Genomic DNA, 72,089 nt, shown 5'->3' on the forward strand with positions numbered 1-72,089 from the left:
CAACCTTTAGTTTGGAATATTCAAACATTAGTTATATGTTAAAACAAATATATCATATCTGCGCAATTACTTGAATTACCCCTAGATAGAACCTAATCCAATATTATTAAATGCTAAATTTCAAGCAGACACTATCATAAACATACACAAACATGTATAAGCCGTCCTTACCGAGCTGGTGGTGTTGCATCGTGAGCGTGGCGTCACTTCCCTTTCCCACAATGGTCGCCACGGTGATCTTCCTCATTGCGAGGTCACAGGGTTGCTTCTCGCTGTCTTCTTTCTGCTGCATGTACAGTGTTGCATCTCGGCTGGGTGTTGAGATCAACTAGCACCAGCGTAACACACAAACAGACACATCACTCCAAATGGATCATATACGGTCCTGACGAGGTGCAGATATGTCTGAAGAAGTCAAATGTTTCGCATGCATTTTTAATGTGGATGTATCTCGGGGTTAGAGATAAAAGACTGAGACAAAGGAAAAGACCAGAATTCAAAAAGAGACAGTTCTCACCATTAACCTTCTTGTCCCCTTTAAATTGTTCAAAAACTCCTTCAGGGCTGATTTATCCTTCTCACTGACCTCTCTGTTGGACTTTTTCCCTCTTGCTTTCCCTTTCTTCCCTTTTTTCCCTTTACCCTTTTTCTTAGATCTCTGTGTTTCCTCTGTGTCCTCCTTTGCATTCTGCTCTTTGTTATCTTCACTGTTTTCTTCTAAATTTCTTCTCTTCCCTTCTTCCACAGCGGAGTCAGGCCTGCAGTAGAAAAGGAAAAACAAGGACTTTGATCTTAATCCAGCACTAAAAAAGCACTTCTGTCTGGTATTCAGGGATGAGGAGGCAGATGGGAAAACAACATCTCTGCAGGACTTTAACATCCACACTCTTTTGTCTCCTGCAGTATGTTTGAAAAATGGATACAAAGTGTAAACATCATACCTGTCTTTCTTCACTTTATCATTACTGATTGACACAGAGAGAGGGTTTTGCACTCTTTGCTGTCCGTTAGAAAATGTCCGACCCCCACTGCTCGAGACCTTTCCCCTCCTGGATCCCGCGGCAGACACCTTACGGATAACAAACCTGGACCGTCCATTCAGTATATCCTGGATTTTACTCTTCAGAGCAGCTTTTTTTTCCGGGGAAGGTTTTCTTTGTGTTGTCAACAGAGAAGTCACATTACCTCGCCTCTGAGGGCTCAGTATCATCTTCTTCTTCACCTTCCTTTTGATTACAACCTTCTTTTTTGTGGTTTTACACCTAAATCAAGTGTTAAAAAAAATGTGTTTGAGAGGATTTGTGTAGACTTATTTTTCATAATCAATCAAAATGAGATAACAATCAAAACCAAACACTCCGATTGCACTGCACAGTCAATAGGATAATCTACATTCACATCGTATGCATCAACAACTCCTACAAACTGAAGATGCATCTTTAGATTGGGAAATGTTGGTCATTTTCTCTATACCAGCATTAATTCAATGGAGCGTGCACTGACTGAACTTGTTATATCTTTCATCCATTCTCTGTCAGTACAGTGTATGACACAGTGGTATAATGGCACCTCAAGTTGGATCCTTTTCTGGTCATCTTCTCCAGCTTCCTCACGGGGAACTGATCAATAAGCTCCAAAACCGCTTCAACACGGACCGCATAAGGGAAGCGCTCACTGACCCGAAGGTTCTTCTTCAGAACCAGCATGGTGAACCCTTGCTCCTGAATCAATTGTTGCAGTATAAAAACTCAAGCTCAGGTATCCACGAAGTAAGAATAGACAATTCCAGTAATATATTATATAAATGAATTATTCAATTCGGCTGTAACTTGTTTATGTCTTGTTGGAAGACAAACTGCTTACCTGGTTGGTAAGCTCCAGGTAGTGCAGCAGTTTGCTGACGGTGTCAGGGTCCAGGCTCTCCACTGTGGCTTCTCCTTGGAAAGTAGTTTTCTGGATTCGACCTTCCATCATGGCATTCTGGATGATGGTGATGATGAATGTGTCTCTTTCTGCTAGACGGCAGTTCAGCCCTTTCTGAAAGAGACGGGGAGAGACAAAAGAGCGACAGAAGAGATAGAAAGGATGCTGTTTTTAGTAAAATTACTTTGGAATATTTCCCCAAATTAATTAAAACAAAGAAACAAATATCCAAAAAGTATAAGTCAGTACAATACCTGCTCCATATCTTCCAGCTGTTTCTCCATCATAAGAAGGTAGTGGTCATTGTGTGATGGGGCTGTAATCACCCACAGTCGTTTTTTACCTGGAGGAAACAAGGGGTACTTTAAGTACCGGACTGTAAGAAGGTAAACAGACAAGTAGACCAATCAGCTGATCAGTTCACGTGTCTTGCCTGCAAAGTCCGCCAGGAAATCCAGCTCCGGAGCCAGGCTCGATGAGGATTCCTTCGCCCCTCGGTTGTCTGCATGATCTTCATCCAACCCCAGCCCCTGCTCCATGCCCACAGGGAGGTCCGAATAGTCTCCCCACTCCTTCACATTAGGGTCCAGATGATCCTTGGACTTGCCCGGCCAGGCGGTGAGCAAACCCGGGTAGCTCCAGAGGACAGCAAACAACAGCAGAGGCCAGTGTGACTTGTATAAATTAAACATCCTCGCTGACACGGTTGAGTGGCTGGTTTGTTGATCAGCTGGAAGTGGTTAGCAGCTCACAAATCCTCCTCTGATTATAAAATGCATTCGTGCTGAATCGTAGTCACCACTGTTGCATCTGAAACAGAATAGATGGATTAGTCAGCTGGATGGATTTAAGAGTTTAAAAGCAACACAACATCAATCACAAATCTGAGAAATCCCCAAATTCAAAATCACAAAAGCTGAAGGAGTCTAAATAAAAAAGTTGGACCCAATCTGACATGAATCCTAAAGGTAAAAGAACAGCAAAAACTGCAGAGATGTTAGCGTCTCTCACCAGCAGAGAGGAACTGACTGGGGAGACTTCACTCTCCTTGCACAAATGCGCTCCTGGTTCACATTACACCCCGGGATCGTGAACAGGAAACTCATGGAATTTTCTGGGACTTCAAAGCATTTTCTTTCTCTCTCTCTCTCTCTCTCTCTCTAAACATTCTCTGTGTGTACGTATAAGGTGCTGCTTTGTCCCACAGCTGCCTGATGTCGGTTTTTAATAGAAAAACCATCAGTCGCATGCAAGACAGACATATTTCATGTTTCATAATATTATTCAGAATGAGGGCGACTGCCCTCCTGTTCCCGCCAAGCTCGACACCAAGCTCAGAGGTCTAGGCCTGCACTCTACCATGTGCAGCTGGATACTGGACTTCCTGTCGGGCCGCCGCCAGGTGGTGAGGATGGGCGGTACCACCTCAGAGCCGCTGACCCTCAACACGGGAGCCCCTCAGGGATGCGTGTTGAGCCCTCTCCTCTACTCCCTGTACACCCACGACTGCACGGCCATGCACAGCTCCAACGTCATCATCAAGTTTGCTGACGACACAACAGTGTTGGGGCTGATTACCGACGACGAGACAGCCTATAGGGAGGAGGTTGGATCACTGGTACAGTGGTGCCAGGAGAACAGCCTCGTCCTCAACGTCAAGAAGACCAAGGAGCTGATCGTGGACTACAGGAAGCGGAGAGGAGAGCACACCCACATCTCCATAGACGGAGTTGCAGTAGAGAGGGTCAGCAGCTTCAAGTTCCTCGGCGTGCACATCTCCGAGGACCTCACATGGACCACGCACACCACTCACGTGGTGAAAAGGGCCCAACAACGCCTGTATTTCCTTAGGCGACTGAGGAAATTCAACATGGCCCCGCATCCTCAGAACATTCTACACCAGTACCATCGAGTGTTCTGACAGGTTGCATCACCGTCTGGTACGGGAACTGCACCGCCCTGGAGCGTAGGGCACTACAGAGGGTGGTGCGGTCGGCACAGTACATCGTTGGAGGTGAGCTTCCTCCATCCTGGACATATACACCAAGCGGTGCGTGGCCAGGGCCAAGCGGATGATGAAAGACAGTAACCACACCGGCCACAAACTGTTCACCCTTCTACCGTCAGGCAGGCGATACCGCGGTACCAAGTGCCGCACAAACAGACTGAGGGACAGCTTCTTCAGTCAGGCCATCAGGCTGCTGAACAAGGACTGAGACCCTCATTAACACTACACACCAGAACATATTCTGTGAATATCTATGGCCATGGTGTATATTTTATTACATTGTTTATATATATATATATTGTATATATATATTGTATGTATATACATATATATATATATAGTCTCAAAAAAAGTGTATATTTTATTACATTGTTTTATATATATATATTGCCATGATGTATATTCTATTACATTGTTTTATATATATATTGTTAATACTGCAAGACAGACATATTTCATGTTTCATAATATTATTCAGAATGAGGGCGACTGCCCTCCTGTTCCCGCCAAGCTCGACACCAAGCTCAGAGGTCTAGGCCTGCACTCTACCATGTGCAGCTGGATACTGGACTTCCTGTCGGGCCGCCGCCAGATGGTGAGGATGGGCGGTACCACCTCAGAGCCGCTGACCCTCAACACGGGAGCCCCTCAGGGATGCGTGTTGAGCCCTCTCCTCTACTCCCTGTACACCCACGACTGCGGCCATGCACAGCTCAACGTCATCATCAAGTTTGCTGACGACACAACAGTGTTGGGGCTGATTACCGACAACTTACGAGACAGCCTATAGGGAGGAGGTTGGATCACTGGTACAGTGGTGCCAGGAGAACAGCCTCGTCCTCAACGTCCAAGAAGACCAAGGAGCTGATCGTGGACTACAGGAAGCGGAGAGGAGAGCACCCCATCTCCATAGACGGAGTTGCAGAGAGGGTCAGCAGCTTCAAGTTCCTCGGCGCACATCTCCGAGGACCTCACATGGACCACGCACACCACTCACGGTGAAAGGGCCCAACAACGCCTGTATTTCCTTAGGCGACTGAGGAAATTCAACATAGCCCCGCATCCTCAGAACATTCTACACCAGTACCATCGAGAGTGTTCTGACAGGTTGCATCACCGTCTGGTACGGGAACTGCACCGCCCTGGGCGTAGGGCACTACAGAGGTGGTGCGGTCGGCACAGTACATCGTTGGAGGTGAGCTTCCTCCATCCTGGACATATACCAAGCGGTGCGGCCAGGGCCAACGGATGATGAAAGACAACCACCCGGCCACAAACTGTTCACCCTTCTACCGTCAGGCAGGCGATACCGCAGTATCAAGTGCCGCACAAACAGACTGAGGACAGCTTCTTCAGTCAGGCCATCAGGCTGCTGAACAGGACTGAGACCTCATTAACACTACACACTACACACCAGAACATATTCTGTGAATATCTATGGCCATGGTGTATATTTTATTACATTGTTTATATATATATATTGTATATATATATTGTATGTATATACATATATATATATATATAGTCTCAAAAAAGTGTATATTTTATTACATTGTTTTATATATATATATTGCCATGATGTATATTCTATTACATTGTTTTTATATATATATTGTTAATACTTCTTCTTCTTTTTTGTGTGGATATTGTATAGTTTATTCTCATTCTTATTCTCTTAGTTTAGTGCTGCACAAGCTGCTCGGCTTTAGATGGACTTTGTTGCTGTGAACAGCAAATAATAACAGAACACCATCTTTTAATTAAAAGAAGAAGTATTCTGAATATTGACTTTGTAAAAGCAAATATACTCTACAAATAATGATTGATACATGCATCAAATTAAGAAACTAAATCTGTTGTCAAGTAGCATAATACAGTATACCGGTAGTTCTGTATAAATAAGAACATACTATCAAATAAAAATGATGCCATAAACTTTAATCACGTGTATGACCAGTGTGTATAGATAAGGCAAACAAAGTATTTGTTTAAAGGTTAGAGGTGAAACCGACATCAATGACACAGCTGGATTATAAAGTGGCTATTTTGAAACTTGTACTAAATGATGCTGGAAAAGGACTTTATTCCACAAGTTTGAAGGAATTGACTCTTTTGTTCTTTCTTCCTCAAAAGATCATATAACAGTGTACAGAGGAGACTTTCCTCAACAGAGAGATCAGGCCTGAAAACACAAACAATGTATGAATGAATGAAGTAATGGATATCTTAAGTTGTTGCATAATGCAACCACAACAACACTAATGACTCAAAAGTATCATAAAGATGAATCACCACATCGGGACAATGTCTGAAACATCTAACATTCAAGGACAGAATAGTTGTAAGCCTGTTAACACACTTAACTCCTAAACATGTGTTATCAGTGAGCTTTTGTTTTCAATTCAAAAAGCTGCTGTTCAGCTGTTGAAAGTCAGAAATACCCACAGCATTTAAACACATCACACTATTAACAATTAACATATTGTCTCTTTGATCACAACCTTTAGTTTGGAATATTCAAACATGAGTTATATGTTAAAACAAATATATCATATCTGATAGAACCTAATCAATATTATTAAATGCTAAATTTCAAGCAGACACTATCATAAACATACACAAACATGCGAGCTGGTGGTGTTGCACACAATGGTGTGATCTTCCTCATTGCGAGGTCACACTTCTTTCTGCTGCATGTACAGTGTTGCATCTCGGCTGGGTGTTGAGATCCACAAACAGACACATCACTCCAAATGGATCATATACGGTCCTGACGAGGTGCAGATATGTCTGAAGAAGTCAAATGTTTCGCATGCATTTTTAATGTGGATGTATCTCGGGGTTAGAGATAAAAGACTGAGACAAAGGAAAAGACCAGAATTCAAAAAGAGACAGTTCTCACCATTAACCTTCTTGTCCCCTTTAAATTGTTCAAAAACTCCTTCAGGGCTGATTTATCCTTCTCACTGACCTCTCTGTTGGACTTTTTCCCTCTTGCTTTCCCTTTCTTCCCTTTTTTCCCTTTACCCTTTTTCTTAGATCTCTGTGTTTCCTCTGTGTCCTCCTTTGCATTCTGCTCTTTGTTATCTTCACTGTTTTCTTCTAAATTTCTTCTCTTCCCTTCTTCCACAGCGGAGTCAGGCCTGCAGTAGAAAAGGAAAAACAAGGACTTTGATCTTAATAAAAGCACTTATGTCTGGTATTCAGGGATGAGGAGGCAGATGGGAAAACAACATCTCTGCAGGACTTTAACATCCACACTCTTTTGTCTCCTGCAGTATGTTTGAAAAATGGATACAAAGTGTAAACATCATACCTGTCTTTCTTCACTTTATCATTACTGATTGACCTTTGCTGTCCGTTAGAAAATGTCCGACCCCACTGCTCGAGACCTTTCCCTCCTGGATGGATAACAAACCTGGACCGTCCATTCAGTATATCCTGGATTTTACTCTTCAGAGCAGCGAAGGTTTTCTTTGTGTTGTCAACAGAGAAGTCACATTACCTCGCCTCTGAGGGCTCAGTATCATCTTCTTCTTCACCTTCCTTTTCATTACAACCTTCTTTTTTGTGGTTTTACACCTAAATCAAGTGTAAAAAAAAATGTGTTTGAGAGGATTTGTGTAGACTTATTTTTCATAATCAATCAAAATGAGATAACAATCTCAATAGGATAATCTACATTCACATCGTATGCATCAACAACTCCTACAAACTGAAGATGCATCTTTAGATTGGGAAATGTTGGTCATTTTCTCTATACCAGCATTAATTCAATGGAGCGTGCACTGACTGAACTTGTTATATCTTTCATCCATTCTCTGTCAGTACAGTGTATGACACAGTGGTATAATGGCACCTCAAGTTGGATCCTTTTCTGGTCATCTTCTCCAGCTTCCTCACAAACCGCTTCAACACGGACCGCATAGGTTCTTCTTCAGAACCAGCATGGTGAACCCTTGCTCCTGAATCAATTGTTGCAGTATAAAAACTCAAGCTCAGGTATCCACGAAGTAAGAATAGACAATTCCAGTAATATATTATATAAATGAATTATTCAAAACTTGTTTATGTCTTGTTGGAAGACAAACTGCTTACCTGGTTGGTAAGCTCCAGGTAGTACCTTCCATCATGGCATTCTGGATGATGGTGATGATGAAGGCAGTTCAGCCCTTTCTGAAAGAGAAGAGATAGAAAGGATGGAATATTTCCAAATTAATTAAAACAAAGAAACAAATATCCAAAAAGTATAAGTCAGTACAATACCTGCTCCATATCTTCCAGCTGTTTCTCCATCATAAGAAGGTAGTGGTCATTGTGTGATGGGGCTGTAATCACCCACAGTCGTTTTACCTGACCAATCAGCTGATCAGTTCACGTGTCTTGCCTGCAAAGTCCACCATCGGTTGTCTGCATGATCTTCATCCAACACTCCTTCACATTAGGGTCCAGATGATCCTTGGACTTGCCCGGCCAGGCGGTGAAACAACAGCAGAGGCCAGTGTGACTTGTATAAATTAAACATCCTCGCTGACACGGTTGAGTGGCTGGTTTGTTGATCAGCTGGAAGTGGTTAGCAGCTCACAAATCCTCCTCTGATTATAAAATGCATATCGTAGTCACCACTGTTGCATCTGAAACAGAATAGATGGATTAGTCAGCTGGATGGATTTAAGAGTTTAAAAGCAACACAACATCAATCACAAATCTGAGAAATCCCCAAATTCAAAATCACAAAAGCTGAAGGAGTCTAAATAAAAAAGTTGGACCCAATCTGACATGAATCCTAAAGGTAAAAGAACAGCAAAAACTGCAGAGATGTCTCACCAGCAGAGAGGAACTGACTGGGAGACTTCTGGTTCACATTACACCCCGGGATCGTGAACAGGAAACTCATGGAATTTTCTGGGACTTCAAAGCATTTTCTTTCTCTCTCTCTAAACATTCTCTGTGTTTGTCCCACAGCTGCCTGATGTCGGTTTTTAATAGAAAAACCATCAGTCGCATGCAAGACAGACATATTTCATGTTTCATAATATTATTCAGAATGAGGGCGACTGCCCTCCTGTGTTTTTGATCAAGAGAGTAAATGCCGAACTGCTCCGGTGCTGCTGCGAGCCAGACCCTGACCTCTGACCTCCGAGCCTCCTCTAGAGGCAAGGGAAGAGACATAACCCTGCAATGATCAAATTACTTATATTATTTCAGCTGATGACAATTGTATTTTACACTTTTTCTATTTAAATGTCTGTCATATCCGTCAGAGTCCTGCACTCACTATTGCAGGCTGCTTTACACATGCCTTAAACAGCTGATATTAGCAGCTGGCCATACTGTCAGAACTGTCCTCAAAATATGAGGAGTTTGGTGTCTTGCACCTAACAATGTTTCGCCCTGACAGTCCCGGTCAGCAGGGTAAACTGTGAGAGGGACTTCTCCATGAACATACTTTTCACAATGAGATTTGCTGCTTTAAGCTATCACTAGTTGAAGCTACTTACTTTTAAGGCCTAAACGTTGATGTATTTGCAGGTGAAGACAAACATCCGCAAAAAACTGCAAGGATCTCCATAAATGGGCCAGACGTTTCTGACTTTGCATATCGAGAGGCTGTGGAAATATTCTTTTAAGGATTTAGATGGTCTTCAAAATAAAAAGACCATTCAGTTTATTTACACCAAAAATAATGACTGAATCAAATGAAATCCTAATTTCTGTACTTTGCTTCGTGAAAATATCAATTCCAGTTTAAGATGAGACGTGATGTGTAATGATCACACATGTATACATTCTGCATTTGATGAAAACACACACAAATATCTGCAACTCAGACGGATTGTCTCTGAAGGGATTTCTTAACTCCACCCGCCTGTGAATTAAAGTTGCATTTAAGTCCCACTGAGGTCAAACTTTGAGGGAATTCCAAATCTTTTTGAGGTTGATTTTTTAGTTTGATCAGGAGAGACTTGTTTAGAATTGAACAATAATTTATTATATATGCATACTATTTAAATAGTCCAAAGTCTTTGGTGATTGGACTCCATCCTCAAATAGGATAATCAAGTGATGTTGAGGTCTGGTATAAGGCAGAGTGCCCCAAAAGAGATTATTTTATATGAATAGAAATATATTAAAACCTACAGATTTTGTAAGCAAAATATAAATTGAGTCATGAGAGAAAATGTAAAGGTTAGAACCTGTTAGGATGAGCTTGTATGATTTAATGTTAACCCAGAGTTAAGAGAGTCAAGTGGAAAGGCATGAGTCTTGCGCCACATGTTTGAACAAGTCTGCCATAGTGTGAGTGGAACTGATTAGTCCAAGTGGGTTGGAGGGGCCCACCGATGTCAAACTATGAGGTTGAAATCCTGGACTATAGACAGAAGGTTGTTTTGTATGGATAACTTGATACAGAATATATTGTCCACTTCAAAAACACATGTGAAACATATGTGAACGTATCAGTTCCTATTAGTCCACATGTGTGTATCATGACGTGATGCTTGAGGTTACATTGTACAACATTTATTGATTCAAAGCCACCTTTCCAGTGACCACACACCACCATCCAAATGAATAAATACCTGAACACACTGTACAGCGGTGTGTGATTATCTGCAACAACCAAAGTCTCAAAATGAGGGCCATGTGTTCAAAAGTGGAATCAGGGAGAGGATGCTGCAAAGTAAAGATATATACATTGTTTAATATAGTCCATTTTACAAAAAAGACAAGAATCACATCATGACACATTTGTATCCTGCCTCTCTCCCAGTGTGAACTGGGAGGACAATATGTTATAGATCAGTGGTTCTCACATGGGGATATACGTGTACCATGGGGGTACGTGATATTTAAAAATATAAATATATATTTAAAATGAGCATCCATTAAAACATCCTAAAAGCGTGAAAGTTCAGAACCTGAATTGTATATATTGTATATTAAATCAAACACTGATGGCACAGTGCTTTGAATTGCATTTTTTCCCAACCAAAAATGGTTTTAACTGGTCAGGTGGTAGGCCTACTTGGCGGCAAAAAATATTTCACAGGGGGAACTTCACTGTAAAATGGTTGAGAACCACAGGTATAGATGATGATGTTTCATCGGCCCCCTTAACAGGATTATTCAGCCATGTATGACTTTTTTTTCTTCCGATTTATATCCATGTCCGTGCAGCAGTCCATTTGATTACTGTTAAAACAAAGATTTTTAAAAAGACAATCCCCACAGTGCGATAGTGCATCTATAAAAGGGTAAAAGAGCGCCACATAGTGGAAGTATACAGAGTTGCACCTTCAGTGTCGCCGTGGTTTTGGGACGCCATTTCTGATAAAGAAAAATACACCTATATTACATTACATGTAATTTAGCAGACGCTTTTATCCAAAGTGACTTACAATAAGTGCATTCAACTATGAGTACAAACTCAGAACAACAAGAAACAAGAAAGTAACATTTCTTCAAGAAAACCAACAAAAATACCATAAGTAATACCATAAGTAAATACCATTCAAGTGCCACTGAAAGGCTAATCTGCTGCTCATTAATACATTTCTTTATCATTGCACATGCATTTGCATTGGTTTTGCATTTAGAATAAATGGACCTGCAAAGGGGTTTAAACAACATCTCTACATAAATTAACATGGCACTGATAATGTAATAATAATATAATAAAATAGGAACCGTAACGTTACTCTCAATTGATAACATATTGGATTACACGTCGGTAAAACAGCATTTAAACTACATTAGGTCAATGAATGACTTTTGCCTCGTCAGGGAAAGCCATCAAAAGTCCTCGCGTAACCTCTGCGGCATCATCTCTCATCATCCAATAAAAGACGTCGGCCGGCAGACATCTTCCGGTTCAAAAGAAGAGTTCCCCTCTGTTGCACAGAGCCAGGACGATTGGCAAAGGTCAGTCGAGTTGTCTGCCGCTAAACTTTCCCTGTGCGTCTGTTTCGTTGTGCATTTTTGTGCGCGTGTCGGTGGTGTTTTGAGTCACAGGTTGCCTTCATTTGACGAGACATGTGTTTTAACAGCTGGCGGCTAGAGCGCGAGCTAGCCGACGTTAGCTCTCAGCCTCAGCGACATGTCGCAGACAAAAGGGGAACAGAGGCAGGAATAATACTCATGTTTATCTGAGATTCAGTCAATCTGCAATGAGCACCACAACGACTTGTAATCCCCCCAGTGTTACGCGTCGGGATTTGTGAACTGCACGCAGTTGTGAGGCGGTGCCAGATGAAGCCGTTGGTGCATGGGTCATTCATTGGGTCATCAACGTTAAAGAAGCACGAGAGACGTTCAGGGCTCAGGTTTCCGGACAAAGCACAAGACATTTGCAGTGTGTGTCCGTGTTCCTACTTTTTTATGAGCTAACCGTATCTACATTAATTAACTATCTGTGCGACTCGTTTAAAAAAAGAAGATCGTAATACTTTTTGATGACGTGGTAGCTTTAGTTTATTCTGGCATGATTTAAGAGTCCTGAACGCAACACAACCATGCTGCAGCTGCACTGAGAGAAATCAATAATAGAGTTAAATACGTTTGTTGATCTTTTAGTCATGCTCTACCAACGGATCCTTTTTCTTCATCTTCCTGTTTCGAATTTTTTCTTTCTTGATAGATTTAATATATTTTGATTGTTGGTTGGACAAACAAATTAATTTGAATCAGGCCTGGACTATAGAACTCTTTCTGTAAAACTAAATGACTAAAAATACTTTGCATGACATGATTTACAACCTATATATAAAGGAGATGAGACCTACTTTGTGCTTTGCCTTTTTTGATTCTTTTACATTGAGTGGAAGCAATAATAAATGACCTAAGCAATAATTGATTATTATGACGCTACTTTGATTTATTGTGTCACAATTTCCTCAATTGTTTTTAGCACTAATGAGTTGTGGTCTTTATTCTTTTCACGTTTAAGCTTCCCCCTGAAAAGGTTGTGTTTTTTAGCTTTTTAACTAAAACAGCCTCTTTACATTTTATCCAGCCAGTCTATCCTTGTTTAACTCTACCATATCAGCTACTCTATCCCAGTTCTATTATCTCCTTTTTAAAGTAAACATGCTGTATCTCACATGATGTGTCCCTCATGCTGTCTACTGCCTTATAGTCATTCTGTAGGCTCTGATTAAAAAAAGTGGTGGAAGTTGCACTTTATTTTGTTAATTTACAGATGTGTCACTTTTTATTTTATCCTTGGAAATGTGAGAAACATGTACATATGCCTGTGTCCAGAATGGTGTTAAATTTAGGTGCAAGCCCATGTAGGAAAGTGTGTCTGACCTATTGCATAAACATAGGTCATAAGCGTATGTTTGATCTACAAGGGGACCGGGTAGGACATATTTCTGTGACGCGTGTGCACAACTTAAAGTCCTACTTTTTTCAAATGGGAGAGTATTTGCAATTTAATTGCAATCTTATTATGATGGACAGAGATATTGACACGCATATATATGTCCCCTCTGGCTTTCACAGACTTCAATCCTCTTCTTATTTACCCATAACCCCCCCCCCCCTCTGTCTGCCGGTGCCCTTATCTTTCACCTTTCTCTTCCTCAGGAGGGGTGTTCGCTGTCCTGTTGAGCTCCTCCTAGTGTGTGCACCATGGCGAGCCTCCTACGCGCTGTGGCGACCAGCTGCTCGACCCCTGTGTTCAGCGGAGTTTCCCATGTAAAGCTGCAGAGCGGCGGTGCTATCAAAGCGTCATGCCTCCGCTTTTTTAAGACCTATCAAGCTCTCGGACGATGTGCCAGTAGTCCAGGTGAGACACTATACACATATGGCACTTTACACACAACTGAAATTTTAGTTGTAATGAAGGATATCCACACAAACTACTACTGTAAACTACATTGTGACAAAAGGTCAATTACAGCATGAAGCTTATATGTACAACATGCATAGAAAGCACAGAGGCTGTGATGGCAACACACTGTCCCAGTGTGAACGCGACATTAACATCTTTTCCAGCCGTCCTTGAGCAAATAAAACTTCCAAACGTAAATATTTTTATATTTAGCCAGTTCGTGGACATTTAATTTATTTACTGCATGCCTGCTTTGCTTGGCAAGCTATAAACTAATGAGATTAGCATCAGCTACTTGTGTGGACAGCTACCATGTATGAATCCAATTTTACACATTTGATGTTTCGCTCATTGAGAGCTGCAGAGGGACCTAAAAATGAAAGGTTTTCTCTAAACCTGAAATAATGTGTTAATTAATTCACTGGTCGAATAACAGAAAGTTTATTGGCAACTCATTTTGAAAATATATTAATTGATATTTTTCTATAAAAAATGCCAAACATTTTCTGGTTCTCTTAATTCTGAGGATTTGGTGCTTTTGTCCTTTCTTCGTCAGCTGTTGAGGTTTATAGACGCATGTGTTACTACTGATAGCAACACCACCTGTACCCTTTGTGTGCTTTCTCATGTACCTTTTGTAGAAGGTGGAAATGTACTCATTCACTCATTCATGGTACTATTCAGCATTAGAAGTATGCTTAAGTCACCGGTGGCCTTGGCAACTGGTGAAACACATCTGTAATTGTGATATAAATATGCTGTAAAGTAGGGCCCTACCCATTCATTCATTTATTATTATCATTGCATGCATATTCTTTTTTTTTTTTATTCTTTCTTCGTTCTAATTATTATGAAGAAGGTAATCCCTTGTTTATTGTAAAGGTAAATGTTGCTACCTGCATTTGCTTTGAATCTCAAGGTCACTTTGAGCAATATTCTCCATGTTCCATGCCCTCATTTTGTACCCAGTGACCCTGCAGAAGGTGAAAGCCAGTCCCAGCTGGTTGCAGGTGCCTCGTGTGTGTGTGTGTGTGCTGAGGTCATAATTGTGTGGATGCTCTCTGTATGTGCAGGTGGGTGTTGAGGGGTGCTGGTGACCTGGTTCATGCTGCCATTTCTGCAGTTCAGCCAGTAACAGCTGGCAGCGTCTATTCTGGACACATATCAGTTTCCAGGCTCGTGTGGAGGGCACCACAAACACTGCATATAGTTTTGCTATGCTCTGACCTCTAGGGAGCCAATAGACGTACAGTATAGACCGACACGGTGCGTGGGTGTGAACTATGTCATGGGGCACACGATGCATTCAGTGGCATGTGGTCACTCTTGGTTTATAGAAGTGTTATAAAGCAATAGCTGCCAATTTTTTTTAATTTTTTTATTATCGTGTTTAACTTTTTCATACAACAAAGTTGTTAGAGGACGCAGGTGAGAGATTCGTGTGTTTATTTATAGGCGAGGAGACGAAGGGAATGTGCTGCAGTGGAATTTTCCATAGACGCCGAGACAACATGTGACCTGACTGTTGCTTGGGCACTAGATCTGAATACAAGTACTAAAAAAGACAAGACAAAATATTAATAGTTCAGCGTCATTGGCATACTCATTCTATCCCCATTTGACTCCATTTCTATCTTGTGTATTTTCCCATAAAAATCATGTACATGTTGAATCCGATTTCAATGTCAGTTGTTCAGTGAAACTATTTGATCACTGTAATATCTTGATTGACCAATAGGGTGGTTTGCCATTACATTTTGCACAGACCTTCCTCAAATCCCTAATGGCTTTGGTCCCACTGACTTTTCCTCTTGTGCCAACAGCAGTTCAAAGTTATCCAGTGATAAATATTCATCTACCTAATTAATTGGTACATCTGGTAGAGACATCTATGATTTTGAGTGAAATTTCACATTGATTTATAACCAAATACCTGCCAAACTAACGACATTCCCATAAGTCTCAGTTGTACTTTTTCTTCAGTGCCTTCAATGCCAGAATATCTGTATTCTAACATACTAAATACAATCTTCAAAGAGCCACTAAGATCATTGCTGTAGACTCTTACGGTTGCTGGACAAGACCGTGCCCGTCTGCCTTCAAAGGCCAAAACACATCCAGTAGAGTATTCATGATAAACACAGTTTAGTGCTTATGGCCGTTTCCTGAGGAAATTCTCCTTGAAACTTCCACCTGAACGAGTATTCTCCTCTGTGCTGTTGTGATGTTTATATAATGAAACGCACACAATATTCTCCTGTTTTTTAATGTTTTAAATAAATGTATTTAATATAAACCACTTTCACTCATGTCACATGCCGTGTTGCTTCTCGTTGCCTCTGCAGGTATTGCATACAAACAGCTCACAGTTGGCATCCCCAAAGAAATCTTCCAGAATGAACGTCGTGTGGCGATTTCTCCCACTGGCGTCCAGGCGCTCATCAAACAGGGCTTCAATGTCGTCGTGGAGACCGGCGCCGGAGAGCCTTCAAAGTTCCATGATGAACAGTACACCCAGGCTGGAGCAACAATTAAAGACACTAAAGATGTTTTGGCATCTGATGTGCTGGTTAAGGTAGGATTTAAGTTGGAGGTGGAGGGGGAATGATTGGTCAGAGAGGGATGAGGAGGTAAATACGTTTTGGGTTATTCAATGGCTCTATTGCATATGGAGTCATGCACTATCAGCATTTTCTGTTCTTTTTTTATGAAAAAATACTAAATAAATGATCCTTTCCCACCCTCTGCTTCTCAAACTTCCTCCCGAGGTTGAAGAGTTAGAAAAACATTCTACCGTTTACTTGTACAGATCTTGTCTAGTTTAATCAATCTCTCTGCTTCCAGGTTCGTGCGCCCATTTTCAACCCTGAATTGGGTGTCCATGAGGTGGAGATGATGAAGGATGCGGCCACTTTAATCAGCTTCATCTACCCAGCTCAGAATCCTGAGCTATTGGACATGCTGTCCCAGAAGAAGGCCACAGTCGTGGCTATGGACCAGGTGCCCCGAGTCACCATCGCCCAGGGTTACGATGCACTGAGCTCCATGGCAAACATCGCAGGGTATGTACATGATGCCTTCAAGGACGGGCACTGCGACTCACTGATGGGATTTACCGTCAATCTAAGAGAGATACTGAACTTCCATGCGTGTTCAAATGTTAACAAATTGTTATGATATTTTAAATGTAGTTTTGATTGAATATGTTAAATGCTTACAGGTCTTACTTTTATATCCATATTGCTTATGCTTCATTTTATAATTGACTTTTTTATTTTGCTTTGTCATTTCAGGTATAAGGCAGTTGTGTTGGCAGCTAATAACTTTGGTCGCTTTTTCACTGGACAAATCACAGCAGCTGGGAAAGTGCCACCTGCAAAGGTGTGTAGTATGAGTGTTTCTGCATTTAAAGTTTCTTTTATCCTCAAAGAATATATGAATCGTCATAAGTGTGCATGCGCCCATGCCATTTGTAACAAGCTAGATAACTGAACTGGCCAACCCAAACTATGTTGTGTATGTGACTAGGTTCTGATCATTGGAGGGGGCGTGGCTGGATTAGCTTCCGCTGGTTCTGCCAGATCCATGGGAGCCATTGTCAGAGGATTTGATACCAGGTTTGTTTTGATATTACTGTTTTGATGGTACTAAAATCGTAAGAGTTACAAACACGCCTTGAATGCCAAACACACTTTTGTGGTTTTAACAAAGACATCTGTGAATTTCACTCCAGGTCTGTGCACCTTTTAAAGACAAACGATGTATCTTTTGCCTTACCCGCCAAGCAGAGATATTCTCTTTCTACCTGACGGAGAAATCCCCTCTCCTTCCCTCTCTTAGAGCTGCAGCTTTGGAGCAGTTTAAATCTCTGGGCGCAGAGCCGCTGGAGGTGAACATTAAGGAGTCAGGAGATGGCCAGGGAGGCTATGCCAAGGAAATGTCAAAGGAGTTCATCGAGGCAGAGATGAAGCTATTTGCCAAGCAGTGTCTGGAGGTGGACATCATCATCACCACTGCTCTGATCCCTGGTATGGACAAAAGCACGGACTCGTTTACAGCATGCACACCAACTGTAAATGTAAAAAAAATGACATATTGGCTGCAAACAAATGAAGTGGGCAGTCAGAGAATTACACATTTGTTCCATGAATTTGGTTGGTTTCAATAGTTTTTGTGCATTGCATTGGCCATGCGTCCACAGTCGCTGGGGTGATTTATTATTTCACTTCCTGGGCCAGTGTCTAATGCCTGTCTGTGTTTCCATTGTCACATTGTAGGAATGCGTGCACCCATCCTGATCACCAAACAAATGATCGAGAGCATGAAAGATGGGTCCGTGGTGGTGGACTTGGCTGCTGAGGCCGGTGGAAACATTGAGACCACAGTACCTGGAGAGCTGACCGTACACAAGGTCAGCTCACATCCGCTCTCAAATGGAAGGGTTTTTGTTGATTTGTCTTGTTATTTATTTATTTGTGTATTTGTTTTATTTAGGGTGTGACCCACATCGGCTACACAGACCTGCCCAGCCGTTTGCCGACACAGTCCAGCACCCTGTACTCCAACAACATCACTAAGTTGATGCGGGCCATCAGCCCCAGCAAGGAGAACTTTTTCCTTGATGTCAAGGAGGTGTTTGACTACGGGACCATGGCTCATGTCATCAGGGGATCCGTTGTCATGCAGGTATGACGTGTCACAGAAGAAAAACTGAGGATACGTGCAGTCGTTTATAAAATCATTCAAAATGTCCTGCAGGTTCTTTTCAGTCACTAGATGTCACTGTAAGATAAAAGAATATTTTCTTCTCTCCCTTTGTTTCCAACAAAGTATCTAAACAAGAGTTTGTTAGTTCATTAGAATTAAAAAGTTTGAGTTTATCTGTGACCAAATTCATCATCTCAAGTGTTTATTTGTAATGTACAACTCTACTGTATATAAAGGTGTACTCATGCTACTCTAAATCAATTTAATTGTTCGTTGGTGCCGGGAAAAATAATGGCCCGCCAATGTTATTGGCCTCTATTTAGCTTGTCATAACTATCCTATAATCTGTTTATGTATCAACCGATAATAAGAGAGCATATGATGTTGCCTGAGGGAGAACCACAAGCTTAAAATGCATTGCAATCCAGAGCAGCTAGTCTATTCCCTTTCTGTTATTTGTGCATTTTAGTACCCATATTTGATATCTTGAGCACATTTAATTTCCTCACTTTTCTCCATTGAAAGGCTCCCACTTTTTATTGTTTGGTAATTAAGAAACATCATTTTTTTTCCACCCTAAAATGTACAGATCTGCAGTTTTAAGGTATCTTTTCAAAATGTTTGTTTTTAAGTTATGTGAAGGAAAGAAGAGATTTTTATTTCCCGAATCTTGGTATCAGTACTCGTCAAACCAACATCCATGTTTTTCAGTTTGGTGGACGCATATTATTTACGTTTCTTAAATCCTAGCTCATTGTTACATTGTGGGAGAATGTATTTGCTGTTATCAATCGAAGCGATGTTCTTTTTTTTGTTGGAGTAAACTAATGGATTCTGATGGTAATTTGACCCATATCTGACAAAATGTGAACCCAAATGAGGCTGAAATGCAGATATTACTTACTGGTCATTAGTTTTCTTACTTTGATCTTGACAGTGTGGTCTAATGTTTCAGAGATTTATGAATGCAACCGAGGACATTGTACACCATCAGGTGATGAGATCAGGGAATAAAGTGTAGATGACTACAAGCCAAGCCATTAATCTGGTGGATAGGAAAGATTGATTGAACACTGTTTGTTTGTTCTTCCCCCCCCATCTTTCTCCCGTCCACCTCATACCTTTCTCGGTCTAAATTGTTGTCGCCTCCAGGATGGAAAGAACCTGTTCCCGGCTCCCCGGCCGAACAATGTGCCCGTTGCAGCTCCTCCTAAACTCAAATCCATCCAGGAGCAGCAGAAGGAGAAGGCTGCCCAAATCACCCCCTTCAAGGCTACACTCACTACTGCTGGCGTGTACACTGGAGGTTGGTTGAATGTGCCATCAAATATAGATTTTCTGGTTGGGGAAAATGCGATATCTGAGAACCTTGCTCATCATGCACATTTACAAGGCTTGTTCTTGTTAATTGTCCACATTGGGTCTTGAGGGAGGTCGAGGTCCACCAGAAGGTGAAGCATAGGTTAATAATCAGCTTATTAGGTCACTGCGGGAATGTGCACAGGAGGCCAGAAGCCCCACACACACACACACACACACACCCTGTTAGTGTCAGGAAGTGTGCATTATAAAAAATAGTGTCACGCTGTGTGTGTGTTTGTTTGAAGTAGTGTCCTTGTGAGTGGTTCCCATGGTGCCACAAGGCGCCACAAGGCGCTCTGTGTTAAGTGTGCCACATGCAGTTAATGCGGTTCACACATTGTTTAGGTGCTCTCGTAGTTTCCTATATAATACCAACACACAGCTGCTGGTTTTAAAAGCTCTTTTTATTTTTTTAAGTGAACTTGCTTCATGCTGGTTCTATTCTTGTTAGTGTCGCATGTATCGTGTCTTTTTAATATTTTTAGATTGACTGCCATGGACACGGATAGCTTCTTTTGCTTCACCAGACAGTTTGTTTCATGCCACCAGACAATTTGCGAAGTAATTAATTATACTTGTCTGTGGAAGTAATAAGACATAAAGACCTTATGGGTGGTCAAATGCCTCCCACATCTTGCAGTCAAAGAAAATGTGCTAATAGTTGTGGAAATACACTTTATCCAATGCTCAAAGATGATAACAAGATGGGAAAGAATAGTTTTTTGTTGTTGTCTTTTGGCCTCAATTTGGGCTCACAGTGCATGCATATTCAACCTGGGACAAAGGGTTGCAAGTTAAGATTATCTTGTGTTATGGAGTCATAAGGTTGGGGACCAATGATGGGTTTTCTTGTTCTAAATATAATCTTCACTACATGTTTATTATCAATTACATTATTTTCACAGAATCTTCCCCCAGATATGCTGTTCAGAAAATCTCTATTTAAAAAAAACAAACATTTCTTTAACCAGGTGCTGCCACCCTACTGGGTCTGGGTCTGGCAGCTCCCAACGCCGCCTTCACTCAGATCGTCACCACCTTCGGCCTGGCCGGCATTGTGGGATACCACACGGTGTGGGGAGTCAGACCTGCTCTGCACTCTCCACTCATGTCCGTCACCAACGCCATCTCAGGTTGGTTGCGATAGGATCTTTTACAAACACCTTTCAGCATAATGCGATCCAGTACTACACCACTGTCGGGCACAAGGTAGGGCTGAACAATAGGAAATCTATAGCCAGATTAATTGTGACACTAATCTTAATCAGTAAATAGCCCAACAATACGTCATTGAATTTTAACGCATTGTGCAAAAAAAGCAGGGAAATCAAACGCGACACCTTTCAGTCCAGCAGGTTTCTCAGCAGCCATGCGGTTGCTTTTCAGAGTCCAAATACAAACTTAAAAGATTGTTTCCTGATTGGCGGCTGCAATTTAACACAGAGGGGTGAAGAGGTTAGAGAGGTAAGTGCATGTGTGTGTTCGTGTGTCTTTGATCACACTTCAAACCCACACTGGGGTAGGAAGTGACACACCGTCGGTGATCTTTGAGGGTCAGTGAAGTCATTCCTCGTTTAGTTGTGCACACAGCTGGACATCAGAACTCCGTTGTGGAGCAAGGGTGCAACAACTAAGAGACCTTTTTTTAAATCTTAATTTTTGTACTTATAATCTATTTCCACACCATCACACTTGTTCTTCTGAGTCTTTTGTGCTTTTATACACCACGTTTTGTCTTCCTGAAGTTTTCCATTTAATTTGTCAAATGTCATCAATAAATCAACACTGAACGTCATTTGGTTATGAGACAGCGAATTAGAAAAGTTATTACACAGAGTAGACGGAACACCTTCAAATGAACTCTGCTGGCCCTCCATCTGTCCTTTTTTATTCCTGTTGATATTTTCCATTCATATTTGGCTGTCCATTATTATTTTACAATTCAGTTTCTTTTCGTCAGTGACCTGACTGGCTATGGAAACAGTGAGACCAACATTGCTCTGTTGTTGTTGTGCCAGCCATCGTAAAGTCTCACACACACACAATCACTCAGACATTAGGGAATCGTATTGGAATTTAGGATTTGAGGAAGGGACAGTTATATTCTTCATCTGGAGATCATAGTGTTACAACCAGTAGTGACGGAGTGGTGGGTCCTCTTGAATTCTTCACTGGCCTCGTATCCAGTGGCTCATCGAGGCACATCTTCATATCTGGTGTCTGATAGAAATGCTTTAATCTACTTGAGAGCACTGATTCACTGTCCCACTGCCTGTAGCTGACGTTTGTCACAGCAACGTTGGCCCGCCAGTATGCGGTGTGTGCACTGATGCCTATTGGCTTTCTTTCTGGCTAATTTATTAGTTTTGGTGGCCAGACTTACCTTTTGATCTGTCTATTACTTGGGGTTAGGGTTAATCCTAACCCTTAAATAGTGTGCTAAATCTAGAATGGTATAGCTTACTTTTTGATTTGTCAAATGCATATTTAATCATTTAAAATAGAATTAATATATTAATGAATATACTAACAATTTGATTGCGACAACCCTCGTAATTTATTTCTACAGTCAGATCAAATTTCTCATCGGAGCATTTTCCGTAAATGTAAACCACATATTTAGTGTTAAGAAATAATTATTTTGCAACATACACTCAAATGTCCTCTAATAGGATGAAGTGACCACCATATTCAGTGCTCATATATGGATTGACTAAGACAGAGGCCAAAGAGATAAAGAACATAAAAATCATAATGCACAAGCCACAAATACTGTATTTTATGAGGCCATTTACCAGTCTGAACAATGTTACTAAATCGGTTGAGATGTATTGACGTATCCAACCGAGCAAAGTTCTTAATTTAATACTCCGAGGCTACATCATCGGCATGGGGACTGGCTTACAGACGGTTTTTTTATTTAAAAAAGAAACAAGCTTAAGAATAATGCAACTGATCCAACAACTTTGGTTTGGGTCCGACTGAGATAATAATAAAGGCTTAAAGATGTGTTGAATTGTATGCATTTATTTATCTTAACAAAATCCTGCTACAAGAGTTTGATTTAAAAGAAATAGGAAGTGCAAGGTAATTACAGTTCAAGCCTATATCTGATAGAACACAATATATATTTCAAAATGTTTTAAATGCATTTACAAAACATGTCTTGGATTAAAATGAGAGGTGGAACATTGCAAAGTATACAGAACAAGATTACAGATCAGATGTATTGGGTAGTGTTGCATATATGAGTTGACCTTACTGTCAGGAGCATCTGTGCTAAATATGGTCATCAGTGGCATCCTGACTTACTTTCAGGTGTTATTGTGCTAGAAACCATACTGACATTTTTGGAAAGTTTCCTTGAAGGTTGTTCAATGATGTTTGGCAGCATTTTAAAACAAGGTGACGAGGGAGAGGGGGTCGAACTTCAGTTGCCTCATTTTAAAACTCTCCCGAACACTATTGATTTCATGCATGCATACACACATTACCTGCCAGTCAACATGAATTGCACTCAAACACAATTCCGTGTGAATGCAGGCCCTTGGTGCATCCTACTGCCTGTAAGTCATTACAGGACTGATTTTATCACTGTTTCCTGAGCCTCTTTTTTTGGTGAACACGCACACACCCTCTCTTTAAAAAAAAACAACAATCTTGTTGTGAGAAGCAAAGTATTCTGAGCATAAGAAACAACTGTAACATTCCTATAGTTGTAACGTCTTCACCAAAGGTTTCACGGTCTTGTATAATGAACTTTGAAAGTGGAGGACCGTGACCGCTACACTGTCCTTGCTCTGCAGGTCTGACGGCTGTGGGTGGTCTGTCCCTGATGGGAGGCGGCTACACCCCAACATCTACTGCTGGGACACTGGCTGTGCTGGCGGCCTTCATCTCCTCGGTCAACATTGTTGGTGAGTCATCCGCACATAGACACCTGTCCGTGATGACTGCCAGTTCCAGCAACCTTTAGCCAATAAAATATCAGGTCAGGCTGAAGATTGCATTTTTTTCTATTGATTGTACAATAACATGCTTTTGAACCAAGTTTTGCAGCTACCCTCTACCCACCTGCTCAGACCAGAATCAGCGGCTCTGCCCTGGACCACACACATGCATCCCTGCTAGTTTCCTTTTGAAAAATGTCCATTGCAATGATAAAATGTTCCTGGAGTCATTATCGTACTCATTACTCTTTAATAATCTTAGGAAAAGGCATGTTCCTCCAGGGCTGAGCCATGCATGTATTTAAATTTTATCGGTTAGACCAGTGGTTCTCAACCTTTTTTCAGTGATGTACCCTCTGTGAAATACTTTTTTCAGCCAAGTACCCCCTAACCAGCGCAAATAATCTTTGGTAAAAAAAAAGTAGTAATACACAGCACTGTGCCATCAGTGTCGGATTTATTAAACTGTCAACAATGAACATTGCATTAAACTGGGGGGGGGGGGTGCTAGTTACTTTTTCTTTGCTCCATCCCGATGCGCGCAGACCGGCGTCGGAGCTCTGCGGCGGGCAGAGGACTGTTAACGCGACACGTTAACACAGAAATGACATGCTTCTGCTGTAATGTAGCGCTATAGAGAAAGTGACACGGGGGCGGGCCAATTTTTTTTTTTATGTCATGGGATCTACCATACTACGCCGCGATCGACTGGCAGGTCGCCGCGATCGACGTATTGAGCACCCCTGTATGGTTTCTTGGCTTTAGCTATGAGCAAAGACACCGCATAAGATGCCTCCAGGGCTTTGGCTGATGTCGTGGAGGATTTACGCATCGTTTCTTGAGATGACCGGAATTCAGAGAGTTTCCTCTTGAAAAACTCAGGCGGCGTACCAGCGTAATTTGCATGTTTTGTCTTGAGATGGCGCTCAAGATGGGCTGGCTTCATGCTACTGTTGGCTAACCTCTCCCCACAGAAGAAACACAAAGGCTTGGGTGGGTTGCAACTCGTGGACGTAAATCCCATTAAAACATAGTCGTCTGAAAACTGACGGGATTTTGCCGGCTCTGGTTTTGCCTTCTTTGGCACTTATCCCTCCGTGTTTTCAGCAGCATTGCTGCTCCGCTTCAACCACGACTTCATTATTTGAGTTTAAAAGCCGGCAGTGATAGACGGGTCTGGACCGTTAGCGTGTGCCACGTTGGGTCAAACCATCCTGATATGGGGGAGACTGGGTTTTTAGGATAATTAAATTAAATTGCCTACTTAATATACAATTCAGTTTATGAACTTACACTTGTGTTTTATTGAATATTTATTAAATAACTATTTTTAAAGGATTTTTGAATGGATGCTAATTTTAAATAGATTTTTAAAAAATCTCACGTACCCCCTGGAGTGCCTTCACGTACCCCCAGGGGTACGCGGACCCCCATTTGAGAACCACTGGGTTCGACAACAAGCTAGAGTTAACTTGCGTAATCGATCAGTTTAAATTCACCTAAGCTTCTTTGAGTGTTTGTGTATGAGATGCTGGCCACCACAACATTTTCCCTACTTCAATGCAAGGCTGTGAATCCTGCCACAGTGCTCGGGCTTTCTAGGTTCTCCTGGCAGTACTGTTCAAACCACGTATTAGTCTTTTAGATTTCCCTCAACTAAAGCATGCTGAAATACCGCAGCCTTTATAGACATACCTAATTTAATTTTTTATCTTCTACATGGGTTTCTTTCCACATGCACATTTCTAAGTGGTTTACCGCATTACCCATAAACCCCCAGGAACAGGAGAAAAAAAAACATTCCATGGAATGAGACGAAACACAATAGTGAAATTTAGCTCCAATAAAACAGACCTCTGATTTGAGGAATAAGGTCCCTTGGCCGTAGCTTCTTGTTCCCTTTTGTGTGTCCGCAGCTAAAAGATGTGGGAATGCATGGAAAACATCCCAAGTCTGTTGAATATCTTGAGCTAAATATGTTCAGTTTCTCCCAATGTGCAATATTAGATTCCATATTTTCCTGGTCATGCACCAGGCTGATAAAGAGTGCCAATCTGAGACCAGTGTCTAGTTAACAAGCTGTACACCTGGCTGTGTGGAAGTCAGAGATGCAAGCCTGTCTGTAGACTGAGGCCTCACGTTGGCCAGTGTTGCTGATTTGCGTCTATTCTTGGACGCTTTCTAAATCTAGTGTTGGCAGCCCTCTTCTGGGTTTGACAAACTAAATAACCAAAAGAAATGAGTAGTTTCTGGCTTTGCGTTGTTCAAATAGATGAACATTCCTCCATGTTAATATATTGACACAGATTGTTCAGCAATATTATTAGTCAGATTTTTTTTTAACACTTTTTAACCAGGACAGTCTACGACTAAATTGACATGAACTGGTGAGAAACGATGCTAGCCTCGGATTCACCGTGTGTGCGTGCGTGCGCGCGTGCGTGCGTGCGTGCGCGTGCGTGTGCGTGTGTGTGTGTGTGTGTGTGTGTACACACACACAAAAATGCCAGGAGGGAAAAGAGAGACATACACACGGAAATGTGATCTCTTGTAAAGCAGTGAGACAGCGTCTGGTCCCGGTTTGACGCTTTTGAGGTTTTGTACTTGAAATATTTACACTGGCATAAAGTAGACTCATTAAATTCCGAACGTTGGTTATTGGGCTTGGCAACAATTTTTTGCTGGTGACTAAAACACCTGTTGTCTAAAAATAGATGTTCTTCATGTGCTCCAGGTGCCTTTTACTCCTTACCTTTCCATCCTGCTTCAACACCTCAGTGTTGTCACATTACAGCTCATTTCTCTTGCGTAAAGCAGATTAAACCCATTTTATTGCCACTGTAAGTGGAGATGTACTTATTTTCTCTGTCTCTTCGCCCAGGTGGTTTCCTGGTGACGAAGAAGATGTTGGACATGTTCAAGCGTCCCACTGATCCTCCAGAGCATAACTACCTCTATCTGCTTCCTGGCGGTGTCTTTATCGGTGGCTACGCTGCGGCTCTGCACTCTGGATACAACATTGAACAGGTGCGAGAGGATGTTTGAAATGTTTCCTCACATGTAGTACAGCCCCTTCCAACAACATCATTTGGTCTACTTGCTCATCATGTGGTCCCTCAATTGTCTATAATACCCTTTTTTTTTTTTTTTTTTCCTTTCTTGAACCAGATGATGTACCTGGGATCGGGTCTGTGCTGCGTCGGCGCCCTGGCTGGCCTTTCCAACCAACGCACAGCCCGTCTGGGTAACGCGTTGGGTATGATGGGAGTCGCGGGAGGGATCATCGCCACTCTGGGTGCCCTAAAACCAAGTCCGGAGCTCCTGGCACAGATGAGTGCAGCCATGGCTGTAGGTGGTACTACCGGTGAGTCAGTATGTATCCATGTCAAAAGAAGGAGATGGCAGACTTACAGATGCTCGATTATTATACTTGCAGAATGGTGTTTGTGTGTGTAATGCAAGCCTGGTCGGATTAAGCTAACTCTTCAGCGCAGACGCATCCCTGTGATGTTTACATCAAACGCAACATGACTAGCTCCCTGCCAGCCTCAGGGGGGTCTGTCTGTGAGCAGCATGAATTACTCATCCAGGACAGTTGTATCAATTGAATGCTAATTGTTCCAGTAATGAAGCGGAAACCTACACTACACTATCCACACAGACTGTGTACGCACACACAAAGTGTAGACTCGCTCACCAACATGGAATTTCCCCGAACAGGCCTCAACGCCTGGTTCCTCAGATGGACCCACTTCCCAGCAGTCTTGAGTTTGTGTGCACGTGCTTGTGATTTGCATGTTATTAGTGTTTGGGTCTTTCAGGGCCACTGCACTTTAATAATGTGTTATCTCTCTTCTCTCTCTCTCTTTCTCCCCCTCTCCCTCTAGGCTTGGTCATTGCTAAGAAGATCCAGATCACTGAACTGCCCCAGCTGGTGGCGGCCTTCCACAGCTTGGTGGGGATGGCTGCCGTGCTCACCTGTGTGGCGGAATACATGATCGAGTACCCCAACTTTGCCACTGACCCTGCAGCCAACCTCACCAAGGTAGTCGCATACCTCGGCACCTACATCGGAGGAATCACTTTCAGTGGCTCTTTGGTGGCTTATGGCAAGCTGCAAGGTGAGAAGCACAGTTGTGTTTGTGTGTAATCTTAATATCCCCTGCAGAGCAAACATTAACATTTCCAGTCTGCTAATGCACAGACAGAACATACAGTAATGCCTTTATTGTTTTTAAAAGCACAGTTTATGACACGGGTCGACAGAGTAGGCCGTAACTGCAAATATCCCTGTATATATTTTAAAATGTTATCTTTTATAAGAGCTACTTGCATGATACAAGTTGGAAGAACATTCATAGGGGATCAGATTGGTCGTGGCTCTCTTCTTCCTTTTTATATTTATTTTATATTTTGGAGTGTTGTGCATCCTTATGATTTCATATATGATCATTTTGTGTTTGTGACAAGTGTATAGCCGTCACTAGTAGGTCCCCCCCCACTCTGTCACAAAAAGGATTTGTCTAAAAAGTGCATGTGATGCAATAATAACGCGTTTCTCTAAATATACTGAAAGTGTTCAGAAGATTATCGGTATAATATAGTAATCTTATTTTGTCCAGGTTAATAGTTCTTATATTGTCCCATGCTTGAATAAAAGGAACCTATTGCATTTGTCAATGTGACTGAATTTCACTCTTTACAGGAGTAAAAGTATTTTTAATGTCAGCTTGGCCGAACTGTATGTCTGACGCTCCACGGCTGTGAAGGGGAAAAGGGAGAAAAAATGTGTTCACTGGGTTCATGTGCTGGCACCAGTCCTACCAGCCACTCTGTAATTTCTATGTTGACTGCAAGTGTTTCATGAGGTCAAATTATGCACGAACATGACATTCACTTAATGACAAGTCTCAAGTGGTGCTGCTATACAAGCTTTTTTCCCCCCCACTGTTTCAATATGCCTTTTTAAGACTAAGGTTACAGCTGATTGATGCATAAATGCAAGTGTTTATGTGAAATTATTAGTGGTATTTTATTTGAAGTTCTTAATTAATTCCTGCCTCTCTCTCCCTCTTCTCTCCATGTAGGTTCTCTGAGCAGTGCTCCACTGGCGCTCCCTGGTCGTCATGCTCTGAACGCCACTCTTATGGCAGCCTGTGTTGGCGGGATGATTCCATACATGCTGGATCCCAGTTACATCACAGGCATCACCTGTCTTGGATCTGTGTCTGTTCTCTCTGCTGTCATGGTATGTGTGTGTGTGTGTGTGTGTGTTTCTAGGGCAAAATCTGGAAAACATTAGTTTAAAGTGTATCTTTCATCATTCTTTAGATTGCAATATAATGCATCATTTATTGTGTGTGTGTGTCTTCACTTGGCGTTAAAATAAATCCACAGTATGTTAACCAGATGTGCACCCAAAAAAATGCACACGCACACTCCTGTATTTTGGCGCTGCTCTGATAACTACAGTCGGCCCTTGTTAAACATGCACTGCACATGATGACGAGATAGAGAACAAGGGAGTACATCTCTAAGCTAGCTAGTTCCAGTTGCTATGGAGGGATCACTTTTCCTCTTTATAGCTGATCATCTGCTGCGTCGTTCACTGGATTAAAGAGCTGATCTGAATACAGTGGCTGAAACTTTTCCCCTGTGGTCTTCACCCCTCCAGGGTGTCACCTTGACGGCAGCTATTGGAGGCGCTGACATGCCGGTGGTCATCACCGTACTGAACAGTTACTCGGGCTGGGCCCTGTGCGCCGAGGGCTTCCTGCTCAACAACAACCTGCTGACCATCGTCGGAGCTCTCATTGGGTCGTCCGGAGCCATTCTGTCCTATATCATGTGTGTGGTGAGTGGAGCCGATTTAAACACCTGCATCACAGAGCCGCTGCTTGGAATGTCGGCATCACTGCTGTTGCATTTGATGTGTTATGTAGATTAGCACCGTTAATGTAGTTGTTCCTCTTCTTTCCACCAGGAGGGACTCTTACTTTACCACAGTAGAGCCCCTCGAGTAAATGTCTGTCACAAATGTGGGGTTTCATAAAAAAAAAAATATGGAGGAATGGATTTTTCTAATGTTCTCTGATTGCTGTATTTTTTGCTATACTCGTTCTATAAAGTTAAGGCAAGAGGTAATGTAAGGAATTTCAAAACATCTTTCTACCCCCTCAGGCTATGAATCGCTCACTGGCTAACGTGATCTTGGGAGGCTATGGCACGTCTTCCACTGGCACAGGAAAACCCATGGAGATCACCGGGACACACACAGAGGTCAACGTGGACCAGACCGTCGAAATGATTCTAGAAGCTCAGAGCATAATCATCACTCCAGGTACGACACACACTCGCACAACCCCACACACGCATAGAGGGAGGGTCTTGTACGCAAGTGGAAAAACATGGTACTTTCACTTTGCCAGTCGGCTTTTTTTTTCATTTTTTTTTTTCAGCATTAGCGAAGTGTGTGTTCTGTTTATTTAACCTTTTCTTGACCCATGTTACATCACCATTTTGCTAGGCTAATTGACAAGTCATGTTAGAGTGGCCACACACACACCCAGGTTTCTGTGTGGTCGTCAGTCCCAGGTAAATAGACATTCTACAGTGCGGCATATATATGCAAGGTCAAGGGAAAATTAGATGAAATGAGGGTATCCTGGACTGGTGTTGACAATTCAAACGCTATGTTCAAAATTGCCGTCTAGTTCTTTTTTAGAGGGTTAGAGCTCGGGGTTCAACCTTTTGGGCCAAACGCATGCTTTTCTTCGCTTCACATGTTTTTTCAATATTTGATTATAAATATGTTTCTGATCCTCCCACTTTGACTATTGTGATGGTCCTCAGTGCTGCTGTCCTAAACCATCATTGTGTGGCCCGGTGATATCTCACTCCCCTCGCCAGACTGTTCCAAGTTCCCAAGAGTTGTTTTACTCACGTGGGTACATGTAAACACAGACTAAAGGCATCCAGCCTGCAAATTGGTGATTCCAGTCACACTGCTGAGTTCCTATATACAACAGAATGACTCTTCAGAGGAAACTCTTTTTGCAATTTACTAGTATTAAAGTGGTCATATGGTTAAGAAGTGATCAATGTAGCGGCATTTAATGTCAGTTTTTCTTTCTTTTTTGAGATGAATAGAAGACGAAGAGGAACGCATCTGACAGCTGAAAACAAAACCAGGCCAAAGATGTTTTAGTTGGAAGGGGTGGGAGAAATGAAAGGGCGGATATGCAAACTTTTTTTTTTGGGTAGTCTTTTCTCAAAATCGTCTACAATTAAGACGAATAACAACATGCCAGACCTTTTCTTTGGAAGATTATAGAAAGAGAAGTGAAATGTCAGGATTAGAATAAGTGTAGAAACAATATAACAAACATAACCTGTCAAAGTAATTTATGAATAGAGTGATATGAAAGACATCGGTCAGTTGTTGACTAATCCTTCGCTACCTTTTTGTAGTCGGCTAGTATTGCTAGCCAGCCCCCTTGTTTCCTTTCTGACCAGTCTCTCTAATTGGAGCCGTCACAGTCACTTTGCCTGATTGACATCTGTGGAAACTGTTAAGACTCGGCCTGATAAACATAAGTGTTTTCCTGCCTTCGTCTAGTCCATCTCCGCATGGCCTGGGCCCACTTGTTTTTCTTATCGGCGAAACTCCCCAGAGAATATTGGAAGCACAAGAAATGAAATGACTGTGATGGAGAGAACAAAACCATTACATTGTAAAAAGTAATTGTTCCTTTCTCTATGCTGAATTTGAAACCTTGTCAGTCTCACTGCCGTGATGTAACAAGACACGTTTCTGACTGGTTGTTGTGACAAGGCTAGTAAACACCACTGGACCGTTTGACATGCGTCTGTGACGGTGTGATAAAAATCAAGTCACACACACTAGCAATATTAAACATGAAGGCTTGGAGAAAAAAACACATCCTGTGTACAGAAATCAGTGCCAGCTCTCTACTAGAATGCAAGTAACCTGATTGTATACATATAATGTGTATATATATATGTATGTATATGTGCGTGTATATACATATGAATATTTAAGTATCAGTTATAGGACATGGTTAAATGAAATGCATATGTATTTGTGAAGCACTTATATTTTGTCTTATCATTCACTCGATCACCTGGAAGTGGGACTCTCAAAGCATCGACGGCATAATCATTACATTCAATTAAAGTTGTAAAGGAGGCGGTCGAGGAGTGGGGCCACAGTGCACAGCGTGTTTAATGTTTTACTCAAAGGCTCGTCCGCTGGGTCAATCTTTGCGAACGCTTTGAGACTCATTTTTTTCCAGATGCACGTTACTTTCCATCAGCTACATCCGCTGTCAGTCAGACTGCTGCTGACCACAGATGATTGTTTGTACAAGCGCTGCTTTTCACAAACTGTGTGCTTTTGTCCACTTGGCATGTTGAAGAGATGTGTGTGTGTGTGTGTGTATATACATGTTAAAAGCCGGGTAGACCATACGAAGCTTTAATATCAGCTAATTGTTTCCTGTTGTCTTTCAGGTTATGGACTCTGTGCCGCAAAGGCCCAGTACCCCATTGCTGAGTTGGTGAAGATGCTTCAAGCTGCTGGCAAGAATGTCAGGTAAAGTATTGATGCAACTAACTGCTCTACACATTAAATGTGCATTTATTGAATTCAGCAAAATAAACTACAGTAAATATTGTATCTCAGGCGAACGAGAGTACTCTAAGACATAAACAGTCAATTGTAATTTCGACGGATCGATAGCGAGATGGATATAGGTGAAGATGAATAAAAAAATATAGATGTAGATTAAGGATGCAAGGAATTAAAGTCAAACACTTTTAACCCATACAATATGTAAACTGAGCCGTGGAGGACATAAAAGAAGAGTTGTGGTTTTGAGCTTGATGACTAGAAGATGGACAGATAGGAAGAGACCTGTGTGCGAAGAAAGAATAAGGGAAAATGAAACGCGAAGGAGAGGAAGGACAAGGTACAGCATGTGTAATTGTCCTGCCGCAGTTGTTTGATCCTGGCTGTGGCAGCTGCTGCTACTTAGAGCATTTGTACTTGATTAGTGGAAAGTGGGTGGTCAGAGAACAAGCCTTTACCCTGATGTCTTACTCCTACTCTCTTTCTGTTCTGTACTCGAATGTGCCCTCTTAAGTTCTTGTATTCTTACTCTTCATACCTGTCTGCGTAAAAATGCTCTTTTATTCCTCTTTTACACTACAGAATATTGACATCATGAAGTCTGGAAGTAAAGAGACATTTTCGCTTCTCTGCAAGAGCAAAACCTGGACAAAATACATGTTGTCCTAATACATAAAGGGCAGAAAATTATTTTTCAGTCGGCAGCCACAGATGCAAATATAGCCCAGAAGCAATTCTGAATCTGCCCTCAACTACAATAAATACATATATACAGGACTGTCTCAGAAAATTAGAATATTGTGATGAAGTTCTTTATTTTCTGCAATGCAATTAAAAAAACAAAAATGTCATGCATTCTGGATTCATTACAAATCAACTGAAATATTGCAAGCCTTTTATTCTTTTAATATTGCTGATTATGGCTTACAGCTTAAGAAAACTCAAATATCCTATCTCTAAATATTAGAATATCATGAAAAAGTATACTAGTAGGGTATTAAACAAATCACTTGAATTGTCTAATTAACTCGAAACACCTGCAAGGGTTTCCTGAGCCTTGACAAACACTCAGCTGTTATAAATCTTTTTTTTACTTGGTCTGAGGAAATATTAACATTTTATGAGATAGGATTTTAGAGTTTTCTTAAACTGTAAGCCATAATCAGCAATATTAAAAGAATAAAAGGCTTGCAATATTTCAGTTGATTTGTAATGAATCCAGAATGCATGACATTTTTGTTTTTTTAATTGCATTACAGAAAATAAAGAACTTCATCACAATATTCTAATTTTCTGAGACAGTCCTGTATATATAGTTACCTACCTCCAAATGATGGTCGGTCAAAGAGACAACCGCTGGAATTCAGTCAATTTAGTGATTACATGACATGACTTATTGAGTTTGAGAGCTAAGACACACACACACACACACACACTCTCTCAATACACGCACACTCTCAATAATCTGTTGTCGCTACTCCATTTGCCCCCATCATATTGTCTCTTTTTCGGTGTTCATTTAGATCCCATCTCACTTGATTTAAAAAAAAAAAAAAAAAATCAGGTTACAGTTCATGGAGAGCAGTGACTGTTTTAAGTACTTATTATAACTGGTCATTTTGTTTTCACAGGTTTGGTGTTCACCCGGTGGCCGGCCGTATGCCTGGTCAGCTCAATGTGCTGTTGGCTGAAGCTGGTATCCCGTACGATATGGTGCTGGAGATGGAGGAGATCAATGAGGACTTCAAAGGTATAGGATCCAGTCCTTTCTGCCATGAGTTTCCTAACCGACTCATCTCAAAATGATTGTAACCCAACTTGTTTGATTTGTGTTGCAGCTTGAGAGAGTTGTCAGGGAAAGCACTTGACAGTTAAATAGGGCGTTTAAAGAACTAGTTTCCTATTTGAGGAGATGCACTTATTCACTTTTAAGGCAGAGAGTTTCATGAGAATTTGTGGTTTTATGGGAAATTAGAAGGTAAAAAGTATTTTTTGGCAACAACTTTCCTGGAGTCTCCGCTGGTCGCCTGCCTCAACCTTAGTGACAGCTAGACTAGTGATGCAAACAGAAATTTAAAATGTGTATCTGTTGGATGCCCAATCAGATACGGACCTGGTCCTGGTGATCGGTGCCAATGACACGGTAAACTCAGCCGCCCAGGAAGATCCCAACTCTATCATCGCGGGTATGCCTGTCCTGGAGGTCTGGAAGTCTAAGCAGGTGAGACATCTGGTGCATGCATGTGTGATAATGAGGTTGCCCCGAAGCCCGAAAAGATGAGGACGAATGGATTTCACAACAACTGGAGTGCTTTTTATCGCCACAACTGAATGTCGGAGTCTATACCCATAGAGGGGCCTCCCAATTGAAAGCGCGCTTGCGCGCACACACACACACACACACACACACACACACACACACACACACACTCAGGCTCATATACATGGAGGCAGATTGCTAAAGTTCCAGGTGCAGTCTCATGCTGATCCCATTAGTAGTGACTGTGTCACTTTGGAATGACGACATTCGGAGCATCCCACTGGCACCGATCCGAGATCTGGGATTTATACACCACTCCCACTTGTTTCCACACACTTTCCTCTGGGGAAATCAAAGTGGACATTCCACCCAACCACACACTGCTAATACGGACGCTCAAAGAGACGCTCATACAGGTTGATTTTAGAGAAGAACCGCTCAAATACTTCTGACTGGTCATTCCTAAGTGCTCATGCATGAGTCATGTGCAAACACACACTGACAAACTCTAAAAACTACTTTTGCATGTTGAAGTCGAGACATCTTTATTGAATTAATGTTGTCCGAACCAAACTCTCAGGTTATAATTTAATCAGATCTACTGATTTGCGAGCAGGATTATTTCTTAAGGAAAACAATATTGTTAAATACAGCAGCTGTGACTTTTTAAATTGTAAACATCCCACCTCGATCTCTAGAGGAGGAGATAATAAGGACATTAAGATTTTTCTTTAGAGAAGTTGGCATAGTTTTTAAACTGAATTTTCACCCTCCCACCCCAAATGATTTGAAAGACTTCTTTTGTATTTTCACATCTAATTGTCCAATTGGAGGCTAACGAGTAAACGTGACTATCTCCTCTGGCTCTAGGTGGTCGTGATGAAGCGTTCCCTGGGTGTGGGTTACGCAGCTGTCGACAACCCCATCTTCTACAAGCCCAACACTGCAATGTTGCTCGGCGACGCCAAGAAGACTTGTGATGCCCTGCAAGCCAAAGTGCGCGAGTCCCAGAACGAGTAAGGCGGGCGCCTCCACTCGGAGCACACATGGCGCGAGGAAGGTGGAAGACGATGAGTCGATCTTGTTCCAAAAAATATCTCCGCATCAAGATGATTTTTGTCCGTTTGTGACTCCGCCAATTGAGCAAAGATGATTTTAAAGTGCTTGGCTCGCCCTTCCTTACATCTATTAATAAAAGAAATTGCAAAGTTTGCTGGAAAAAGAACCGCTTGTGCAATCGGAGCCACGCTATGCAGATATTGAAGTTTTCTATTAGTGTCCCCACTGTGGTAATTACTCGGAGACAGATTTACAGGCATAACTTTTATTTCTAGATATTAAAGGAAGGATGTAGTCTGGGGAGCAACCGACTCATCTTTTTTACAGACACTTATATTAATGTAAAACAACAATCAGAAATGTAAATGCACGCAAGTTCAATTTCAGTTGGGATGTTTAGGAAATAGTTGATTTCAAGCATTTTAGATGAACTGTAATTTAAAAAGGAACAAAAGCAGAGATATGAAGGTGAAACCCGAGAGAAAGGTATGAGAGTTGATCACTGTTTTTCCACACTGTTAACTGTTTTCTGCAATTTTCTTATATCGTACGGTAGTCTGGTGTTCCCCTTTTTATTTACAGCTGGGTCCATTTGCTGAAATCCTTGTGTCTAAACCTTTTCTGTACAAGTAAAAAGAAAAAAAGCAGAATAGTTTAACACTTTTGTAAAGTTTGTTTGATTAAATATTGTACGTTAATTAGAGATTTTTGTATTCGGTCTAAAAAATGTCATAAACCTTGAAATCCTGTTTTTGAAGCCAGTGACAGAAATCTAGTCATGCTGTTTTCTTTTTTTCTTTTCACTTCCTCGTGTCTTGTGACCTCCACCTTTTGCCTCGAGTGCACCCACCACACACACACGGCTTCAAACAGATTAAAGCGCCATTCAGACCTCTTCTATCAAGCATTTGATACAATAAACCATATTGATCTGACCTTTTTTGAAGTAGGACACCACAGCGGTCATATAAGGACAGACTGAACAACTCCTCCACGCAAACCCTCTTTATCATGGCTGAATGGATTTAATGATGTTTCTGAACCAGGTGCATCGCATCATCCTGTGTGGCTCTGATGTCACAGTACACTTGATGCTCGCCTTTGGCCTTTACGGTAAAGCAGAGTGATTGTTGTTTTTCTGAAGTGAATGTGGCTCCATCCACTGCAATATGTGTGTCCTCATTATTTTTCGAGAGGGAAATGAAGGATCACTGTTTGTAAACTAGGGCCAGATGTTAAACTGACTGTTGTGCAAAGAGTCACAAGTAACGTTGCACTTGCTTCATGCAATTATTGTAGCCACATTTCAGAAAAGATGGATTCTTCAACATTGTTATGAAGCATTTCTAAATTAAAATTGTTGTCTTTTTTTTTTACATTTGCCATGAACATAAACTTGTGCCATAATGTCCCCCTTTACTCTCAATCTGGTTCGAATCTACGGCACAAATATTAATGGATTAGTTGTTGACCACTTGAGTAGTTTTGAAAGATCACTGACACAACGACAGTATCTCCCCCGCTACACCTAACTATCTCATAACTACAACACCAGACATGTAATCCATCAAGGTTTGATAATTTATTTATTTTTAAATACGGCTTCCATCCTTTATTACTTTTTACAGTTTTGATGACCGCGATCCAGTAGATGAAATTGAAGTTTTCCTGGCACACGGTTTGAAGAAAGAGATCATTAGGTGACCGGTCAGCACTCGTCATGACTATTATAATCTCAAAGTGCTGTAAGGAGTTAGTTGTTATAGTTTCATTTTGGGACCTGATATATTAATCATAACAACTATCCTACCTCTCCATAAAAAGAACAATAACTTTACAGAGGACCCTCATCTGGCCAATCACATTTGACAAACACCAGTCATTTTCATCCACACCTGAATTCAAACACTCAGCTCTCATGTTTCCTAAACCTGACCAGTTGCCTCCTGTTGTGTGTTCTCATAGTTTACTGAATGTTATGCAAGTGTAGAGCTGCAGATGTCATTAGCGCTCATGAGGGGCTTTTGTTCTTCCAGGTCAATTTACACAAATGCATTTTTTAGGGACTATTTAATTGAGACTTTGCTTAATATTTGTTGTCGCCTGTTGCCATTTTTGAGGTAATGATCAAATTAATTGAGATAGAGAATATTATTAGTTTTGCCAATGTCCCCCCCCCCCCCCCTTCCGACCTTACCTTTTTTGTCTTGACGTATTTTTGTAAAGAGGCGTCATGTGTCCAATGGGGTTTTGAGGTTGTACAACGTTTCAGTGCACCGTGTTGGGGAGATGAAAAGTACTGTGAATGTGTTTCTCCTTTTGTTTGTGGAACATGTTCATTCCTAATAAACCTGTAGTTACACTAGAAGTTGCCTGAGTCCGTCGTTCCTTCCATGACGTACTCTTAAAGGTGCAAATTAATTCTTTTATAATGAACGAGTCGATCTGAAAGGTTTCCCCCGAGGTCTACTGCAGCTTTGATGTAATACTCTGGTTGAAAACTCAAATATTTGTATTACCTGTAAGAATGATCATTAAGGGGAAGGAGTTGTATCCACAATTGTATGCATGCCAAATAATGTAAACAATTTGTGAAAAATAATTTTAGCTCTATTAAAATCTGGCAATTTGATAATTGAGCTTTAAAAGACTCCCTGGGTGTAAAAGATAAAAAATTGTCGTTGGCCAGAAAGACTACAATTATCTGAACTGTAGAAGGAAAAGTGAAGAAAAAAGATGGCTGATAATGTGTCTTCTGTTGAGTGCCATGTTGCTGTCTTCAAAATTGTTCGCACACTGAAATGTAAATTGCATGCAGCTGAAGAGGTCAAGATAACCACATCTGCAATGTCTTAAAAAAAAAAAAAAACGAAGCAACTTTTATTTTATGCCATAAGGCAGCTAGAAAGTGGTTTTTTTATCGTCCTTGCACCAGTGTCACGCAATGAGCATCTCTTCCGTTCAAAAAAATGAAGCCATGAGCTGAACACAACAGCGCTGCCTTAACCCTTGTGTTGCCTTCGGGTCATTTTGACCTGATTCAATATTTAACCCTCCTGTCGCCTTCGGGTCAATTTGACCCGATTCAATGTTTAATGTCGGTGTTCTTTCGGGAGTCAACAAACAAACATAAAGTACCTCACACTTAAACTTGGAAAACAATATTAATTCTAATAATTTTCTGGAGATTTTAATAGCTGGGGTCATATTGACCTCAAGGGTAAAATATGTTAGTAAATATAAAGGTAACAGGAGGGTTAAACATTGAATCGGGTCATATTGACCCGAAGGCGACAGGAGGGTGAAACATTGAATCGGGTCAAATTGACCCGAAGGCAACACAAGGGTTAATGAGGGATAGTGGGGAGAAGACACACTCTGGTAAGGAAAGCCACCTCTTCAACCTCTACAGAGTGTCCCTCTGCCACAGATCGCATGAGTCCGTCATGAGGGTTGTGATAATAACTGAAATGTAAATATCAATTTGTGTGACATTTTCACCTACAAGCGGCACTTGATTGCTATTCATCAGCGGAGAGTGAGCTAGAGGTACTTGGAAGGGGAGTGGTGCCCGCGGATATGGAGGAGATTAAACGGCGGATAGATTCATGAAGATGGGGATTGCATGTGTGTGCAATGAGGGCGGCTTCATCCTGCAACAAGTGGCACTCAGACAGGCTGTTATCTGCTCTGCGACTGGAGGAGATCTAAAGGGAACTGTCACTCCCACAGCAGATGTGAGATGCCGCGATAGTGATTCAAGAATGAGTTGAGGAATGACTTATTTATTTTGTTTATCATCCGTCTGAATTGTTACCTGCGTGAGTTAAACGTATTTTCCTCATCTATATTGCAGATGTTCATGTTTAATGATATATGTGTGGGGTCTGACACTGTGTGTGTATGTGTGCGTGTGCGTGTGGGAGTGAGAGAGAGCTCCTCAGCCTGATAAGCACTAAGGTGACAGCCTCCTCAGCTCTAGCTGGTCTATTGTCCCACTGCCAGTATTTACCTGGAGTGCTGAAGGACAGCCGGCATGTTCCAGCCACAATAAGCCTCCATTCCTCCTCTCTACAGGGAGTGGCTCTCCTCCCTTGGGAGGGGGGGGGGGGGGGGGGACAAAACACTTTGTTTTGCCTGGCCTTGCATGCAATTTGACGTGGAGGGTATTTAATTATTTATGACGACAGTCTGTTTTGCCGGGTGAATCTTTGTTGGATCTATTTGATGATGAGACGTTGTTTGATAAGGTCATTGAGCGTGCATGAACCTGTGAGAACAAAATATGCAGTTGTCGATGAAGAGTTCAGATTATTGTACTTTAAAAGTAAAGATACCACATTATAATTAGGGTGTGCACACAAGCGGAATCAGCAATGTACTTCAAGTACAAGTATTTATTATGCAGATTGTCCAGCCATGGGTGGATTAACCTGGTAGGGGACTAACATGATCTTTGTCTGTTATTGAGCCCTTGTTTGCCTCAGATGTTCATCACAATGGACCCGGTGCCTTCAGAGGTTCTGGAGCATTTCATGCTATGCCCGTTGGTAACTCAGCCCTACTTTCTGTATTTATTTTTATTTTTTAAAGTACATCAACATGCATCATTTAATATGTTTAATAGTTGGTGGAGCTAGATGGTTTTTACTGCACATACTGATGGGTAGTTTGATATATAACCGTGCATCATATATTATAGACTGATCACGTTTTGTATACAACATTTCAACCCACAAAGCATTTATCTCTGGAATGAAGTAGAAGTATAAATATACCATTAAATATATAACTTAAGAAAATATTCAAGTACCTACAAATTATACCTTTATACTTCCACCACTTAAAATACATATGAATATGTGCATATGGCCACTTACCTTCTGTAAATAGTAGATATTTTTAGCACATCCGGCACAGAATGTTGAAAAATGGCCGTCAATTTAGACCCTCATTGCTCCGCCCACTCCTGATCCTTTACGGTTCCGCTAAATTAGCCACTATTAATTAAGCTATCGCAATACTAGTCATTAACTATGCAGCATTTGATAAGGAATATATCTTGTCTTTTTATATATATATATTTTCTTGTAATATCACTTCATGGATAAATAATGTACCATAATTTATGGTTATGTGGGCCTCAAACGCCACATCAAGTGCAAAGGGAGTTACGTTGCTGTTTTTGCTTGCATGGGAAGAAGATGGAGGTTTGGGACGCAGCTGCTCTCACTAAAGGACTTCCTTGAGCTCGAGGTCCGTGACTCACTTCAACTAAGTCGTCACTGATTGTTTTTGCTTGCTGCTGCAAACTAATTCAATTCTCAGTGGTTTAAGTCTTCTTCTGGTTGTTGTTTGATGTGTGTATTGAAGCAGTTGACTTCACCAATACTCCCGGTGTTTGAGTAATAGATTTAAAATATGATTATGAAGATTATAGGGCTAGAAAGATATTTTTCTTTTACCGAGAGATTATTGCGGTTGTTCTGGGCGGTTGTTGTTATTCTTCTGTGTTATAAGAAGTGTGGTAACGTCAGCTATTCTGGCTTTAGGGAAGTAACACAAGTGTTGTTTTTCCACGTTATTATTTCCCTTTACTATTTGCTACTTGGCACTTCACATGGCTTTTCTATCGCGCACATATTTTGTCCAGCTGCATTGGTGAAATATTTAACGTCAAAAACAATTAGCTTAACTGAAAGTTTTTTTACTATTCTGCTTCATATGATGTCATGTTGCTCTGTTGTTTATGCTGCTGCTGCTGATGCACTCACCGGCAACCAAGCCCAACCCTCTCCCCACATATGGTATCGGTACACTCCTGATATGTTGTTTATATGATAATGTTCAAGCAGAGACTGCCAATTATTTGCCATATGGTTGGTATGTCTGAGCCTGATGGGTTGGTTTTATTTATTTTAGTAATAAATCTTCCATCTCAACTCTCATCATATATTGTGTGCAGTGTCTGGAGGTGCTTTTCTTAGGGATGAACCACATGCTGCGCCACAGCATCTCTATAGCAATCACCTTGGTTTGTGTTTGCTGGCAGTGATGATGACGCCAGATATCAACTCTGATCACATTCTGTATTTTAATCCCATGAAACTGTGGACGAATGGTGTCCGTGCTACAGCAACATCTCATCTTCCCCCTCGCTCGCCACTACCGGAACCACACCGCTTCCAGCGATGTTAGTTCAAGAAACACATTTGAGATCCACGCTATGCAGACAGACTCGAGTCTCTGCAGGGTTTGATCGTGTGACGAGCGCCAACCTCAGACCCCACAGCCCTAACAACTATCTGCTGCTCCAAACCCACAGACCCTGGTTAACTGGTAGTGTGTGTGTGTGTGTTTGTATGTGTGATAACGCATAACCTTGTGTGCATGAAGTGATCCTTGTTGAAAGGCGTGCACATAGACTGCACACAGACTTATGTCGCTGGGTCCCCCATACATAAGTCTGTGTGTGTGTGTGTGTGTGTGTGTGTGTGTGTGTGTGTGTGTGTGTTTGTGTCTCAAAATCAGACCAGAGGATGTTGCTGTGCTACGGGATGAAACTTCTCCACAAGCCTTTATACCAGGCTTCGTATATGTTTAACATGTCTTTTTTCTATTTATTTGTGTACAGTTGAACATGAACTACTTACTGGACGCTGTAACTAACATGAAACATGGACGTACAAACTCACTGCAGGAGGTGGTATTACATATTTTCAACTCTGGTCCCAAATCCGATAAATCTGTTCTCATAAACCCATGGCGCAGTCTTATTAAACTATTATTGCTTGTTACATTCGTACTCAACAAAAATATGCTGATGACCATATTTTAAAAAGGCATTACATCCAGTTATGCAGTTTCATACTTGGAATAATGAAAAGCTTGGCACATTATATCAAGAAGTTAAATGGGACAATATTATGAGTACGAATTCCTGGATTAAAATCATTTACACCATTGCAAATATATTTGTTAAAGCTTTGTCTGTTTGCTGCATTGCTGTTGTGCTGTCTACAGATGTTCACGCTCTGACATAAATTGAGTCGACTTTATATAAAATAGATACAGTAGATTTATAATTTGCCAAGCAATAAAGCTTTTATAATAGGATTTACTTTTACCACCATCATATTTGCAGCTATATCCAATCGGAGGTCCATCATCCACATCAATCACCGCTGCGCTGCTCTTGTTATATCTGCAGGTAGAGTGATGGTTTATCATCGGCCTGCGTTACAAGTGGTGGACCTCTCAACGAGAGGAATCTCTTTCATCCTCGATCTCGAGCATGTTCCCTCGCTTAATGTCTAATCTGATCATCCGAACAGCTTGTTTGGAGAAACTGCGTTATTGAGTGGTGTTTTAAAAGCCCCCGGACCCAGGCCTTTTGGCTACATCGTCCCATGGACACACGCACACACACACACACACACACACACACATACACAACGCCTGCCTCGGACTGTCCTTAAGTCGTTTTGACTGCGACAGGCAGAGATAAATGTAGACACAAAAACCTGGCCAGTGAGCAATGCAACTGGCCTCTTTACTGTTCAATTTCATTGCTGCTCAGGGCTGGCTAACATAAACATTGTGGGAGTGTGTCCTTTTAAGCTGCTTTTATTGTCCAGCTGCTTCTAAACCTCTAGATGTAAATTGTTGAGAGGTTGGGATGGAAGGATGAGAGAAGAGGGGAATGAGGCGGGAGGTGAGGGGGTGGTTAATGTAGTGGTAAGGAGTGAGGGGATGGGCTATCCTCTGAAGTAAGGCACATTTAGAGTGGTTTCCCTGTGTGTGTGTGTGTGTGTGTGTGTGTGTGTGTGTGTGTGTGTGTGTGTGTGTGTGTGTGTGTGTGTGTGTGTGTGTTTGTTCATATGTGTCATTAAAGCAGAGGCATCACAAAGTTCAGAGAAACTAAATGTTTATTGAAACATCTTCCCAGAACACTTAGGGCCAATTTGTTAATGTCTTGTGGCCGGGCGAGAGTTGTAGGAGCAAAAATAAATGGAAATAAATTGTATTTACACTGAATTGTTAGGAAACCCAACCTATGCAAATAAAGGTGGTGATCACACTGTGAGGCTCTGTTGTCAGGCTCACTGTGCCTGTCAGACACAACACTGGGATGCAAATCCCTTAAATATATCTGCTACGTAACTGTGGTGTTGGATATGTATTGGTTGTGTTCATCTAAATGCAAATATTTGTCAAACTGCTTTGTTTTGTTTCATGTGAGTTTCAATCAAACACAGTACTTCTTCTTCTTCTTCTTCTTCTTCTTCTTCTTCTTCTTCTCAGCTCAGGGTGTCTTATGGAGTTGTCCAGAAATGACCTCAATCCATTGACACTCTGAGAAGGTTGACTTAATGTTTACTTTCAAGCCTTTTACGCACCTTTGTCTTGCTGGCTGTGGATTAAGTCTAAGCCTACAGTTCTGGTGTATGGAGCCGGCGGACTTGGCGACAGAAAGCTTTTACAGTTGCAGCAGGGCAGACCAGGACAGTGCACCCTCTGAAAGGTTACTTTAAATGAAACACTGGTAGAACATATCATTTATCTCTGTGCAAAACCCAGGTTGTGAAAACAATGTATATTGAATATATATTTTTAATTTATATAAATGTTTGGTTGCTATCTACTTCTTTCATGACTCAGAAATTCTCAGTTGCAGTAATGATCCTCATGACCTGAAGGAAATTGATCATTTGCAAATTCTAGACTGACATGTAATTGGAGGTTCATAACCCCCTTTACACTGCAAAGACTTGCGTCATAAATTATGCTCACACGGCCCCTTTGCATGTTACTAGATATCTGGTAATATAATGTCAATGCTTCTTAAATTAACTCTGTTATGTCACTGGTTCTTAACTTTTTGTTTCTTTTAACTTGTCTTGTTCTGTGTTTTTGGTTTCATGTGTTTCATTTGTTGCTGCCTGTCAGGTCACCATCGAAAAAGAGATTTTTAATCTCAATGGGATTCACCTGGTTAAATAAAGGTTACAAAAATGATATGACATGATTTATTGATAATAATCCCATGTCAATACACTGAGCAAATCAATAAAAAGTCAAAATGATGCATACTTTCAGGCTTAATTTTATAGCCGCAACAGTAATACAACTTTATTGACTTTGTCAGGAAAGTGCTGGTCACAAAATTCAATATAAGAAATTTAAGTCGATCATTTCAGATATTAAGGGGAGATATATGAGCCAGCTGTTTACTATTAAAGAACACACACACACACACACACACACACTTCTTCCCTCTGTCTTATCATACCCAGCACCATAAAACACACCCAGCCTTGTCTTGTGACATGCTGGACGCTTCACTGCGTAATCTGAGGTGTCTTTTATCTTCGGGGGGAACTCCAGAGCTTTCCGTGAGAGTAGCTGAAGAAACGGAGGTCTGGAGTGGAGCTCGATCTGACCTTAGAAAGTGTACCGTCTCTTGTCAGCTTGATGAAACGTTACTCATTTCTGTTAATGAAAGATATTTGCCTAATCAAGAAAAGTGAAAAATAAATAAAAGGTCTATTCAAAACCACGATATCACTGAGGGTCTAAAGGACATACAGATGGGAGCAGATGATCTCCCTCCTTACTCCCACTCTTCTTTCCCTCCCTGTCCCCCTCAGTGATGCAAATGTTTTCTAACATGTCTCCCGCGGTATCTTTGTAAGGATGACGGAGAAGTGATGAAAAAGACTGAGGGAACAATAAAGAAAGGAAAAAAATTGAGAAACAGAAGCTTGAGTGTATAAAAACTAAATAAAATCAGTGTGTGTGTGTGTGTGTGAGAGAGAAAACATCTTCAATGGGAGTCATGTATCCGCTGCATACCCTCTTCAGTGTCAAGGGGGCCTCATCAGCAACGTACACAAAAGAGCAACTGACACAATGAAAGAGAGGTAGAGTTTCACAGGGAAGGCAGGAAAAAAGAAAACATCACATCTCTCTCCTCCCTTTCTCTTTCTGTCTCACTCACTTTTGGAATCTTTCTTCGTGTTTGCAAAACTACAAAGGGAGAAACATCTGAACCCCTTGTTTGAGCAGCACAATGTCATAGAAGGAATGTGCCACTTGTGTGTGTGTGTGTGTGTGTTTGGATGACAGCGTCCAGCCGCAGCCTGCATACCTCACTTGTCTACCTACCTGAGAGCCTTTGAACGCTCCCCAGCTGTATGGTGGCCCATTCAGTGATCAGTGTTTGATCCCACAGTCTGAGTGGGTATCTGATGCTACCTGTTTGTGAGCCAGGATGCAACCCAAGTGTTGGCTTGCTGATATCTTGGACTGATTTTGCCGTTTCACCTCAAATTGGCAACAGAGCAACCATTACATGCCTCATTTTGTTGGACAACATACTTTGAATAGTGGTTTTACCACTAATACTGATCACCCTGGATGAGAGGTCCCCCTGCCCTTCACACACTGTGGACACATGCTGAACAAAGCATCATTGGGGATTTAATACGACGTAATGAATTGAGAAACCTTTTTTATATTGGTTAATGCAAGAACGAGTTGTGCTGTTTGTTTTTTCATCAGGGCTCTGAAGGCAGCATAATTATGCGTTGTTTGGAATGCAGATACAACTAAAGGGTGAATGAAAAAGAAACGTGATTTAAAAAAGTAACTTCACAACATACACACACTTGTATTCGCCTAGTCAGTCGGTGTAATGCAAAGTCATTCAAGAAGCAGCACACGTGTTTTTCTTTTGTTTTGCCACACTGGTATTATATCATAGTTTATAAGGTGGAACGGACGCGGTGTGCAGGTGTTCTTTCCTTGCCTGAATTTGAGGAACACACAACAAACACACGTACTTAACATATAAAGATAATCAGGTTGAAGAAATATCGGTATGTGCTTAAATTTATCTTTGTCTCCTTTCTATCCATTTCTCCGGTCCTTTAATCCGCAAACACTTAATTTACCATCGGAGATGTATTGAGTTAAATTGAGAATACCAGAAAGTGTTGACAGCAGATATGTCCCGATGCACTCAGCGCTCTGCAGATTGAGGATACTTTGTAATCGTGGCTCTGTTTTGTACAACATCTCTCCCTGTACATTTAAAAAAAAATGTACAGGCATTAGAAAGACAATGTGAAGGGAGATAAACTGTAACTGGAAACCATGATGACACAGAGAATGCAGTTCAGTTCTGCAGAGGGACGCATACAGATGTTACAAGTGGGTTTGTAGACTTCATTTCATGAAACACTGCCCCCATTAATTATCACGCAGCACGGTGTAGACAAGGACTCTTTTATGTATTTATAAATACATTTTCTCAGACAGTTTAGACTGACTGCAAGCAAACAGTAACAACAGAATGCTGTCAATGCCCGGCCAACTAAACAGACGTGAATAGTGAAAGACTGATGTTGACGTTACAAACAGATTCCAGGAAAAAAGAAATAGCAGTGGTTAAACTGAGCCAAACTAAAAAGGGATTTTAAATCATTCACTCAAATTGGAGAGATGTTTTCTTGCAGATGTTTTCAGGATTGTTTTTAAATACAATCCAGTCAGTCTCTTTATTTGTTCTCCTGCACAAAAGCTATGAAAGAAAATCTCTAGTTGTTTTGTCGTCATGTTTTCTCAAACTCATCTTTCACCTATTCACCTTTATAACTTTTGTATAAGTGAACGTATTATGTATCAAGGAGCCTTTACGAGGTGAGACGACATCCAACCCAAAAAGAACGGTTAGATTAATAGTGTGTTTGAAGGCTTAGAGTAGGTTGCTCCTCACTTTTAGAGGTGTCTGCCAATAAGAGCATCTAAAGGTGGGGGAACAGTCTCCGTTCACCCAAATATCCACCGCAGCCTCTCCCCAAAGACGCTTTGTGGTAGCGTCACAACACTGCAACCTTTGCTATAAAGGACAATCTTTTTCCTATTGTGATAACAGCGAGTCACTTGAAAGAAAAATGTGATTGAATGTTCGAATGACACCAGGCTTTTGAAATGTATTGCATTGTTACATTGTGTGGTATTGGAAGAGCATGACACTGACTAAGGGCAAAGGAAGGCCCAGAGAGAGACACACCAGCATAAAGAAATAAACAGAGGGAGACAAATGAAATGGGGAAGAAATAAGGGAACCCCTCATGAGTGTGACAGCTCGATGAGTCACCTCTCGGGACGGTAATAAAACTTAATTTAGTTTCACTCTGTTTGTGCAGCCAGGCCTCACACTGCAGTACCGGCAGCTCAGTCTGCCAAGAGAACATACCAGAACAGGAAATATTAATACATACTAATATGACCTCTCTGTGTGTGTTTGTGCATGTTTGAAAGTATGTGTGTGTGGGATTATAGTTGTATGTTACAGCATCAGTGTGAGAGGAAGCATGGAGATCACGATGGAGATGGGCTCTGAAGAGTTAAATTGGCAAACTGTACAATAAAGAGCTAAGGTTGTTTATTTGAGTATGCTTGATTACACTTATTTTGTAGTTGTTGCCACTTAATAGTCCCGAATATACTCCTCTGTTGACCTTTTTTTGCCATTGGTCTGCTTAATAGCAAGTATAACTTTTGATTCAATCCAGCAAGTTAAAGGAAGACTGATAAAGTATGTTTGTTTACTTATAAGGGCTGTAGTTGGAAGGCTTGTTTTGGTTAGTCTGATTGTGGACCAGGAACACCACGTACACCATAACTGATCTCGGACAGGGCTCGAGACAGATACAACGCAGATGAAAAGCAGTGATGAGTGTTTAATAACTCTTTTTTCTCTCCCGGACACATGGAATAATGCTTTGGTTAAGAGGGGTCCCATTTGGTTTGTTGGCACCGCTTTGGTCCAGACTGACACAACTATTTTACGGATTGCCATCATTTTGTACAGATGTTCATGGTCCCCAGAGGATAAATTCTACTGACTTTGTTAATCATTTACAACCTGAACATTTGTTTTTTGCTGTACGCTGAGAAAAGCTGACACTGAAGCATGTGAATTACATTTTTAATTTTGTTCCCAGCCTTTCGGAGTCACGCCCGAGCATCGGATTATCATGCTTTCACAGTGGGTGTGCATTTGACTGTGATTATGAATGTGGTTTGTCTGGATACCTGATAATTTATGCACTAAATCATGGAGTTCAACCCGGTATCTTTCCTGGTGATGTACTGAACCCCAAAGACCACAATCAATTCTTGCGACCAGAGCTGAAGCTACAGTTACACGTATCTTTTCAATTTGACTTTTTAGAAGCACAGGAATGAGATCTCACAAAAAAAGCGTTTGGATCTGAAAAACCAGACGTGGACGTGATCCAGTTCACATTCAACACAGTCTGCAAGGAAACCACCCACAACGCACATTCAAGTACAACAATGTTGTCGACACAGTGAGACACATTATGTTACAGGAAGGCCAGGTATGGATGTAGAGCACCGAAAGACACAACACTGATGAGGACTCAATGAGAAGGTTACGTGTTATTGCTATATATTAAAAAATGAGCAAGTCCCTCCAAAAGCTAGAAACAAGATAGGCATGACTCTGTTGATAATGTTTTTGAGAGACAGGTTTTGAACCCGTGTAATCAACAGGACTATCACTTTACACCGTGTGTGATCATATAATGAATGTACTGTACAGTAAGAAGACCGACGCAGCCAAACCGTGATGGAGATTGCACAAACGCCAAGTCTTTCAAGTTCTTTGAATGTGTCAATATTTCCAAACCCGTGTTCTTGTTTCTGAAATGCATTCCGCTATTTGCAAGTATTGGGCCAATCAATAAAGTATAATAACTAATAAGACTGATGTTTATTATTTATTGCCAGATATATATTTTTTTCTTCCATCATCTGTTCACATTAGTTCAGGATGTTTATTCAAAATCTTCCACACACCTGGGATTTTATGTGTTTCTTTCCCCAGTGCAGATGTGTGTGTCCTTGCAAGGGTACTTCATCTTTGTTTCTGAGCAGAATTGGCAGTGTGTTTTGAAACGTTACACCTCAGACCCCGGCCTGCACATGGGTTGCTCCCCTTGCCAGCCCATCATCAGGCCAAGAGAAAGTGTGTGTGTGTGAGTGTGTGCGTGTGTGTGTATGTCTGTGTGGGTGTGTGTGAGAGAGAGTAAGAGAGAGAGAGAGAGTGAGAGAGAGAATGCTGATGTGTGGGCTCTCCTTGATTACCCTGTAGTCTATGGAAATATTAGGTTAAGTAGTGCAGCATTAGCTGAAAGACTACCCAGGAAGGTGCATCATCATCATCAGTGTCATCATCATCATTATCAAAACTGAATTGATGACTTCAGGATGACAGAAATATGAAATACTGACTTTGTACCTGTGTTCTCTTTCATGTCCTTTTTTGGATGTAATACAAAACTGTTTAGTTATTACGGAGCAATTGATCCGTCTTTCCACCAACCCATCATCAATATCACATTAAAAAATATTTTTATTTAGGTTACAGTCCAATTGGGCAAAAACATGAACATTCAGAAAATCCGGCCGCAAACAAACAAGGCAGCAGTTAAGACCAAGAAAACACATACACAATGTTGATAATGCGCCCTTAACTCTGGATGGGCAATAATTTAAAGGATTGCCTTTGGTTTCCCTTCCACATTAGTGTGGCTAACCTGGGGATATGTTTAATACCGATTTCATCTGGAAACACAAACACACAGACGCTCATGTGCGACACACACAGTGTCCAGACATCACTTCAAGGAAGGAGGAAATGTAGTCAGGCAGTCTGACGTTAGTAAAACCCTCAAGGGTTTCCTCATGGACTGTTTTGAAGCAGCTCTGTCTATTTATCATAAGATCTCAGATATTAAATATGCGGTCAGCTAGTGCTTGAACTTGAAGGACTTTTCACTGAAACAGTATTTTAAGCTTTTCTGGAACTAAATCTAAAGATTGGTTCATGTTCCCAGATTTACTTTTTACTATACACTGTTATTCTTACCGTGAACTTGATGGCCAAAAGGATCCTTTAGGATACTTTTGGTTGTGTAAAAACAGACACTAGTGTTTATTTAATTAAGTTAAGCTTCTTATTATCTCCAATCTTTAGATTCAGTTCCACAAAATCTTAAAATACTGTTTCAGTGAGGACAAGTCCTTCAAGTTCAAGCACTAGCTGACCGCATATTTAATATCTGAGATCTTATGATAAATAGACAGAACTTCTTCCAAACAGTCCGTGAGGAAACCCTTGAGGGTTTCACGAACGTCAGACTGCCTGACGACATTTCCTCCTTCCTTGAAGCGATGTCTGTGTTCTTGTGTGCACATGGACACTATGTGTGTCGCACATGAGCGTCTGTGTGTTTGTGTTTCCCTGAACAGCGCTAGAGAGTCCCGGCTCTAAAACAAATACAGCAGGAGGTTAAAGATGGGCCGAGACAGACACCACACAGAGAAATGTCAAATAAACTCACTGCCTCCAACATCGTGTTTATCTATACGGTTGTTTACTGCTGATTCACTCTGAATATATTTTGTCTTGCATCTGTGTGTAAGCACGAGCTCACGTGTTGCGTGTGCGGCACGTGTGCATTTGTATGTACATTTATAATATTTGGTTATTTTCACGCCTGTGGTGTATGTTGTCAGTGGGCCTCAAATGTGTGTGTTACACATGTAACGTTGTTTTCTGGCTTCAGCTTCTTGCTTCTGCCGGACTTTTGGTTCAAATAAATGTTTATCTTGTGTCCCCTTCGGGGATTCTGACCCCAGGATGGACACCACTGGAATAGAGAATAAACATGAGAGTTGGAAGATAATAATTGTTTGTTATATTAGTGTACTTTTTGGTTGTCATGGCTGCAGGTAATACTCAATATAAATTGGATTGGTCCAAATCCAGATATTTATATCATCCCAAATATGGATTTTCTTTGTCTGCCATACTTAAAAAGTCAAAAAGGACTTTTAACTTGCCCATCCGTATTCTACGGATTTGATGATGATGCTTAAAATCATCTTTATATTTTCAATGTGTTTGAGCTTGACTCATGTTTAAAATACATCTACTAGACGTTCACTCTTAGATGCACACACACACACACACACACACACACATACAGGTGCACATCACTTTTCTGCTACTTTCTAGCTTGATCTCTTCTTAAATTTACATAAAAACACGCTCTCAAAGGTCAAGGGCTCCAGTGTACCAAACATGTTTTGGGACACGTAGGGCCTATTACTCATGTTCATGTGTTTCCGAGTGGTAAAGAGTACATTTGGGGTGATTGTGTTAACAAAGGGTGAATCATCCCAACCCTAGTTGGAAGTCTACGTACTGGGGACTATTGTAAATATTTGAGAGGAACTGTTGACATGAAGATAACACTGACTAATGGATATACAATCCTGGACTCAGAAAAGCACTGATGGGACTGTGGGAGTGATGGCGGAAAAGGATGGGTGGGTGGGGGAGATTTTGGAAGGGAAATTGAAAGAGAAGAGGGAAGGATGGGAATTTGGTAAAAAGGCCAATAGCATAGAGGGGAGTGACATAAGTATTGAGAAAGTTGGGAAAACAGATAGTGTGTGAAGGAAAAAGGCAGGTGGAGAAACAAGAGGAAACTGATGGTGCCCATTGTGAGTACCAACATGAATACTGTCGTCTTCCCACTATAGGAAATACACATTACTTTAGACTCAACTTTAGATAAAATAGACCTTTTCAGTCTCCTGCCTCATTTTTTAATGATAGTGCACCAGTTTCATTTTGATGAGTGAAAAGGAAGAAGCGGAGGGATAGATGCAAACTGGAAGGGGAAAACTTTCCATTCCAGCACCGGTGTTTAGTTTGAGATAATATCAATATTGATAAAACTGTCCGTAACACTGATTTCAGGCAGATTACCTTTACTGTTCTGAGAGGCAAATAACGGCAGAAAGAAGGCGACTGCAGCTACTAAATACACAACCTAATACCATGCCTGAAGTCTGTCGGTCTCCAGGACAACGACACAGAGCGTCATTCATCTTGACTAAAGTGTTGGAGATGTCGCAATGTTTATACTTTTAAATGATAATGATTACAATGACTTTTATTAACGAAACCAAAGTCAGTGCAGAATTAAATTGAGCACAAACAAATGGTTTCCTCGCTACTTTCGAGTTTAGTCTGGTTTTTTTGTACAATATTGGTTGGAGCAATACATTACTGGAGCCGGTGTTTGAATGTTTAGATGTTTGTACTGGCGTCAGGTTACAGAGAGAATTCCTCAAAAGCTCAGCTGACAGCCTGGTTATCTATTTCTGGTTGTGTGTGCCGCGTACACACGCGTTCACACACTCCATATATCCTATTATAGTGGCGGATAATACTCGACTGAAAGGATAAAGCCTCTGGTGCTGTAGGATCGGTTAAACAAGTCCTCTTAAGGGAGGGTTCAGGGAGTTTAGTGGAGCAGCAAGCTCCAGCTAAAAATTGACTGAAATCTTCAAAACTAAATAAATGAATAACACAACAAATGAAAGTTAGTTAGCCAACAGTCAAGTTTCCATCTGCATTTTACTAGGATTTTCAAGATATATATATATAGATAGATAGATAGATAGATAGATCGAGAGAGAGATGAATAGATAGATAGATAGGTAGATCGATAGATAGATAGATCGAGAGAGAGATGAATAGATAGATAGATAGGTAGATCGATAGATAGATAGATGGATAGATTAATGTCGATGTTCTCTTTGATACGGGATTGATATCCCATAACATAAACTAAGAGATGTAGAATAGCTTTTCCAAGACCAAACAGTTGCAAACAGGCACAGTAAGCAGCTATTTTAGAGTCACACTGTCTCCCCTTAAAAGGAGGAACTAAATACCATCTATGCAAAGCAGTGTTCTCGTTTATCCCAGATGAATGTGCACGCGGGACATTTGGAGAATGGTTCTGCATCTTCACATTCCTTCTGGCCTGCATGTGTTCCTTAATGTCACTGAACTGGACGACGTCCAGGCTTCGAGAGAGTGTTTGGCTGCCAAGTCTATGATATGCAGTTATGCAGAAGCTTTCTCTTTGATAGCTGTATGTTGCCATACAGCTTTGTCTTGCAACCTTTTATATATATCTGCCTTGTATATGTTTTGTTTGTTTCGAAATGTTCATGGTAAAGCAAGTAAACATGTCGTCCTTTTCATCCCACGACCAATTGATTATGATTAAGTCAAAATCAGTGGTTCACCACATATGCCTGGTGCTGACAGCACCAAGTCGATCAGTGGGATGTTGGGAAAGAAGATTGTCAAACTTTCTTTCTTATGTTGCCACATTCATCTATAAATAACTAATGGTGCCTCAATTAATACACATTGAAAAAACTATTTAAAAAAGGGAATATCCAGCTCTATAACATTGTATTTGATGAACATTTGGGCAAAGACAAGCGTTTATTGGCTCGATGTAACAAAGGGAGAATACAATCATTCTCCAATGCGCCAGCCATGAAAAAGAGCATGTCAAGAATTCAAAATAGGAGCAATGCCAAGGCTCAGTAAAACATCCATCACGGCAAAGGGAAACCACAATCCAAGACACGGAATCCCAAGAAGCCATGAAGAATGTAGAAAAGTAAAATGAGGAGACAAAAAGTCAACAAGGAGAAGGAAAGGAATCTTCAGAGGAGGTCTCTAGGACGCTGTAGTCTGTTTTACACTAAAACCTCAAGACAAATATTGGTTCAGCATTGCATTACATTGCATGTTACTTAGAAACAACAAGGAATTAGTCTGATGGTACCCCGACTCAGTGGGTTTCAGTCTGACACTGCCTTTCAGACACCCAGTCAGCTAATGGATGTCCCTTCTATTATTCTTTGTCTCGTTTCTCAATAGTAACATATTCCAGCTTTTGAAACTACACTTTCCTTAATTGTGGGGCATTGGGGGTTGTAAGCAGGAAGTATAATGTAGGCAAAGCAGAATCAGCTATTAGCGATTCCTGATTACTTCTGTATGAACGTACCAACAACTATCACTGGATTACTTGTACTTCTAGAACACTTACAAATGTTCTCATGAAAGTTATAGTTATGTTTTCTATAAGTTCTAAACAGATTTATGGACTTTTATTAGCAATGATATCATTATTGCGAGCAAAAAGTCAAATTTCTAGTTTTATTTTCTTAGATCTATCAAACAAAATGATGTTTTACTTTACTAGAAAGTTAATCTTCCTAGGGATTTATTTTTAAGAATGTTATATGCTTTCTTGCAAATTTGATCAAAATCAAAGCAACATTCCAGGAGTTCCCAGTAAATCAGTGAGACAGACGGGGGTAAAAGTGGGCGTGTCATTTGCCATTTTAATTGAATGCAGCATTTTAGCTGTTGTCAGAAAACAGAAAAGTGTTCATATCTAGTGAAGTGTGTGTGTGTGTGTGTGTGTGTGTTTTAATGTCTGTGTGAGTGAGCGAGTTCTCATGCATGTGCAACGTTAAGTGTTCCAGGAATCAAAGTGAAATGAGAGGGGAAAAAAAGCTTGAGTTCCAAAGGACCTTAACTTCGTCCTGAAGTGCAAGCAGCCCCCTGTCCCCTTCACATGTTTGCACACACACACACACACACACACACACACACACACAATCAGTGCAAACTAACCTGTAGCCCATAGAAGAACCCAGAAAGAGAAGAGAACAGAGCTGCATGTCAAGCATGGCGGAAGAACTTAATGAAAAAAAGTGACTCAAGCTGAAAACTTTAAGCCATTTTAATTTAGTTGTACAGTAAACACGAATCAACTGTTTTATATGCTATATTATTTTGGGGAATTTTATTTTAATCTGTTCTAAAAAAATTCATTCAAAATACCACGAGTGAGATTAGTATTACACTTGCTTTAATCAAAGTATTGGGGCTAAATGTGATAATCCTCCCATGCAAAAGAGCACTGCTGGAATTTTAGTCGTTAATTATGGTGCACATAATGGCCACAGCTTTCACAACGTGACCAATACAGTTTATATGAAACTGTTGCCCCACCAAAACAAGTTGGATCTATTAATTAAAAGCCCTTCCGTGGGTTAATGCTGAGAAACAAATACCTTAATAACAGTGTATAGCTTAATCATACGTTTATTGTTGCATAATGGGGAATTATGCAGCAAAAAGGACAGAAATCTATCTTTTTCTGTAATTCAATTATTCATTTCATGTGTTTTTCTGCCACATCAAAGCATTCATCAGTGGGTGACACGGAGGTCCTTGTATTCGGATTCAAGATGCCTCAAAGGCGGTCATGCACTCACAAATGTGTGTTTGAGCGTGCACGTGCGTAAATGCTTTGTGTGTTGTACATGCAAGTGTTTATGTGCGAGTGTGTGTGTGTATCTTTTGTGTAACTTTTGGTCAAGGTAGGAGTGTGTGAGTCATGCTGCGTACAGCTGTGGTCCAGATGAAGGAGGCCACCTGCTCCCTCCCTTTCCTTCATTTCCTTACCTCCATCATTTACACGTTCTCCCAGACATACAAACAACCTCCAATTAGGCCAACCTTGACTCACTCTACGCCTGTACTTTATACACACATGCTCACATGAGCACACGCACGCACACACACACACACACACACACACACACACACACACACACACACACACACACACACACACACTCTGCCACCCTATATTGGGTATGTGTTTTTGTTGATGCAGTGTGTGTCTGTATGAAAATGGATCAAGAAAGAAAAAGAGGGGGACATTTTCTTGGAAGCGCTGTATTTTAATTTAGTTGTAATATGTGCTTCAGAGCGTTATTTTTCAAAGATTAAAAGCAGGTCTCTTAGAAATCCCAGACACCACTCTGGCTGACACCAGTGTGGTTTTTGGCAGGGATTGGATGCCAAATAGTGAAAATCCAACTCGTCAAGGCAGTTGTTTGACTCCACCGCCCGAAGAGACCGTGGATTTCCAAATAGTCTAAAACAAAGAAAAAAGAAAGATTTTTTTGAAGTTCCTTCTCCTGTCAGTATATATGTGATACTTTGGCTTAATTCTGGTATCATGCATTTTGTTTTGTATTTTAAGGACAATCTCAATTTAAAGGTGAGCATAATTATTTGTCAAAGCAGCCTTCGTTAACTACATTCCCGTTACAATTGAACACAAACTGAGTGCGTTTGTAAAGTATAAATACATAGCAGTAAATTTACTCGTGGTCTCACCCCTGAGTTAAATCCCGTTATGCAGCTTACCAAATCAAACTCAACGTGAGTATTTTCTCAGTTCGGAATGACTGGATGCTTGTGGTTTGTGTGTTTGTGCCTCTTTCTGTCACGGTGGTCGTTGGTTGGACCACACTAGGTGTGGGTTTGTTTCTGTGTGTGTGTGTCAGTTTGGAGGGAAGTTGTGTGTGTTTGTGCGCATGTGTATGTTGCGCGGCAGAGTATCAACCAGCCATATCAAATCGGAAGATGAATAGGAGGCACAGCTTTGCCTAATTTCACCCAGTCAACCAACGAATCAACCTGAGTTCAGTGTCCGTCCTGATTGGAGGGGATGCGATCTGAATTCCTGTTGGTAATGCTAATTACCTAGCACGCTGTTCTACTTGTGTTTCATCCAAGAATTGGTATTCCTAGATCGAGTCTGTAGTCTGTGTTTAGGTTCAAATATTTCACTTCCCCTGACGTCCCTGACCTTCAGTTGAAATAAACCAAATGTGGATCATGGAGGAAAGAAAGCAAAATGTCAAAAGCAGGATGGTTTGAATAAAACCAGCAAAGGCTGTTTCAAATATCCTCTCTCTACTACTATCTTCCTATCACGTTATCTAAGCAGTGAAATTCTTTTGGCATATGTTCTAAAATGTTGGATTACTGTAAATTAATCAGAAAGATGCATGTTACCATATTGCTCATACTGTTAGAGTTACCCTGTCCCTACATGTATGGTTCGTCATAACCTATACAACTTCCATGATGAATGGATTACAGAATAACTTGTTATTGTACAAACAATGTGTTCTGTGGTTTCTCGGTTGGCTGGATGTACATTTTCTTAATAAGTATGTTAAAGCTTGCAATAAAGTTGTACAGACATTCGTGAAATCAGCCATCATGGATGCCACATGTGGTGCGATATTCCTTTGATTATTGGCACAATAGTTTTTAGCAGTTTCAAATATCCAATAATTCAATAACTGGAAAGATACGTTGCAGATTTTTGCTGATATTACTTTCAAATGATTGTTATGTATTATAATTTAATGCATTTTTCACAAGAACTTTGGAAAGCGAAATTTGGATAAAATATGATGTTTCATTGATCCATGAAAGCCATTGAAAAAGCCAAATGCGCACTATAATGACGGGAAGGAAATCCTGGTCTTTTAGTCTCGCTCCTGTGGAAACAAAGTTTTTAAGAAAGCATATCAAAAGGTCTAGTCTATAAATGGTATTTCTGTGTTTATCCCTCTTCTCCATTTCAGCCTCCATACATTCCAGTGAAATGAGGCCTCCCATTGGACCCAGTCAGTAATCAGCCCACTGGCTGGCTGCTGCTGTTCTGTAATAATATTCTAATAAGCAGTGACTGCTGCTTTGATGAATGCCTGCTACTCCTACTGCTGATCTACTGATCTACTGAACTTACTCCTACTGGGGTAATTAAATATAGCCTGAAAAGAAGGAAATGGACCACCGGCTCTCCTTCTTTCTGCTTTTTCTCCGTCCCTCCCTTTCTTTCGCTCATGTCCTTGCGCTCAGTCTTCCTCCTTGTGTTCTAACTGTGAGCCTTTTTTGTGCCTTTTCATCATGATTTGCTGGTTTCTAATTTTTTCCTCACTCGTTTCTTTTTTCTTCTTCTCTCATCTCTTTAATTTTCATATTTGTTGTTGTTTCTCAAGTCTGATAGAAGCCTAGTGCTGAACTGCTGTCTGATCTCACTCCTACCCGAGTAATTAAATCAAGAGACGCAGCGGTGGGCACATGGACCACCAGTGGGAGGATGGGGATGCAGATTTATTTTCACATTGCGTATCCCCTCATTTTTTTATGGATTTCATTCATAGTTGATCTGTGATCAACCATTCCATCCTTTTCTCTTCAACGTAGTTATCCTTTTTTTCCTTCTTTTTTCTTCTTCTGTTGTTCTCTCCCTTATGTCTTGCTCAGTAGTTGACCCACTATCTGTCTGTCTGTCTCTTTCTTCCTTCCCCCTCACTTTTTCGATTGACTTGAGTGGGTGAAACGGGACAATTTGTTCTCCCAGGGTCTAAAATTACCTGGCTGTCTGTTTGGATGTGGAGAAGCACAGATGATTTATGCTCTCCCATCAGGAACCACGGCCCATGTCGTTCAAAATCAGCATTGTTTGCACAGGACTTTACAAAAGGTTTTTGCCTGAAGAAACCTGGTGAACTGTCGGGGGTTAATCCCTGAAATGATATCAAAGTTGTTAACTTGTAACCGCTGAGGACCAAAAAAGAGTCTCATTTACAAGCTCAACAACTTGACAGAATAAAGGGCCAACAAATATGAAATATTGTTTCATGAATTTTGCTTCATCCACATGAGTCAACTCTAATAAACTCCAGATTATAACTATATATTTAAAGTATACTCGGAGGGTTAGTACCTACTTCATAAATACAATAAAAAAGGGTTTATTCAAATATGGTGCTTCTGCGTTTGGCATGATTTTTTGACCGCCTTTCACATTAAGGTGGAATAAATCTTTGTGAGTTAGCAGTTGTTTGTGTTTAATAGCAGGCCATAATGTGAGGAATGTCTGAGTTTGGTTTGCTCAAGAATCAGCTCGGCTCCCTGGAGAAAAAAAGGATATTTTGATATGTCGCACAAAAAGCAAAAGTGTGAATAATAAAAGGAATGATGGCTTTATAACCATTTAGCTGCTTGAGTTTCATGGTCCTGATACAACATGCTCTCTCACTGTCAGGGCCTTCTGGGTCATTTTAATTGAACAGAGTCATTGTTAATGTTAATAATAATACCTGCACATATCAAAATATCTGCTGTGAAAAGGTCTATTTGAGGGCTTTTGCCCGGATGAAGGTCAAGTGATTGAAAGTGTTCAGAGCCTCTTTTTCCACAGCTGACTTGTGTGTGTCAGAAAAGAAGCACTGTCGCCTCACAGCAAGAAGGCCCTGGGTTCGAATCCCGGTCGTCCCGGTCGTTCCAGGTCCTTTCTATGTGGAGTTTGCATGTTCTCCTCGTGCCTTCGTGGGTTTCCTCCGGGTACTCTGCATGGTTTCCCCACCATCATAAAGACATGCACCGCGTCGCATGGATGAATGAATGTTGGTGGTGGTGGGAGGGGCCGTAGGCGCTGATTGGCTGCCACGCTTCTGTCAGTCTGCCCCAGGGCAGCTGTGGCTACTGATGTAGCTTACCACCACCGGTATGACAACTGGACTCTGGACTCTGTAAAGCGACTTCAGGTACTTAGAGAAGCGCTATATAAGATCGAAGGTTATTATTATTGTATATTAGAGTCGATTTTTGTCTCGTACCCTAATTTCATCCACAATGTTGGGCCAATTGTATCTCACGCTCTCACATTTGTAGCACGGTGTATAACACTACTTTAGTATAAACTATATTTTCATCAGTTGCTTAAAATAATCAAAAGGTGATATAAGTTCATCTGGTTCTGAATGATTACTAGTTGATTATTAACTCATCTCTTGTGTAAATGGTATCACTTCTAGAGGACAAGGTCCCGCATGAGACCCTAAAACCTTCTTTAGTGCACACCAATGCTCCGTTAGAGCGAGCTCTGCTGAAAGATGTCAATATGACAGATAAAGTGCACCTTTAGTAGTTTTGGGTCTCATTCCTGGCTGTGTCTGGCCCTTGTTCAGCTCCCGTTTCACTGTCCTGTCAGCCCCCCACACTGGGAGTCTGGAATAAAAAAATAAAAAAAAACATAGCACAGATTCCATTGTGTGTGTGTGTGGTTTTTTAACTTGGCATTTGGGGGTCACTTCAGCTATTCCTAAATGTAATTTTGCACACACGAGAGCACTCGCGCGCACAGATACTCAATATCCAGATGAAATAACATTGCCTCCGTGCTCTAAGAGGTCTATTAATATTGGCACCGCTCTCTGACCTTTTGTGCTGATTCTTTGTGTGAGGAATACTTTCCCATCTCGCTGGCCGCGCCGCTCGCCTGTTTTCGCTGCTCATTCTTTGGATGGAGAGTGTTTTTTCTTTGTCAGTGTGACCATTATTTCATCTCTAACCCAGTCTGTGGAGACTGTGGTGAGTTGGGGAGACCTGATCTTCAGTGGAACTGAACACAGCTGTGTGAGTGTAATTGTGTGTATTTTGGGGCTGCGTATTTCTTCAAAGTTTGGCTCACATTCGAATCTGGGAAAATATATTGAATCAAGTATGTCAAATTCACTGTACATTTTAATCTGTCACATGCCCTGTCGCCCATAAATACACTATTCTATTGTCCTCTTCACTCATGCACAATGAGGACGCTGGAAACCTGAGCAGATCATCAGCACAGACCATTATCCAATTAATGTGCGAAAGTTACAAAAATAATGCAAAGTTGAGGCTGTATGCTGCCTTTCTGATGGCTTCGTCATAAAGTTACCACGACAATTAATCTGAAGTCCTCTGGAAGACAACATCAACTCTGCAAACGTAGTTTATGATTAGGCTTTAAGCATTGTGTGCCAAATAATCACAACAGTTAACTTAAAATGAGTTTGAACTTGGTTTCTTCAATATTTTATTTTCTAACCATGTGCGCCGGAGAGAATTTTGTAAAAAGAAAAAAATAAGTAGCTTCATTGTTGCTGTTAAAATCTGATCCAGGAATACACGTCTGAGAATGGTTCAGGCTTCTCAGACGTCTGAACGCTTCATAGTTGTTTGAGAAAGGATTTCACAACTCGCTTAAGTTATCAAAGCAACAGACTACACATGCATCGTATCGCCCAATGAAAAAAAGTCAGCAGTTACAGCAGCTCATATTCTTAAAACGTTTCTCCCTTTTTTTATTACCTGAAGAATGTGCTAATTATCGATAGATTATGTATATAATACATATCATTTTTTACCTTTAAAATAACAACTTTTTAGTGCATCAAAAAATACAATTGCAGTGCATTCTTTGGCGAAAATCTGTAAAAATTATGAATTTATGAGACATGATTGTGACACTGTGTGTGTGTTTGTGTGTGAGTAAGTGATACAACTGTGCGTGCACGTGTGTTTGTTATCCTCCCTGGGCTGATGACACCAGACTGTCTGATCCCTGTTGTATTCCACAAGCGAACACCTCCACTCATTTCGCCCCGAGGTCTCAATAAAGTCACCTGCTAATACAAAGTGTATTCGTCCACAGAGAATCTTTCACAAGTGACTTGTTATGGTTTTTAAAGCTCTGTTTACTCTGCGCAGCCCCCCCGAAACCCAGCCCCTCTCTGGGCTGCGAACCAAAAGCTTTATTAGCTCGATGAGTGTTGGGTGGCCAAATCTGAAAACGTGATTATGTGTGCGGAGTGTGTGTGTCTGTGCATGCGTGTGTGTGTCTGTGCGTGCGTGCGTGTGTATCTGTGTGTATATGTGAGTGATATGAGTTTATATATATGTGTGTGCGTGCCTGCCTGTGTTCAGTACGTGTTTCGACCTGTTTGGAGCAGCTGCTTTGGTGTGGTTGACTTCACCGCTTAAAATGTTCTCGGGAGGTGATTATTTCATTACTTGTTTGTTGTTTCACTGCTTCGCAATGCGGCAGGTGTTTATCTCGGCGAGCGATGTGCTCGCTGACAGGTGCAGTGGAGCGCCACATGACGGTACATGCACTAAGTAGCACTGCTATCGGTGTTTCAATTCATTTTTGTGTAAAGTAAGAACATGGTGGCACTCTCTTGAACAAGTGAACATATGATATCTTTTTTAATTATTTGCAATAAAGGACAGGCTTTTACTGGCCTCCTATAATTTTAATGGGTTTGGATGGAAAGAGTATAGCATCACTGCTTGCGGAGGCCAAAAACTCTGAAAGCCATCCTTGGGAACATTTTAACTTTTTCAGTATTGTCACCATGTCTAGCAACTCCATGACTTTGTAAAAAGTAAATTCTTCCCAAATGTTTTTTGTTCTTTTATGGCTGCATCTATTAAGCCTGTGCTTTATGTTGCCTTTCAAAACATGGCATTTTGTATGAGTTTACATAGTCAGCTAAGGAGGTGCTTGTACTGAAATAAATCTTGGAATTTAGGGAGTGGTTATCTGATCTGATCTGATAAGCAGCGATGTAGAATCTTTCAGCAGGTGACCAACTTACAGTTTTGACTGAGGTTTCCCATTTTTGAGCAGTTCACCAATTTTACATCAACACACAAGCCTTTCTGGCTGAGGAGAGAGCATCCAGTCTTCTCAGTGAGAATATTGCGTCTCCTCTGATTCATTGTTGTATGACAGGCAACAAGTGTCCCAAAGCTGGAATTTAAACTAGGATGTTTTTAATGGACTTTAAAGGTTATTTGGGGCCTTATTGGCGTGATCTCTGAATTATTTTTCTTTCTTTAATCAGTTTCCAACGCAGAAAATCTGGATGTTTTTAATGGATTAACATTAATCACAAGTCTGTTGCTATATTTGTATTGGGACAAATTGAGGATTTACAAACTTGACTCATGAAATGGTTTACATATTACTGCGCTTGACAACTCTGGAAATGATTAACAACACACAGATTCATTCTCTGCTCAGGTAGACATTACTCCACTCTATCTTTACATAGACCATATTTGTTTGCTGCTATATTAATGCTTTGCATGTTAAATATCACTTTTGTAAGGCAAATATGCCACCACCTATACATTTTTAATAATAAAACATTCAATTCTACTGAACCAGATCGCCACATACAGCGTGAAAGGATTAGAGAGATGATTTTCCAATTGTTCACTTGTGTGTGTGAACAGCATACTAAAGTTGTTCTTCACTTGGAGTTTCCAGACAGAGGTTAAAACACAGTAAAAGTACATTCCCAAAACATGCTGTATTTAATGTAATGTCAAGAAACTTGAACGTACAAAGACAACAGTTCCTCCTTTGACAGATAATGAAAAACTGACTTCACAGGCCCTGACGGCACGGAGGGAAATCTTTATGTGGATACGGGCACATTCTCTAGTTCGGAGATGTCAACACCCCCAGGGAAATAAAGGATGCAAAGTAAAGTTCAAACACACAAACAGCCTTTCAGCCTTCAGTTTCTTCTTAATTTCTCTGGTTTCAAGGGACACATTGCTGTTCACAATGATGATCTGAGCTGTGTAAGATCTTCAGAATAACACATGATGATTCTGTTTGGAGAGTCTTTTCTCTCCAGTATGGGGTTTATCAAGAGTGATTAAGATGACAAGACCGTCATCCCACCAACAGCTGCAGAGGGATTAAACTGTAAACAGTAATTCATTTGATATTTCAGAAGATATGGTGCCCAGTGAAGTATCTGTAATCTGTTAGTCGGTGTACAAGGTTGTCATTTTCGACAGTCATTTGGTATGCGAGCGTCTTTGTTGCACTTTCTTGCTCTTCTTTCTAACTTTACATTTTCCCCATCGCTCTCACCTTCCCTCATCCTTCCATCTCCCTCTCCTCCTCTCCGTCTTGCTCTGTTTAGTAGGTCAACATGGCCGGCCTCCTCTCCACATTAATTGTTGTCCTGCTGTATCACGCAACCATTCACAGCTGGGACTCATTAAAACCTGTGTCTGTGTTTGTCTGAATGTGTGCGTCTGCATGTGTGTGTGTGTGTGTGTGTGTGTGTGTATGTGTGTGTGTTCACCAAGCCAGGGTAATTCCCCTTGTGTCTTTGATGAGCAGGTTGGTCCCAGGCTCCGGGCTCTTAAGATGCTTCACACTCGGATGATATGCTTGTGTTTGTAGTTTTCCATGCGTTGCTGTCGTCTCTCATGCGTTAGAATACTGAGATCGTTGTGTACGTATGGTTGCTCGGAGGCCTGGGAACTTGTTGTACTGAGCGAGGCTAATGTCTGTCATCAACTCCTCGTCCTCTCTATCTTCGCTGTGTGGCGTGGAGAAGTGTTCAAGTCATGAAATCATGATATGAAGCCATGCAAACGGCTGTATGTCATATTTTACACACTGCATTTTAGAGGCATATCAGATGAAAAGATTGTCTGCTCGACTTGTGTCTTTTCTGATGTTTATCGACTGGGTCTCCGTAATTCTGAAGCAATGCAGCAAACACTCAACAGAAGCTTTTGAAAAATGGGTTACTGACAAAAAGTCTAGAAAATGAACCTTGGTGCCGAAAAGAAAGTAGTTAATACATCCAAGTTTTTTTAGGGATCACCAATTCACAAACTGGTTGAAATCCAGCCCCGTTGCCTAGTTCACTTCAGCGTCTTAGAAGATGCTACAGTTGGTTGATTATGCAATAAGCTGATTGACAGAAAATTGTTCTGCAATTGTTTTTTGATCAATTTAATTTAATTTAAAAAAAAATATTTCTATGGTTACAGCTCCTCTAATTAGATGACTTATTTCTATTTCCTTTTCTTTAACTTTTTAAACTGAGTATGTTTGTCTTTTGGACTGCAATCAGAAAATAACAAGACATTTGATTCCGTCATCTTAATAATATATATATATAGTCATATAAGTTTAACACAATGGATTAATAACAAGGAGAACACTAAAGTTTGAGTCCTTGAGCTTTTCCACGGGTCACATCTGTCTCATAACGAGCTTGAGCTCCCAAACGTGTGTAAAAACCTCCACCTTTTTCCATATAGTGATGCGACCGGGAAAAAGCAGCATATGAATATGCAGCTGCATATCGTTGACTTGATGACGTGATTTTTGAGCAGATAAGTTTACACTTTGTCTATACTTGTTTTTCTTTTAGAAAAAAACGGATATTATTTATGTCCCTCAAACACAAAAGCAGCTTTTTGATTCAGCCTCTCCTGTCCACATTTTTAACAGACTTGTGTTTTTCCATGACTGCCTCCCCACATGGACAGAGTGAGCTATTACTTGATATCAGGTATACATTTTAATTTGTACAATTTGAACTTGGACATACATACAAACAGATGCATGACTGGAATCGTCATTGCAAAAATACATGTTCTTGGCTTCCACCAGCCAACATGACATTGGCCAGATGTTTGCATATAACCACTGTCACATCCAGCTAAGAAACATCTCTGTTCCCCGGCTACAGTCAGACACAGTGTATCTGTGTTACTTACGTGCATTAGTGAGGTTTTGGGTTTCAAATTCACAATCAGGCTCCTGGCTCTCATTATTCACACAGCGGCGGACGTGTTTTAAAACCTTTAATAGTTTTGCACTAAACATGCGGCCGTCGTGGCTGTGGCTCAGAGGAAGAGCGGGTCCTCCTTCAGAAGATCAGCAGTTCGATCCCCTCCTCCGATCGTTGTCGATGTGTGGCACTTCACCCAACTTGTTTAACCCAATTGCACCATAGTGTGTGGATGGAGGAATGACATGCAGTAGTGTAAAGGTGCTTTGTGTGGTCGGGAAGATAAGAAAGGCGCTATGTCCATTTACCCTTTAATATGTTTACTGTCAATATTTTGTTCTCTCTTGAATCGATTTTATAAGATGAATAAGGGTTGAAGTAATAAGTGTATCCACGACAGAGAGGGGTGTGATGCATATTACAAGCTTAACTGTTCAACTCTCCATCCACAATGGCATTAGCGTGGAGCTGGCTGCAGCAACTTCTCCGAGACCTGTTGAAATATAGCAATATAACCTCGAGCAGCAACATCTTAATGGACGTGTGACTGCTTTTCACTTCTGGTAAGTAATGTCAAATCCATTGTCATATTCAGTGCCTTGTCAACTTGAAGCATAAGCTTGAGATCAAACGTCTGCACTGAATCCAAACGGCAACAGTCCCCACAGCGGCATGCGGAGCAAACAAAGCTGCAACAAGCTGTGGGATTCCTCCACGACTCCCATGTTCGGCTTTGCTTCCATTCTGGTTGAACAACTTGTTCTCAAACATCAATTGGGAGAAAGACCACATCACAACCCTGTGGGGAGTTTCAGTGTGGCGGAGGAGCTTGGACCATTTATTCACCCACCTTTGTTTAATTATAGGTCAAAGACACCTCAAGGTTTGTGGCCACATACATGTAACAATTCAAAGGGGGGAAACCCCCCGGAGGGTACCTCCCGCACCGTAAATAACAGGATACGGACATTTTTCTTTGGCTGTCCTTCTGCATGTATTTATGGATCACTGCAGTGATCCATACATTGTTTTCTTCAAGCACTCCTGTAAATCTTCGAGTGAAACTGATTTCATTCACACTATTCTGTGCCGCTGAATAATGTTTTGGGTTTTATCCTGTTTTTATCACCTACTGTTGTATCAGACTTCATTCATTTTTCTATGTGTACTTAATGAACTGGAAGCTGAGTATACTCTTGTAAATACTCGTCCTTCTCACATCCATGCTGTATTACAGATTGAGTTTGTCTTCTCTTTAGTGATGGCGAGCAGTATCAGTGCAACAAGTGAAGACACACATGAGAATAAATTGTCATCATTACACAGCCGTTCCCCTCTACTTCCATCCCTGCGGGTCCCTCATCTCCTCTTTTGAAGTCCGCTCTCAGTCCCTGACTCTTTTTAATCATGCGGAGGACCCGAGTTTTAAAGCCACGGTAAGATAAACTCTGTCTATAGTGTACATCTGGCACAGGGAGAGCTCTGCTAATAAAACAACGGGAGAGAGAAAGGAGGAGAGAGAGCCAGGAAGGAGTCCGGGTGAGGACGGCTACAGGAAGAGCAGGGTGAGCAAGCGATGAGAGGGCTACAGAGAGCAAGGAAGCAGGACGGAGGAGTGAATAGAAACTGGAAACGTGAGCTAACACGGTTAATGTTGTACATCCTACTTCTGAGAGCATTGACAGGATAGTCTCAAATAGAAATAGGTTAAGTTTGAGGAAAAATGAACAACTTTGCACTGTGAGAAGATTGTGAGAAGGTTACTGAATCCATTTTGACTTTCTTTGCGTTTCGATTCTTTTTGGCCCCTTTCAGTAAAGCAGTGTCGTGTTAACTTTGTGTTTGTATCGTTTTGTCTGCAACATTTTAGGCTGCAATCTTTGACACGTTTACTTTATAAAAGGGGGTTCTAGCCACAGGGAGTTTCCACTGGTTGAGTAGAGGTGAAATACAAATAAAAACTAAATAAGCTCCCCGTAGCTGTGTCCACAGTTTATGATTGGAAGTCACTCTGGATAAAAGCGTCAGCTAAATTAAATGTAATGTAATGTAAAATATGGTGAGGTATAAGAATGCATTACAAAGGTTTGAATAAAATAAATATTGTTCATACTGTTTTTCTTTCGGATTGTTTTCTTGAAAAATACATACCTGTTCTGACCTCTTTTTAAACCCTCTACTACTCTCTGTCACATCCCTTTTATACAAGTATAATCGGTTCGTGAAATCTTATTGTAAAAAACCACACAGCAAGCAGACTAAAAAAGATTTCAGTTCTGTGTGTACAGGAGAAGGTCATTGGATCACAAACATGGGAGGTTGGAGAGAGACAACGTCAGGGGTTGCTCTGACTTATGAAAGACACATGGACGGGTTAGGGTTAGGGTTGAATACAAGCAGATCAATAACGTGCTTGATTGTGTGTGATCAGGACAAAGCTCAGGCCGTCATTAATTCTAGCCAATATATTTCATGCAAGAAAAAGCTCAATATAACGCCCGCCATATGGAGATTGTTACTAAATAGGGCAAAGCAAAAGAGGCTGCTTGTGAATGTAGGTCGCACAGACTGGACTCTGCAGGAGAAGACTAAATACTCTCACACACGCACACACACACACACACACACACACACACACCAACCAAGGATATTGGACAGTTACCAGAGAGAATCCGAGATAAGGAAATTGAAGAGTCTCTTTCCTCTGCCTCATGTGGCTTGTTTCTCTCTAAACAAACAACCTTCTTCAGCACTGCGTTTAGGAGCCCTTTATGAAATAGTCTGACATCCTTTACACGAGACGCACACAAACACGCACACACACAAGTAACTAAAACAATCCCCCAAAAAACTCTACTTTGACTCAAAGAAGAAAGAAAAAAAAAACTTCCCGCCAAATTCAGCAGCTGCAAACTCGAAACACTTTGAACTGCTGGAGGTCTCCCACCAGACGTCACCAGTCACTGTAGGTTACAAGCTATCGCACATCTGGATCTGTCAGTGACCCGGGGGTACAGACGAAGAATGCCAGTCCAAACCACCTCTGTCCTCGCACACTCTGTACCGCACACTCTCTCTGCCAGAGTGATCAAACGGTGGTGAGAGTCTCACTGACGGTTCAGAGTCAAAGCACACACAAGTACAGAAAAGCCTTTCTGCACCCACAGAGAGTCTGGGCAGTGTTTGTGAGTGACATATGGTTGCCAGTCCTAGTCTTGCTTTGCTGTAACCGCGAGTAAAAGAACGACTGAGCCTGTAAGTCTCAGGGCCCAAAGTCTCCAGCGACCTGCGGTTCTTATTAGCCGGCCATCACTTTTGACAGTCTAATAAAGCCAAATCTTTCAGGAAGGGCTTTTCCTGTTTTCTCTTGTTTCAAGCTTAAGTTAACATCTGACGCTATTGTCCACAATGTCTAGAAAAATATGAGCAGGAATGTACTGTGAAAGGGCTTGTCTTTCATTTTTATTTGTTAAAGCTGTCGCAGTGATGATTTGTATGTCCAAGTGTGAATCAGGTTGCCAGACTGTGGGAACGCCCTCGGGGCGATAGTCTGCTGGTGTCTGCTAAGGACACAATGTAGCTACTGCAGCAGCGGTCACACAAGCCATCGTCTAGTCACATGCATGGACCTACAATGCGTAAGGACTGATCTTAAGTCTGACTGCTATTATAAAGAAAATCCATTCAGATCAAATACAAAAGGTTGAAATATTGAAATCTATTATATACTATAAAGATAAATCCACTTGTAAAATTGTAATTGTAATATTTTACATTCAGCGAGTATGGCAAGTATGACTATCAACAGCTTCCGACAATCATGTAAAAAAAAAAAAAAAACCTCATTACTAAGATTACACTAAGCTTTCACACATGACATTAATTAGGATTTTCAAGCTGCATGATTAATGGCAAATGACTGTCTCATATAACCGTGGGGACTTGAAAGCACCATACTAAATAATTAAATGCAATAAATGTGTTTTGGGCAGTCATCAATGCTATTATCTACACTCGGCCTGTATGACGGCTGGAACTGGGGACATGGGGCCAGAAGCTGTTTATTGCTTTCGTATGGAGCCAACATGTGTTTCACATTTGCCAGGAGAGTTTTTCATTGACTGTAATATGTACTCTCAGGGTGCTTTTACCGTTGAGACATGATCGCACTGCTTCCACTGCACTGTTATCATGTGTTAGTTAAACTAATACTAAAGCTAAGAAAAGAAAGAAAAAAAACTGGGTCTTCAATTGGCTGCACTTTATTTTTTATCTCCTTTTGTTGCCACACTTCTAAATGGTGCAGATCAGATGTTCATACGCAGTAAGTACAATCTAAACTGTAACACAGTGATAGTGTATAGCATTACAGTCCTGGCTCACCTGCATGAAAATGGCTGTGGTTTGTTTATAATTCATCAAGTAAATGTATGATTGTGGTTTGACTGTCCGTGTAAACAAACGGAGTTCAAGATCCCAAAGGAGCCAACACATTCTTTCCTCGTGAATTACTGATTTGGGCTCGTATAAAGCAGCCTCCTCCCCTGCTTGTCTTAGCATCTTGAACCTGTATTAAAATGCATCTCAGTTATGATGAAGCGCTAACATGGAGCAGTTGCTGAGTACGACATCAATAGGAGGTCTTCTACCTTGCTGAAAGGCAAAGTGCATCTCTAAAAACCTCATCAATATGTCTGTTTGCTGGTGGGTCCACATTGTGTGTGTGTGTGTGTGTGCGCGCGCCCACAACCAAACCATCACAGGACTCATCTTCTCCGTGATTACCCCTTTGTGAGGCCCAGCAGCAGAAGGCTCGGTCGAAATGAAGCAGGCATTGTTTTATTCTGAAGCAGAGAGAGAAAAGGGGCGGAGTTATCTGGTTAGGGCCATGGGCTAAGATTAGTGGGATAGCGTGTTCATTTATGCATTGACCCTGACCTTGTTGGTTTTACAGTGATGAGTAATGCTGAAACTGATCATTTATTCATGGTCACTACACAACAAATCTGTTTCAAAGCTGGTTTTGCTGAGACTGTCACATCCAGATTCATCGAAAACTGATGCAGAATAAAGAAAACATTGTATTCGAAGGATTGAAGACATCTCAAGTACTAATAACGTTATTTATATAGCACATTTAAAAACACAGTTTACAAAGTGCTCTACAGAGAATCAAGGAAAAACAAATGGAATGGTAAAATACAAATACAAAATAATGAACAACGGACAAATAACTTTGTGAAAAACTTACTCACTGAACAAAGTATTTGAAGAGGGTTCAACAAGAGCGAGAGACTTCGCGACACTGTCTTTCTTTGTGGGATTTTATTGATGTGAAACATTAATATTAAAAAAACTCTTCTGTGTTGATCAGAATGCAAAACACAGCCTTTCCAGATAATCTTAACATGGATGCAGAATGTTTCAATTAGAACATCCTCTTATTATCCAAATACTCACATGCTTATTTGCATTTTACATGAAAAATGATAGATTTCCATATGTATGTTGAGCTTCAGCACACATAAACCCAAACACAAACAGAGCTCCCTGAAACAGGGTTAGCCGGCCACAACCCTGATGAAGGCCTTCACCACAGCGAACTCCCAGCACCACCACAGAAACAACTCTTCACTCCTTTTGCACCTGAACTCATGTTGAAGAAAAGTCTGTTCCTGCTTTAAAACACACTCTTACCACACATATAACACACCAACCACCGACCTCAGCCTCAACCCCTCATATTACTAACGCTCTGACCAGAAAAAGTGTTTAGTTCTAATTCTTCTTACAACTACATGTGTTGTAAGAAAGCATATAGAAAGCATCAAGCCAAGAACTAGAACGCACTGCGAGAACACACACGCCCACCAAGGCTGCACAATCCTAATCTTATCAAATGAAATGTTTACACGGCGGGCTGTCCTCCCCGAAAGAGATTCTGTAGTCGGCTAACACTCACGCAATTATGACGACTAATCGATCGGTTGATTTAATCACCAGATCTGTAAAACTGACTTTCTCCACAAATAATGACACAAAAGCACCACTTTGAATTGTGTCCAGAGATGTGCACA

The 72,089-nt window shown here is 41.1% G+C and overlaps 2 protein-coding genes across 2 annotated transcripts in view; one reads left to right on the forward strand and one right to left on the reverse strand.

Moving 5' to 3' along the window:
• The window catches only part of ccdc80l2 (coiled-coil domain containing 80 like 2), a 5,651-nt gene extending 2,667 nt beyond the window's left edge, over positions 1 to 2,984 (reverse strand). Inside the window, exons 1-8 of the mRNA XM_056433351.1 lie at positions 2,935 to 2,984; positions 2,357 to 2,733; positions 2,178 to 2,266; positions 1,864 to 2,037; positions 1,570 to 1,721; positions 942 to 1,262; positions 518 to 758; positions 172 to 328 (exon numbers count right to left, since the gene is read on the reverse strand). Of these exons, the coding sequence (XP_056289326.1) occupies positions 172 to 328; positions 518 to 758; positions 942 to 1,262; positions 1,570 to 1,721; positions 1,864 to 2,037; positions 2,178 to 2,266; positions 2,357 to 2,615 (1,393 nt within the window). The 5' untranslated portion in view covers positions 2,616 to 2,733; positions 2,935 to 2,984. The remainder of the gene's footprint in view (positions 1 to 171; positions 329 to 517; positions 759 to 941; positions 1,263 to 1,569; positions 1,722 to 1,863; positions 2,038 to 2,177; positions 2,267 to 2,356; positions 2,734 to 2,934) is intronic.
• Positions 2,985 to 11,793: 8,809 nt separating this feature from the next.
• nnt (nicotinamide nucleotide transhydrogenase) lies at positions 11,794 to 38,125 on the forward strand. Its single transcript, XM_056432321.1, has 22 exons — positions 11,794 to 11,857; positions 13,523 to 13,724; positions 16,115 to 16,344; positions 16,614 to 16,831; positions 17,063 to 17,150; positions 17,298 to 17,386; positions 17,610 to 17,797; positions 18,047 to 18,180; positions 18,264 to 18,455; positions 19,629 to 19,782; positions 20,810 to 20,971; positions 23,645 to 23,755; positions 26,670 to 26,815; positions 26,957 to 27,152; positions 27,676 to 27,909; positions 28,876 to 29,036; positions 29,463 to 29,642; positions 29,969 to 30,128; positions 32,321 to 32,402; positions 34,070 to 34,188; positions 34,544 to 34,659; positions 35,569 to 38,125. The coding sequence occupies exons 2-22, from the start codon at positions 13,568 to 13,570 to the stop codon at positions 35,716 to 35,718; spliced, it is 3,267 nt and encodes a 1,088-aa protein (XP_056288296.1). The 5' UTR covers positions 11,794 to 11,857; positions 13,523 to 13,567; the 3' UTR covers positions 35,719 to 38,125.
• Positions 38,126 to 72,089: the final 33,964 nt, after the last annotated feature.

The sequence above is a fragment of the Pseudoliparis swirei genome, chromosome 15, assembly GCF_029220125.1.
Source record: "Pseudoliparis swirei isolate HS2019 ecotype Mariana Trench chromosome 15, NWPU_hadal_v1, whole genome shotgun sequence".
Taxonomy (NCBI): Eukaryota; Metazoa; Chordata; class Actinopteri; order Perciformes; family Liparidae; genus Pseudoliparis; species Pseudoliparis swirei.

Excerpts from the sequence above, each read along its gene's own strand:
- nnt (XM_056432321.1), top strand. The coding sequence starts at position 13,568 with ATGGCGAGCCTCCTACGCGCTGTGGCGACCAGCTGCTCGACCCCTGTG. Across the intron at positions 16,832-17,062 it reads TCCATGGCAAACATCGCAGG|GTATAAGGCAGTTGTGTTGG; the intron begins GTATGTACATGA and ends TTGTCATTTCAG. Across the intron at positions 30,129-32,320 it reads GAGCATAATCATCACTCCAG|GTTATGGACTCTGTGCCGCA; the intron begins GTACGACACACA and ends GTTGTCTTTCAG.